Below are 70,019 nucleotides of genomic sequence, written 5' to 3'. Positions count from 1 at the left end.
ATTTTTGTCATTTTTGTCATTTTTGTCATTTTTGTCATTTTTGTCATTTTTGTCATTTTTGTCATTTTTGTCATTTTTGTCATTTTTGTCATTTTTGTCATTTTTGTCATTTTTGTCATTTTTGTCATTTTTGTCATTTTTGTCATTTTTGTCATTTTTGTCATTTTTGTCATTTTTGTCATTTTTGTCATTTTTGTCATTTTTGTCATTTTTGTCATTTTTGTCATTTTTGTCATTTTTGTCATTTTTGTCATTTTTGTCATTTTTGTCATTTTTGTCATTTTTGTCATTTTTGTCATTTTTGTCATTTTTGTCATTTTTGTCATTTTTGTCATTTTTGTCATTTTGTCATTTTTGTCATTTTTGTCATTTTTGTCATTTTTGTCATTTTTGTCATTTTTGTCATTTTTGTCATTTTTGTCATTTTTGTCATTTTTGTCATTTTTGTCATTTTTGTCATTTTCGTCATTTTTGTCATTTTTGTCATTTTTGTCATTTTTGTCATTTTTGTCATTTTTGTCATTTTTGTCATTTTTGTCATTTTTGTCATTTTTGTCATTTTTGTCATTTTTGTCATTTTTGTCATTTTTGTCATTTTTGTCATTTTTGTCATTTTTGTCATTTTTGTCATTTTTGTCATTTTTGTCATTTTTGTCATTTTTGTCATTTTTGTCATTTTTGTCATTTTTGTCATTTTTGTCATTTTTGTCATTTTTGTCATTTTTGTCATTTTTGTCATTTTTGTCATTTTTGTCATTTTTGTCATTTTTGTCATTTTTGTCATTTTTGTCATTTTTGTCATTTTTGTCATTTTTGTCATTTTTGTCATTTTTGTCATTTTTGTCATTTTTGTAATTTTTGTAATTTTTGTAATTTTTGTAATTTTTGTAATTTTTGTAATTTTTGTAATTTTTGTAATTTTTGTAATTTTGGTAATTTTTGTAATTTTTGTAATTTTTGTAATTTTTGGTATTTTTGTAATTTTGTAATTTTTGTAATTTTTGTTATTTTTGTAATTTTTGTAATTTTTGTAATTTTTGTAGTTTTTGTAATTTTTGTAATTTTTGTAATTTTTGTAATTTTTGTAATTTTTGTAATTTTTGTAATTTTTGTAATTTTTGTAATTTTTGTAATTTTTGTAATTTTTGTAATTTTTGTAATTTTTGTAATTTTTGTAATTTTTGTAATTATTGTTATTTTTGTCATTTTTGTAATTTCTGTAATTTTTTTAATTTTTTTAATTTTTGAAATTTTTGTAATTTTTATAATTTTTGTATTTTATGTAATTTATGTAATTTATGTAATTTTTGTAATTTTTGTAATTTTTGTAGTTTTTGTAATTTTTGTAATTTTTGTATTTTTTGTAATTTTTGTAATTTTTGTAATTTTTGTTATTTTTGTCACTTTTGTCATTTTTGTTATTTTTGTCACTTTTGTCATTTTTGTTATTCTTGTCATTTTGTCATTGAATCAGTCTAATATCTGAAGCTGTGTTTCCGGCAAAATCTACGTCCATATGTCTGTCTGGAGCATCCCGGTGTGGAAAATCCAACAACGTCAACGACGACGAGAGTTTTGCGTCAAAAAAAAACAAATGTAAGGTCGCGAAGGGCACCCAATTCACAAAATTTCATTAGAAAAAGAATACACATTGTGGGCCATTGTTGTCCCCCACTAATTCTCGATCCACTTGGGTCGGTCGCTTGGTTAAAAATGTTCCAGAGGAATGAATCTTTGCGATTTTTTTCCGGTTTTCTCTGCTTTTACTGAGACAGCTTTAAACGAACGCTGGCGTTGATGTACATTTTCATTATCAAAAATTTATTATTGGCCCTGGACCAGCTCTGCAGTACAATTCGATTCCGCCATTTAACAGGAACTGCGGTTTTCACGAGGAAGAAATTTTATGTACACAGCGCTCTCGTGAACTCTTCGCTGGTTTTTCCCCTCGTTGTAAGAATTTTCATCCCTTTTCTGTAGGTTGATACCTACTGGATGCTGAATGTTTCAGGAAGAGGATAAGTCCTCACACTATGCAGTGAAAATCCGTACCTACTGGAACCATTTTTCCCGTTTGCCCGGGTTTACTTCGAGTGAGTGTATGTTGTTGGTACACAAAGTTGGCAAAGCGTGAAAGCAAAGTGACAGAGTGAAGTATTTTTCCTTGTTTTCAGTGACATTTGAAATGTTTATTTAATCAACGATGATGCTCTGCTGGCTGGAGGAGCTCAGCTGCTTACTGTTGCAGTTGGTTTTCACGTTCTTACGAGGGATTTCGTTTGGAGTTTTGCACTTTACGCGATTTTTCATTGCTCTTTTTTCTTGGCTTTTGAGAAATAGTTTAGAGATGATAAAAATCACATTACTCAAGATTGCTAAAAGGAATATCTCAATCAAAAGATTCCATGAGGATTGAATTTGTGTAATTCGATGACTACATTTCAACTTTGAGTAGATTTCTGACAGTTTTTTTATTAACGCAAGAATCCACACATCCCGAGTCGGCGGTTTCCATTTCCAGCTTAATTGAAGTCTGCAAAAAATGGATTCAAATTATTCTTCCAATCTAATCCAGCAGAGTCTAAACGAGTTTGGCAGATGCATTCATCGACGAGACGATCAATGACGATTTCCCCGCCAACGACGACGAGCCTGGGCTCTGATATAGGGCGCGAGATAGCATAAATTGTGCAATGGGACCATAACCTGGCGCAAAGCGGGCTAACAGAGCGACCTTCCATTACCAGATCTACTCCATTACCCCCAGCCTCAGGATCCAACCCGACACGGGAGGACCAGTAAATCTGGTTCTGTTGTTCCGTATTCACTTCTGGCTGGCTGGCCATGTCCACTGTCGGAAGGTTTTTGTTCCGCATTTTCCATTTCGTGGTTTCGAGTTCGCGCCACACTTGGAAGAACCGTTTTCCAGCGCGCCACAACGAGTCCCCGTGTGTGTCACACATTCGAAAGAAGGTAGGCCTGCCATTCGTAGCTACGCGCACACGTTTTGCTAAATGGGGAAGAATTACATCAGCCGCAGCGATCGATGTTGTTTGGTCAAGCCAGTAACAAACCTGTCTTCCAATTTCATCCGCTAACAATTTTTGCCAACACTTTCGGACTCGAGACAAACTGTGGCTATGAAAGCAGCCAGATGGAGGTTTCTAGGCGTGTGGAATACTTAGAACGAAACGCGGAACGCGAATGAAGCTACAACAAGTTGAATGACTCGTTTGTTGTCGCGTACGGCAGCGCGTTGTCAAAAAATGGGTCACGAAGTGCAACTTCTTCTCTCGATACATAGACGGTGAACCGGGACCAGTCGAACGGGTTCCCGGCTTAATAAGCTCGCAAATTAATCAGATCACAATACAGTGTGGGAGTCATGATGGGATTTGTTTTTGAGTATCAATAGTTATATCAGTGTCTTGAAAAGTTTCAATAAGAAAATTTCAACTGAATTAAAATTTCTAGGTTTTTACACTGAACCCGAATTCACGCTTAAAATACACTTGAGAACCCACTCAAAAGTAAGGGACAAGTGAATTTCTCTCTTTCAAGTGGCTCACGTACATTTCACTTGTCCCTCACTAAAGTTTTAGGTAAAGGGCTTGTCCCTCACTAAAGTTTTAGGTTTCAAAAAGTTCACTGTTTTACAAAGGTTTACAAATAATCTATACACTATTATAGCCATAAAAATAAATCTTCTCTGTTCTACTAGTAGAATAATTATGAGTTAGAGTCAGGGCCGTAGGAAGAACCGGCTCATGGGGGGATTTTGGGGACAACATTTTTCCTATAACATTTTAGCTTGAACAATGCATACGTAAGGAATAGGTAGTAAAAATAAATTGAATGTTATATATTATTATGCAGATTTGAGTTATTTTACATTAAAAATAAGGTTTTTATTACAATTATAAACTTTCTAAAATAAGTCCTAGAAGTCCATTTTTTTCTTCAAATAGTTTGAAAAGTTAATAAGCAATTTGAATTATTTTATATTTTTTTTAAATTAAAAAGTGGTAAGTTAATTCTTTTCAACCACAAGCATGGCCATTTGAGAAATTGGTAGAAATTAATCAAATGTTTAGAAATAAAAGTAAGAGATTAAGTGTACTGTTCAAATCAGATTTATCTTCTCCTTTTGTAAACTCGATTAAAATCAAAGATTTTAGATTGAAACTTTGTTGAAGAATCTACAATATAAATAATGTTAAACAAAAAAACCAGATGTTTTCCTTTGAATTTCATCTTGAAAATAAAGAATAAGCTTCCTTTGCCACAAAAAATAATCGATTATACAGAGATTAATGAACTTTTAAGTTTAAAGTCTCTCTAATCAAACAATCAATCAATCAATTATAAATTTATTTCATGATTAGAATTCTGTGAAATTTAATAACAAATAAAATCTATGTGTCTCAAAAATCAAAATTTTATTTTTTATTTGTGATTTCTTTTGGTTCGTGTTCTAAACTGACTCTGATTAAATATAAAATTTTTGTTTTGAATTTTTTTTTTACTTTAAACTTTATTTACCGTGCATCTTAAAATAGATTACAATATCTTCAGCAACATTTTGCTCTAAAACTACATTCTAATCCAATTCAACATACATAAATACATGTGTCAAAATGAGACCTGCATAAATCCATATGATTCCATCGAAATTCTCGAATGTGTTTCTGAAACATGTATAAACTAATATTTTTGTAATTCTTGATGTTATAATTCATTGCTTCTGCTACCACTGGTAGCCTAATAATCAAAGGTTTTAAGAACCTCTTAGCTGAATGAAACTATGATTTCAAAGTAGTCGAAGATTCCTTTGAATTCAGCTACAGTATTTGAAAGACCCAAATACTAGTATTTCACTAGCTACTTGCTAGCATCCTCAGTGGGTTATCGACTAGTCGATACCAGTCGATAACCCACTGAGGATGCTAGCAAGTAGCTAGTGAAATACTAGTATTTGGGTCTTTCAAATACTGTAGCTGAATTCAAAGGAATCTTCGACTACTTTGAAATCACTGGTAGCCTACCAGCCATAGTGCTGCTTTTTCATTAGTATTTGAATCATCTATATCCAAGTACATTATTTCCTCTGGATCATCTATCCTTATTTTTAATCGACATCGTATTAGCTTCGATACCCAATTCCATATAATATGAGAATCTTTACATAATTTGATTCTATGTGAATTGGAATCATCGTTTTGACATATTTCAGATAAATAACAGGATACATTCGATACATTGAAATTATAAATTTTGATTCTATTTCATACAATGTTGACCTAGCTCTTGTAGTTAAATATTTTTTCCGATATTTTTCCAAATACTATTCCATTGTAGTCCGGGAAACTTTCTTTCAATTTTTATGGTAATTTCTTTTATCTGCAGCAAGTATCTATATATTTGCTTATTTGTTTTGAGATCTGATTGAAGTTTAACTTGTTTTGTAATATTAACCCATTTTCTTCCGTTTAGTGTACATTTCTCTAGACTGGTTGACTTCATAAGGAAATGGTCATTTGAATGCGTTTTGTTAAACAGTAGGTTTCTAATAAATAACTATTTGCATTGGGTCTCAGGATCTAATAATAGCAAACCTCCTCTATCTTTATCCAGATATAATTGATTCCTCTCTACTCGGAACAATTTATGATGACACCAAAGAAAATCTCCTATAATCATTCTCAACTCAGCAATATGCTTGTTGGTTGGAGGTATCACAAGGGAAATTCAGAATCCAAATTATGAAACTGCGATCGCTTGTAATTTGAGTCCTTAGTGAAGTTCTCACATTTATATTTAAATCTTGATTATAAAACTTAATTTAAACTGAATCTGAATTTTTAATTTTATTTCGAATCTGAGAATTGCCTTTTGAACCTGAATTCGAAATCTGTATTCCGTATGTAAAATTGACTTTTGAATCTAAGTTCCAGATAAAAAAATTTACTAATTATGAACCAAAAAGCGAAATTAGGATCAGAATTTTACCCAGAAATCTCTTATTTGAATTCTGAATTTTCGACTTTCAATGTGAGTTCTTTCTTCAGTTATTCATTCGAAATTCAACTTGTGAACCTGAATGAAAATTGCGATTGATGAAACAATTTCAGATTTTCCAATTCTGGATCACCATTGCGAAGCTTTCTTTGGTTCCAATTCTGCACAACAATTAAAAATTTCAAATCTTAAAAATGGTTCGTAATTTTGAATATTTTCCTTTCATATTCCGAAATGATAAGTATCGCATATAGAAGGTTGAAATCCAAAACCGAGATTCGAATCAGGATTTTTTCACAATGATGATCCAAACTGAAATTCAGTAATAATAAACTGGATTCAGAATGCGAATTCTTTTCACAGACATCGAATTTTTATTTTTATAATCAAATTTGGAACCACTAAATCCTGAATTATTCTAACCTAAGCTTTCCAGATATTCCGCAAGTATCCGAGTCGAGCAAATCCGGGACATTTTCTCCAATATCCGCCAATATCAAAATTTTAAAATCATGAAAAAAACACTTGACTTTTATTGAATTCATCGAAATACATCAGTTAATTTAAAATCATATTTTAGGCTTTTAAAAAATAATTCAAATTTATTTTGATAAAATTTACCAAAAAAAATAGAGATGCAAATACATAATGTGATGACTCTGTTCGAATTTTTGTTTGATTGTAAAAATAAGTGCAAAAACTCGACCAAAATCTGGGCGATTTGGCAAGCGTAGTCTTATCTTATTAATATTCGATATTCGAGACTAAATTGCTATAGACAAGTTAGGTTTTTTTTTTTAAAACTGTGGCAGAATTATTGACCTTGGATAAGAATTCAAGGTTTTGGCTTTAGTTATGAGTCGAAATTGATACTCTTGAATCATTTTACTCGTTCATCAAAATTTGATTAAGAGTTTGTTATTTTGAGTTTAGAGCAGAAAATTTTGCTTGGCATTTTAGGATCTGCATGGTTTAACCCCCAAAACCACCCCCCCCCCCCCCCCCCCCCCCGTTCCTACGGCCATGGCTAGAGTATTAATTTTGAAAATGCCTATACGTTAATGAAAAAGGCTTATGCACTTATTTAAACAGGTCCTCTGTCAACCAACTTATTATATCATTTTTTGAGTCCTAGACGAAAAACAGACCAATGCCAACTGTTCATTGTTTTGTTCTTTTGGAAAGTGCAGTGGGTTATCCGTGAGCTCCACTTTCCCGTATGTTTGGATAACGTGCCGCTTTAAGCCTACCCCTATTCTGAGCTCCACTTTCAATGAAATCTATTTATTACATTGTCCAAAAAGTGCTCATTATAAGTGCTTTCGCCGCTTCCCCTTCCTTGAAATCATTGCCAATGGTTTTTATAATTCGACTTACTAAGAAAAATCAAACCAGATCACCATACCTTCTGAATAAATAAACGTTCTCGAAACGATGGATTTCAACTATAGCCAGTTCTCGGCCGACTCATGACGACATTTGTCACCATTCTCGGCCAAGTTCAGGCCTGTATGCTAAACAAATGCTAATGATTCTGTCACACAAGTGCGACACGAACGACACCTCCCGCAACAAGCTTTTCAGGTTAAGGTGTCATGTATAGAGGAACCCATGTAAGGTCGGGTGCGTAATCATAACATTACCAGTAATAGCTTAGAACCGTACGATATTGGTACCACCTTACGTCATCGTGACCGAAAAGAGAATCGGATAAGTATTTTGGGGGTTACGAATTGGTAACCTGTGTTCACTTTAGCGGATTATTAGAGGATTGCACGCTTCAGGGCAGGACACTAAGCAATGTGACTTCAACCAATGACCCGCTTTTCAGAAGGCTAATCTATGTAATAACCAGTGGGAAAAATAAACTCTAAAGTTAAAGTTTTCCCTAGCGTATCGCATCAGCCTTCTCCAGCCATGGATGGTCTTTAGTTGCAATAGTTATCTTTGGTAAGTCTGAAAAGAAAAACTTTTGCAATGATGAGTACATCTCAATTCGAACACTGTGCCTTCGTTGGTAGCTAAAGTTGTAAGAAGTAGATACTACGTAGAAGAGAGAAGGAAAAACATACAATTCTACCCCGGTAAAATTCCCCATTCCTTCAATTGAAACCGGTAAGTACCTAACAGAGCCAATAGCTGTACGGAACACACTGGCAAAGACCATAAATCATAGAAGCTATTCTACCCATTTTCAACCAACTGGGGGGTTGAGTTCGAGCAAAACGAGAGAAAGGAACTTTTCCGCTCCATAATTAATAATGTAATACTAATCAGCAGTAATTGAAAGTATCGCACAAAAGTTTTTACCTTCAATGACATTCCAATTCACTGATCCGATTTGTCGCTGCGACGTTATGGCGGCGGGTCACAATTCACAACTTGGGGGGAGGCGAGTTTTTCTTCTTCGTCGATAAGTTCTCCCCTACTTGATTTTTTCCTTTTTTTTCGCTAGATCGGTCCCACCGCGCTCGCGAATCCTTATTAAGCCCCTGTTTCTTCTGGTGAATTCACTTCTTGCGAGGGTGTGGGCGATTGGCGGTTAGGGTTTTCCTAAATTTTGAGAGGGAAAACCTGGGCGGCCAACAAAACACGATTTGCTACTCTTCTTCACTCGTCGAAGTTTAATTAATTATATTGCTTTTGCCATTCAACTATGGCCACGCTAAGAGCCGGGCGCCGTATCACTCACTTCACTTCACTTCACGTGGTCGTAATTTTTTCTTCGGGCAAAAAGATGCTTTAAATTCTGTGCACACTAACAGCAGCTATACACACATTAGCTTTGATTCAATATTTGTGACTCTAGCTTTTGTTGGACAACCAATCGTAATGGTTGCTTTTAATTATCGAAGATTGATATATATTTTTGCAAGGATCCACCCGGTTTGGTGAATTGCGAACGATGCCTGCTTTCGTCACACTCAGATGATCCGGAATTCCGTTGTTTCGCTTCACTTGTTGCGCTTTTATCAGCACAAATAACCAGCAACAGCAACAGCCAGATCGTGTTTCGGTCGTTGTATGATAAGCAATTCTGCGTGGCCCTTTTTCTCTCTCGATTCACGTTAGCTGTTAAAATTCTTGCCCGAGCTGGTATTCCACCGATTCGGAAGATGTGTATGGATCTGTAATTAATCGAAGACAGAAAGACGCATTCAATTAGATAACGCCGAATGAGATGGAACCCGACCGAGCGATGTTACGTAAAATGAGTTTTACTTTTAATCACCTCTTTTTTATTGAATCGAGTACGAATGACGAAAAAAAATGTAAACAAAAACAAATTCGGCCACGCATGCACTCCTATAGCAACCGAAAAATGGTACGCGACTTTTTTCGCGAATCACGTTTTGGGGAGAACGCTCTAGTAGAACTGCGAGAATCGGAGAGCAAAGAAACCGGCAGACCGGACTACTAAGATCGTAAACTTCGCGCGTAGCTTGAAATTTTGCTCACCAAAAACCGTACGGCACTGAAGTTGAGAAACGGAAAAAAAACCGCAGCTAACAACTGGAGCTCGCGTTCAAAACTAAAACCACTAAAAGCTGAAAAACTATACGCCGATACTAAGTGTCACCGATGAGAGGCTCGCTCCCACGACGACGAAAGACACGGCGCGTTAATGTAATTCGACACATTCACTAGCCAACAACTTGCCACACCGCCAACGGAAAAAACGTCACCGACAGACTTGACAACCACTCCCGTTCCTAGCCTAACTTCCGTACCCGGCAATCCGTCAGAACCGGATTAGCAGCACACCTGATTCATTTCCGCCCTCCCCTTGTTCAAACCGAGATCGACGGCCGGTTGGCTCGAGCGACCAATCGAACGATCGACTCAAGACTGCAGGAGCCCACTTCTGGATGCAATCGGAGGAATCAACTCCATCCATCCAAACCCTACATAGAGGCCCCCGAAGTCTGATAACTATTTTTTGCCAATTTTTCCAACCGAACCGCATCTTCATTTGGCTTGCAACTAGGCGCACCCCCTAAGTAAACCCTCCTTTCCTCAAAGTCTTCGGATAATCGCAGTCGGCGTGGCACGGACAGACCCATGTAAAACGAACAACCGCATGCATGAAGCCGATGCAATTGCAACCAGATCGCCTAGACCAGAACAGAGGTTGGTAACCTGTGGCTATTTGGATGCCGGCTCTTTAGTCTTATGCGTGAAAAATATGGATCCCAGAATAAAAAAAGGACTATCTAAAGTAGGGTGAATTAGTGAGAACATTTTATGGACGTACATTGTACATAAAATTCTTTTACATGAGTTTACGTAACGTGTATTAAATCTTGCATATTGCGGAAGATTAGTGAAAAACGGGATCTGGGATCAGCTCTGAAACTTGAGAAAATTAAACATTAAAATTGCATAGAGATAGTCGGTGAATTCCTTTTAATTCTTTCACTGTGGCTGAATTCGAAAGAATTCATCGACTGTCTTTTATTCAGTTTTTTTCAGCCAAGAGGTTCTTCAAACCTTCGCTTGAATATAAGAGAAATCTAAGACCTGTCTCATGGAATCTGAGACATAAACCTTACACCTGAGATTTGACACTTGAGACCTGAGACTATAAGACCTGAAACCTGCAGATATCTGAGATCTTATATCGGAGACCAAAAACTTGAGAACTGGGACATCAGATCTGAGACCTGAGACATACGACCTCTTGGACATCGAACATGAAACCTGCGACATGAGACCTGAGTCCTGAGACTTGATACCTGAGCGAGACCTAGGATCTGAGACCTGGAATAATAAACCTGAGACATGAGATAAGGGATTTATGTAAGCCCTGAGACATGACACATGAGAGAAATGAAACGTTAGAAGCACGCTCTTTTTTTAAACTCGAAATTAAGTAGTTTTGGTTCAAAACAGCACTTCAGTGGCAGCCCTCAACTTTGAGTTTGTCTGGGCAATAGCAAAACTAAGTTCTGATAGGCATACTCAATACTAAGTTCGGCAGCCGAACTCGAATTTATCCTTTTTTTCGAGGGTAGCTTGTTTTCAGGGAATTGAAGGATGATAAAAATTTGTTGTACCCGGATGTTGCTGTTCCGGTACATTGCATTGCAATTGCAGAGCGGTGGAAAGTTTTGACACTCCCGGTCAAAGAAAACTTCCGGATGTTACTTCCTACGGGAAGTAAACAACATCCTGAAGTTTCCGGACATTACAAGCTGCTCACCGTATGATGACAATGACGGACAGAATTTTACGCTGACACGGTGAACATGCATTCCATTATGAAGTTCCTTCCATAGTCTTCCGGTAATTGTTCCGGAACGACCAAATTTTGCGACGTGTTCGTTGGTTGCTGTTCCGTTTCGAACTGAACTCGCTAAGTGTTTTCAGTCCAACAAAGAGAGTTCAATTTTTAGTTCATAAGGTCGAACTCAGCTTTGCTCCCTCACCGAAGGATAAAAAAAGGATCAATTTTGAGTTCGCAGTTCGAACTCCATTTTGAACCATCGCAAGGAGGGGTACTTAACCTTAAGTTCATAGAATCGAACTATGTTTTGAACCTCGGTCGTACTTAATTTTGAGTTAAAATAAAAGAGCGTGAGTGAGACGTAAGACATGAAAAATGCAACGTGAGATGTGAGACTTATTTGAGCATTTCTCAGTCTAAACCTTCTAAAATATTAATTTAATATCTGTTTTCAATGTTTTATATAACGTATGAGAATCTAAATCGGAATAAATATCAGAACTTTAGGTGGCAATTCATTCAAATCATAAGTTAGTAAGAAAAACGTTGGGATTCTATCTTGAAATTCATATTTTCATTTTTAATTTAACAAAACATCACGATCAGATTTCTTAGAAACTTTAAAAGGAAGATGTTTCAATACAGATTTGAGACTCAGAAGGTTAGACATTATTTTGGATGTCGAACGACAACTTTTAAAATAGTGAATTTGAATCAGAACTGTGAAGTTGAGTTCAGATGTTTATGAACTTTTTACCAGAACAAGAAATTCTTTAATAGAAAGTTGCATCAGAACTCAAAATTGACTTTTTTTTATTCAAATTACGACTTTTATGTTTTGGACAAAGTTGTTCGTCTTATCAAAATATATAAATTTGTTGAATATGTCAAAATTCTACTACATCACCTTCAGGAGTTACAAAGTAAAAAAATACCTCGAAAAAACAGTTTTTTAATCTGACACGTTGTAGATTGGATAAAATGGTTCGCTGTCTTAGAAACAAAATTGTAACAAGGCATTAGACTGAGTCGATTTGGGGTCATTGTTGAATTTCTCAAACCCTGGGGTCTAAAAAGCTTCGTTTTGGTTCAAAACTCATCCATGATTTTTTGCAGAATTTTTAACCCTTTCCTTCCCATAGTAGCACTGGTGATCCACAACTTCGCACAGCTCACATTTGAACTGGGCGCTTTGGATCAACACCATTTTCTCTTCGAATGTGGTTAAGTCACAAACTTAACTCTGCAAATGCTTTACTACAGTTTTGTACACAGTCGATACACTTACGCCATCAGTGCCTGGGGACATACCAACATGTCTAACCTGTTAAAAGTCCAGCAAAACAAATGCATTAAGGCAATTTATAAGCTACCATTTTCATACCCTAGCCTAGAACTGTACAAAATGCCAAATCATAATATATAACCGATAAACTGCCTGCGAGATCTAAAAACATTAGTGATAATGCATAGAATTATAGAATAATACGAAACAAAGATATCCACCATAACTTCAATATCGAACATGTAACACATAACCTCAATAATCGATATGTAGACAGGTTACTGATAGAAAATGCGGCAACAAGGATCGGAGAAAGAAGGTTTACCACGACAGGTCCAACAATGTATAATCGCCTCAGTCGAGAAATACGAAACATCGAAAGTGTAACTTTATTTGAAATTCGCGTGAAACAAGATTTCAAAAACAATTTAGAGCGGTTACTGTAAGTTAGCCATGTAAAACTGAAATTACTCCTGTAGTAACTATAATCGAAACCTTTCAGAGGAATGAAAATTCATTAAGGTTTCTTTTTCTTTTATTTCTGTAATGCAATAAAGTCTAAGTTGAAATTGAAAAAAACTCAGCTTATAAAAAAGTATGCACGCGTTGTTACCAGGACTACCTCATCCGGATAGAGCGGTTTTAAAACTAGACCCAAATCGTTTTGGCAGATCATTAAGGACCAACGGAAAAATCCGGCTCACCGTCCTATATGTTTTTGGAAGACAAGTCGGCAACTTCGAACCGTGATATATGTAACCTCTTCGGTGACAAATTCCGTAGTACTTTGGATTCTGGTTCAATATCCTCGGACCAGTTGATTATTGCGGCTAGTAACGTCCCACGTCAGAGTACCTACTTCCTTTCATCACATCGTAATCGATAACGATAGCATCGTGAAGGCGACTGCTCAGCTGAAATCCAGTCTTTCTGCAGGTCCTATAAGTGTACCACATATATGCTGACTCCTTTAAAACGAATCTTCCAAGCATCGCTCTCGGAATCCACGATCCCTGGCCATTTGGAGAGAGGCTTTTATGTTTCCGGTCTACAAAAAAGGTGACAGAAATAATGTTAACAATTATCGCGGTATTTCTGCCTTATGTGCGATTGCCAAGCTGGTTGTATTAGATCAATTTTTCTCGTATTTGTTGGATTCGAATGCAAAAATAAAACACTTATACCGTATTTGTTTTCACCACCCGAAAGTGTTGCACCTTCCAAGCTGAAAACGAGCATGAATCGAGTTTTGCACCCACCTTTGTTGGTGTACGTGAAATCGGCAGTGTCAACAGAAAACATCAAGCTGTCAAAAATCCATTACAGCTGGTATTTGTTTTCGTTTGATTCGAAAATTGAAACAAATTTACTTTAGTTGATCATTGTCTAGTAAATAATATGAAAATTTTAACATGAATTTATGTATTATGTTGAATTGTGAAGATTTCAGATTTATTTTGCTTGGTAGATTCGCCTCTGGCTCTGATGATAACTGCAATACCGGCTGATTCTGGGCGGTCTATGTTTGCTGCTGCTAGACTGCAATTACCCCAGCTTGAAGGTTCCGGTATTTTGAACGTTTATTCCTCGCAAATCTCATCTTCGCTCGAGTACCTATTTCCGTTTCCAGATTACAAAAGAAAAATTCTTGGAAGTCAAATTGGCGAACTCAGATCGCGGAAGTCGGGGGAGAAAATTTTGCTAACAGACCGAAACGAACGAAATTCAAGCTCCCATACGAGTGTAGTCTCGAACTACCGTTTTTGAAGGGCAACGGGTTGGAATCCGGGACTTGGCGCAACCGAGCATCGTCACCCTAAGGCACAGCTCGAAGCAGAGTAGCTTCGATGCAGCTGAACGATTCTTGCTGTGGAGACCAACTTATAGGACCCTCCCGAACAAGAAAACTTTTCGGTTTGGGCGATTCCACCAGATCTTTGGGTTGGCCTTTTTGCACTCGGATTTGCTGCTCTTTTTCGTCATCGCCTGGAACCGATTGCAGCAAGCCTTCTGGGCACATTTCTTCTTGGGAGCGTTGTTTGCTTTGGAACGTGCCATCCAGGTGAAATTCTCCGCCTCTGTTGGAAACGGCACTGGTATTGAATCCGGAACAAGTTTCCGTTCTTCGGGATAATAAAGAGAAAAAAACAGCTCGAACGCAATTTTTGCGGTATAGAAATAAACCAACCAGCTGATATTTGTTTACATCGGGAAGCACGTGCTGTCAAAATTCATGATAGTATTGGTGAGAGCGCAAGCAACACCGAATATTTTCAGAGTGTTCCACCGTCCACTTTATGGTGCACTACCAGTGGACTACTCATCCTGAAAACGAGCATGAAAACAGCAAAAAGTGCACTACCGGTAGTGCCCCGGTGCACCACCACACGAAAACAAATTCTCTATTAGTTTGATTCCAGGTTAAAGATAATTTTATTGAACATCATCTCGTCGGGTCATTATAAGCGAACGTGTTGCTCTATCGATTGTTAGAGAGTAGTTCGGTGTTTCTCATTTCTATATTCGCCTACCTATAGCACACACTTATACGCTGCCGCGCACGTATTGCACAGCTTTAAGTTTCCCACCTAAAGCTTCCCATGCATACTGCATACAATCGCATGTTGGCGCTCAAGATGTAATAGGCTGTTGTCAATCTATTTGCTACCTATCTATAGTATATTTTGTGATGAATGACAAATTGGTTTTAATTTCAGTTCACTTTCTAATTAAACTTAGTGCAGTGAAATGTTACTTTTAACAGTATTGCAAATTTTATTTCTCTAACGTACAACATGGATTCAAGCCTACGCTCTATACGACAACTAACCTGTTGACGTTCACATCTTCCGTGTAAGACAGATTTGTCGGAGGATCTCAAACTGAAGTCATCTACAGCGACCTATCCGCGGCTTTCGACAAGATAAACCACAAAATAGTCATAGCCAAACTAGATCGTCCAAGCCAATTGTGTCCAGAGTGTTAACATGAGCCATATAGAGAGTTTGTGGTTGATTTTTAACAGAAAAGTGAACAAAGCCGATGTTAAGAAAGAAAAAACATTCCTGGAACAATATATGAAAAAGTGTGCGAAACGTTGCCAGGAAATGATTACTGAGGCCATAACCGACCATTTTAACAAATGGTGATCCGTTTTTATCAAATAAACCATACAGAAAACTGACTGGCACTGAGTTAGAAAAAATAATTAAAAAAAAATATTTCGATGATTAAAAGATCTTCAATCAACAAACTTAATCATGTTACATTGGAATGCGTCCGTGCATTTGTAATTCATTAGGTCATTATAAAGTAGGGCTCTTTTAAACATTAAAATTTTATTGATTGCATTCTTGTCCCATCCGACCTATAAGGTTGCCGATCTCTGGTCTAGACATTCATTCGTGTTCATGTTCAACTAGTTCGATCAGTTTAACTACCTATCATACACCAAACCAACTATGGAAGAATCCATTCGCCGGTTCCGAAGTGAAGAAAAACAAACTTCCTCTCTATCAAAACTTTGTAGCAAAAGACAGTTTTCTGTGAAAGACAGATCCAAGCAGCCATATATTTACCGATCAGCTGACTCGCTCCATTATTACTATGCACCTTTTACAGACGCCTGAACGAAACTTCACGTGACCAAAATAGTTATCCACGTCATTGTCGCGTCTTAGGTGGCTGGCTAGTAAATCGAAAATTAAAACCTTTCTTCAATACCTGATGGGTAATGATCGAGCTGAGGCCCAAACGCTAAAACAATCGAATTCGTTTGTTTCGGTGGTGATCTTTCATGGTTTTGTCTTACTTGTTGCTTTTCCGTTGTGTATTTTCGATTTTGCCAACCATTACGGTTGCGATCACTTTGACTTTCGTTCCGCTAATTGTTTTTTTTTCTGTCTTTCTACAACTATTTCAGTACCCCTACTATCTTTAGTTCGACATCAAAAGGTAGTGATAATTTGCCGTCTAATATACTTTTTTATCATTAGGTTTTGTTTTTATCCATCAGTCGAATTGGTTACAGTTCCATAGTGAATCAAGTCGATTGTTCGCGTTTTAACCAGTCATTGGTGAGTTATGTTTGCTGAAGCAAAAGCATCAACGATTTTAGCTATTTTTCTCAAAAGTATCTTTGAAAAAAAAAATTATTTAAAGTACAAATCAAAGTAAATCAATAAAAGTCTCTAGAGTGGTCCCAAATAGTTGGAAAACTTGAAAATGATAAAAACAAAGACAATTTACACTAAGTTTGGGACAAAAAACAAAAAGAAAAAAAATCACAAAAATGAAAAAAAATTATAGTTTCAAAATTAAACAAAACGACAAACATTACAAAAATGGAAAAATATCATAATAATATCTACTAGCGGCTGTTAGGAACTACCGTAAAACGGGGTAATATTGAATACCGGGTTAAATTTGACCAACAATAAACTTTTCTACAATATCATCAATAGCTCAGTCTATAGTTTTAATTTTTGAAAACTGTTTTCTACGTTTGAAAGCCTATGAATCGAGTATCAAATAGGAAAAGTTTGGTTTGTATTTAAATTTTTTTTCTGCAAGTAAAAATCTAATTCCAAGAACTTTAAATATCTATTTTTTCCAAGGCTCGCAAACAAACAGCTCTCCTGATGATACCAAAAAGCATTTAGAAGCAAACGGGTTGTTTATTGTGAAAGAACAACTTTTTTTCTTTGTATATGAACAGTCATTTAATGATAAATTTTTGATATTTAATAAATGAGGACATTTTCCAAAAGTAAGCCCGTATTGGATAAATGAATAGGAACCTTATCCAATCGTTAACTTTGAAGAAAAAATGAAAATGGAAATAGTGGAAGGGCCTAGGGGAATGTGTGAAAGTAAAATTTGATTGGTATTTTAAAGCTCAACTATTTAGCAATTATTATAATTTTTGCCCCTAAATGTAGGCAGCATCATAGTTCTTTTTTCGATTATAAATGTTTTTCAAAGAAAACGTTAAAAAGCAAAGAAAAATTGATAAACAAGCATTTGTAAATATTATGAAGGTGTTTTTTGGTCCTTTATTATCAAGAAAACTCGATAAAACCTTCAGAATAGAGACTGATCAATGTCACCCCAAAGCATTAAATTCCTAACAGGGACGAAAACGATTTTTCAATCAAATTTAAAGTAGTCTAATCAATTTCTGCACCCAAGTTTTACGTTCATAGGAGTCCAGTACTGGTTTTAAAAATATTAAATTTGCCACAATCCCCTTAACAGAAAAAATAGTCGAAATATATTGAAAAAAGTTATATTACCCCGGATTACGGTACTCCCAAGAAAGAAATTTTATGCGTGTAATCCGCTCTTGAGTGTCAATATGACGCTAGTTTGGTGGCTTGTAGCTTTATTCGGGTGCATCCAAACAAAAAATTCAATGAATTGAATGAGTTCTTGAAATTTTTAAATTTGCATCATTACATTTTTTATGAACGCACCCTGAAATTTCAGAAAAAAAAAACTACTAATCAGACCTTGCGTGTCAATTTGACATTCCTTGCTTAACCGCTATATCTATTTTGTTTCTCAAACGATTTTTGCAAAATTTATAGTTATGAAAATCTCGTAATGTAACTCGAATATGTTTCTCAGACAAAATTCACCTACAACACTTGAGTTTTCCGTTAGTCTTGATTTTTTTATTTTCAGCATATCTTTTTGGGTCGTCTCTTTTGCATTTTCTGACAGCGTGTAATTTCAAGTTTATATGTTTATATTATAAAGTTAGAACGATACATGAACCCGTAGATGAACTAGAAGCATTTCAGTGAGACGAGAAAAACTTTGATATTTCTCAAGTTAAAGAAGACTTGATAATCGATTCAGGGTGTCCTGCCTGACCCTAGGCAAAAATCTACTAAAATCCAAAGATAAAAGGTCCGTTAACTATTTTTGGCCATTTTTTTTTTTATTTAAAACTAGTTTATTAAAGGCCTTTTACTTTTACAAAGTTTCAATGTGCCGAGTGTATTCGTTTCACTAATTTTTGGCCATATTAGTTCTCATTTCACCGTTTGTAAGTAACAGACAAAGAGAGTTCTAAAAGTTTATCTACTACCCTAGTGTTATTGCATACTTTAAGGCGCAATTTTCTAGTTTTTAGATGAATACAGCATTTTGAGTCCTTTTTAACAGATAAAAACTAAATGAACTTTAGTTATTGAACAAATATTAGTCATTTCATAATAATCAATTATCAGGATCAATTCAGAAGAACAATATATAAAATATAATTATATAGTGTAGAACTAGATTTTCGCAAAGGATTATCAAAAAACTATTTAAATCAACTAGTAGGATTTAAATATTAATCAATAAAAAAACGTCGAGAATCTGTTTCATTTAACAATTATATCTCAGTTGGAAAATACTCATCAATGAATTTGTTAGTACAATTTTCTGATAAAACATGAAAAATGTCGCAAATTGAAAAAACTTTGTTAATTGTAAATGATTGAATAACAGTTAAAAGTTGGTCAGAATCTAAAAATATGCCGAGTTAAGCAGTTTTAATAAAAAAAATACTAAAGAATCCGTTTATGTTGCTTTTGTTTTGAACATCTTCCTTAATTTTCTACACATAAATTTCGAATATTTCCGAATAAATTTGATTTTAGTTGATTTAAAACACCTTCTGTATGACAGTTTTTCCTTTTTTTAATCCCTGAGAAAAGGGGAAAAATATGACAAAAATAAAAAAAAAACTCCACAATAAAATAAAACTTATTTATTTTAGCATCGCCTTCATTCACTTCATTTTAGCATCGGCTTAAAGGTTGATTATGAACATACCGGCTGAGGACTGAAGACAAACAGGCAAGAAAGATCCAACTATCCAATGGAAAGACCTTGATCACCTAAACGATAGACAACATGATAAACAACGAGCTACAACAGTGCTCTTTACATAAGCTAACGCCTGAATGTTTACAATTCTATATCATTCAACCTTTCTCCAATAATTCATAGTTCTGAATTCCATACAACCACACCATCAAAAACATCCTTACCATTTAGCATACAAAGTGTAAATTAACTCACGTGCTGTCAATTAACTTCTGTCGTTCACTGATCAACTTCCGATTATAACGACATACAATAAAAAAAAATCTACGAAAACTGTCGGAAAATTCCAACTTGCCTCGAGTATTGTATAAACTTATGCTTTCACACTCTTTGCCCTTTGATTCGCGTTTATTTACTTCCACCTTCGGATTCGATAGAGTTTAACAGAACACGCAACGAGTCGTCGACGAAACAGCAAAACAGCTGATGTTTTTCTCGGAATGAAACAATCAGCAAAACACCCGCCGGAATGTGTGTGTAGGTGGAAGGAAATGTCACTGCTAAGGATTTTCCGCTTCTGTCTTCTGTCCTTCGTGTTGCATATCAGCTGGGCGCATTTAGATGTACTCTAGTGGCAGAATGAGGAAGCTCCATTGAAGGGCCTTGAATGTATGCAATGAAATGGTGCTAGTACCGCTCACGTTAAGGTTTAAGTCTCCAATAAAACTAAGCTAGTACTGCAGCTTTTCAAGGGGTCTGTTTCCGGGAAATAATTACCAAAACGGAGTGCAATGGAATTGAAAATGAATCTTATGTTGATTTTGCTTTGTTCCTTTGACATTGAACTGAATTTTCTGTGGTGAATAAAGGAAATGAACGGATGAGATCTTTATTAATTTTCCATCTGTTTCAAATTAATGAACAAAAGGAGAATTTTTTTAAATTTTTCTGATTAATATTTTTACGGTTTTACGGAATGACCAATTCCCGGGAATCCTCCTAAAATCAGGAAAAATTTTCGGCCGTCAATTTCTTTCAAGCTAATGAACGATTCATCTGTCATATTCTAGTACCGCCAGCACCCTTCTGTCATCGACGGCGAGCGACTTTCTTTCTGATCCGCCATCCCGTTTAAGTTGTTGTCGCGTCGACTAGCTCGAAATAAAAAGTGAGAATTTCTTGTTAAAAAAGCATAGAATAGGCCTCATTAATAGCAGAAACTAAAGAGTAATTTACCGTTTTCGTTCCAGCACCCAAAAATGGAGAACGACGCCGGAGAATTCGTTGATCTGTACTGCCCAAGGAAGTGGTAAGTAATCGGTATTGGTTCCGTACTTTTCCAACACGTGTTTATAGATATTATTGGATTTTGGGGATGATTATGTGGAATTACAAGTTAGAGTTAGAAATTTGGTAGTAATTTTTATTGAAAAATGCTTCCGAGTCACGTACTTAATAGATTTGATCTCCGGGCAAAATTCGAACGAAACTTGTTTACGACCCTAACCTCACTTTGTTTTGTTTTGAATATAATACCATAGACCTTTGAGATGTAGTTTTTTTTTTCCAAAAGATAGATAATGCTTATTACCTATTTGATGCAATTATGTTACACAAACAGCATTTATTTTGTTTTCTTGGGCTTTTTTATGAACCAAAACAGATAGTGGTTCCAGCACTTCTCGTCAATTTAGTTAAGAATTAAGTTTAAGTTTATTATTCGAAATTACGGTAGCCTCAAAGTTAACATACAGTCCCCCCACAATCATTAGTCACTTAACGTATCATTTCACCACAAAATGTTCGTTCATTCGGGTGTTAGTGGACCAAACATCAGGCTTAGCATGAATTTCAGTCATTAAATATTCCCTCTTTGATTTCAAACATGATTTTGTTTCCAATTTAGTTGAAAAATAAAATAATTTACCGAAACAATCAGCGTTTTACAAAACCACAATTATGGGTCAAAATTGAAGCTTGTTACAATTATTAGTCATATTGCCCACAATTATTAGTCACATAGAAGTCCATGGCAACACCCGAATATCAACATGAAAATCAACAAGTTTCTGGCAAACATTCAGGGGCATTCTTTGCTAGTATACGTTCAAGGGGCAATTGGGTTGAGCTAGCAACCAAGAAATGTTTTGTTTTGCTTGCGAAAAAGTGACCCATGATTGTGTGGAACTTGGTGGATTCTGTAACAATTATGGGTCACTTTTATTTTGCTAAATATTATTGAATTTTCGCATTTCATTCGCTCAGTTTTATTTGGAAAATGTAAACTCTTCTTTTGTGCTTATATGGGACCAATTCATTTGGTTGGAATCTTTGAAATACCCGCATAAGGGGCTTAACGGTTGAAGATGTCAACCTTATAACATTGGAATTTTATGCGATAGTTCCACAGCTTATAGTCCACCTTTGATAAAAAGTATTCAAACAGCAATTTTACTGTTATAAAACGCACAAATAATATTTTCAATGCATTTTGATGACATTGTCGATTAACTAAAAATAATAATTTGATATAATTTCTTTTGGTTTAGAAGATATCAGCAGTTCTAATGATCGGTGACTAATAATTGTGTGTGACCCATGATTGTGGGGGGACTGTATAACTGTTGTACAAGGTCAAGGATAGTCAACTTTAAATGAGATTGCATACAGTTTCTTGAGATTTCACATTTAGTTAAGAATTCTTATAATATTTGATTATTAGGTATATCAAGTTAAACGCCCTTTATAAACCATTGAATTTATTTAGAAACTCCAAACGGGGAATGAATAAATCCAAAGGTTTAAAATCCCAAAAAATACAAAGTTCAGGTCTTCTGAAGGACCTCTACCAAAGATTGATTTTATTCTACTAAACTTAAAGAAACAGACATTCGTATATGATCAATGATGTTAATATAGAATAACGGTTAAACCTGTTGTCACACTTCTCAGCTCCTCGAGCAACCGCATCATCCACGCCAAGGATCATGCCTCCATCCAGATCAACATCGTCGACGTGAACCCCCAGACTGGCCGCATGCTGGAAACCTCCAAGGTGTACGCCATCTGCGGTGAAATTCGCCGTATGGGTGAATCCGACGATTGCATCGTCCGACTGGCCAAGAAGGATGGTCTGCTTACCAAGTGAGAATGAACTTTACCGAGGCTTGTTAAAAATCTTTATCGAACTAATATTTTTTTTCTCTTTCGTTTCAGGAACTACTAAAATTCTGGTATGTGATAAGAGGGGTGTATCATAATAAAATAATACTTTCTTTAAAGTAATTTACGGTGTAGGATGATCGATTAGATGACACTCCTTGACTAGGACTTAGGTATTTTGACTGAAGACTTCATACATCAACAAGCAGAGTTTCAATTTAACTTAAAATGTTCAAAAATGCAAATCATGAATGCTCATCGATGTCTGAAAGATTTATTTTTGAAAATGGTTGCTTCAATGCACAATTTCATTTAAGTTTTCTGAGCAACACGAACGATTGTTATAAGGTTTATCATCCTAAAATATTTTAGAAGCATTGCATCTAAGATTGACTTAAAGAAACGTAATCAAGCGGGGGGGGGGGTTTTAACCATAGTAGGTTTCTGAGGGTTGGCATTCTTCCGACGAACCATCGACCTGATTCAGAAGTACATAATTAAAAGGACGATTCGTACAATAGATAGAAAGAAAAATTTAGATCGTTTTGAAAAATTTAGATCGTTTTGAAAAATTTAGATCGTTAAGAATTGCTTAAAGATCCGTTTACCATATCGATTGATTGAGTTTCGGGTTTCAGTATTTCAAAGAACGGTGATCTTTTTTTTTCAAAATATGATTTTATTAATTCTACTTTTTACAGCTTTTACTCTCCATACATACAGGTTAGAAATAATTTAGCCTTGCTATCTGTTAATATTTAAAAAAAAAATGGAACTCACTGTACACTGATTTTGCTTTCATATTGCGCCGATTAAATACACTCTGAGACGATAAGTTACTTTAAATATTCATACGTACATAGATGTCTTAACATAAAAGAAATCATCGGGACCATAGAAACTAAAATTAGCTCTTATACAAGGGTTACTACTAACGATAAGTTCCAAATGACTGATTTTCGATTTTTCGTGTTAGTTTTCAATTTCACACAAAGCTTGATTATTAGGATTCTTTCATTCCGAACTGCAGGTCTGAACGAAAATATGTTTTCTCATTTTATCAGTGGGAAAGAGATCAAATGCTCATTCGTAGACATACAAGATACTTTTTAGCATAATCTGTGTTATTATCAATTTTAATCGACCATTTAAAATATCATTGTTAATGATAGGGATTAGTGCTTTGTGGTTATCTTTTGAATGATTTTTTAATTCACTCGGAACAAAATTGGAAATAGAGATCCAGACATTAAAAGTTTTCAAAAATTTAATAAAGACGATGACTCTCATTTTGTTGGTGTGCTAAACGTAAAAACTTATGCTAAACAAATAACACACGACGTGTTACAGGACACGACACGACATTTACGGATGACGGTCCAATCATATCGCCGCTTTTCATCTTGCTCAAACCGAATTTTCAACAAACTGACCACCTTTCGACGAATTCTTTTGGATAGTTTGGAAATGTATTAGTGTTTTTCCTTCATCTTCATCCTTCATCAATGAGACATCGTCCTGTAGATGGACAACATCGAGCCCGAAACCGGTTGACCAAAAATAGGTAAATTTAATTCCTTTTTCCGTTAGTAAAAACGTTAAGTGTCGTATCCTGTAATACGTCGTGTGTTATTTGTGTACGACGATGACTGTTGAAATAGTGTTGTCACGATTATCAGTTCCAACAATATAATGTGATGTTTCTAAAAGAAATTTTTTAAAACGTCTTCAAAAATTTTTAGAATTGAATGTTTATTTCTGCCAGTGACTGCCTAATCATGACGCATATAAATTTTGAAAGAGAACCACAAAGCAATATCACAATCTTCACCGATAAGCATAGTTTCATAATGAAGCATAACTAAAAAAAAGTCAACTTTCAAGTTGAATATAACTATGGAAAACTTACACTCTGTCCGGTTCTTTCGAAAGGAACACAAATAAAAGCTGACTATTAAAAAGGAAATTTGAAAGCCTAAGAACAATATCTTACAAATAACTTACAATTCCACAAACTGACCGCTGGTGAAGTACCTATATACATACGGGTGCCAAGTCGATTTCCGGGTGAAGCATCTTCACAGAAAACTACTAGCAGTTGCCAAAGTACTCGTCGGATGCTAAGATGGTACGACGAGCTCCTCGTCGTCAGAAATTTCGATATCATCGAAAGTATCGGGCTTAACGTTTTCCTTGATAACCATCTCGTCTTCTTCCTCATCCTCGTCATCATCATCGTCTTCGTCGTCTTCAAGATCATCTGCCGGTTGCTGAGTGGATTCTTTTCCATCCACCTTGTCACCCTCCTTTGCGGGTTCTTCTTTTGCATCCTCGGTTATGCTTGGTGGTCTACTACTATCTCCAGTGGTAATTTCAGCCGGTTTCTTTGTCTCATCATTTTCGCTGTGTGCAACTGCAGGAGATCCAACTTGACTACTGCTGCCAGTATCTTCATGTTTTTCTTCCAGTTTCGAATCGGATTCTCCTTTCTCCGCATCGACCTTTGTTGATGTGCTAGGAGGTGATTTGCTACCGCTTGAAGTGCTTGTAGATGGCTTAGTGTTATGGCTTTTCGAAGCACCAGCCTCGGGTTCCAATTCATTCTCGTCGTCCGTATCTTTGTCTTGAACTCGGGCGAATCTGAAAAAGAGTTATTTAACATTAATCCAAATGCCGAATTAGCTTACGACTGTTGTGAAACAACGTTAGTTCGAATCGCTCCGTTTTCACGTCTGATTCCAAATTACTTACTTATCAATGACATCGTCGACGTTGCGATGCAGCTTCTTGTTGTCTTCCAGTTTGTCCAGCAGCTTCCGATCCACCAACGCCGGATCCTTTTCTGCGCCACTGTAGTACGAAACCGTTTCATACAAATCCGTTTTTCTCCGCTTCTGCAGCAGCTTCCCGATCTTGATAAATGCATCCTGGGCTATCTTGGTCATCTCGTCTCGCCTCATCCGATAGCCGTACTGGGTGTTGCAATGTTGCAAACACTTCAATACATCGAAATAATCCGGAAACAAGCTCGTTCGATTGACGAACGTCTGAATGGTGCGGTTAAACTCGGGATAGTGCGTGCCATCGAATTTGATAGGCTTCCGCACGACCCGATGTGCGTGTTTGCTTTCGCCGGTTATATCACAGATTTTTTCGTAAATCTCGAAAGCACGCTTTTTGTAGCGCTCCTGCATCAGATAGGCCGAGTTGATTTCCTCCTCAAAGTCCACCTCCATTTCCTCTAGCTTGGCAATGCGCTTCTTCAAAATGTACAATGCTCGATTCAAGCGTCGAATCTGATTGTCCTTTCTTTCGCTGCCTGTGCTAGTTATGTTCTCATTTGTCATCACCGAATCACGTGATTTACGTCTTATATTCAGTTCCTCTACTATGCTGGACAATTTAAGGTAAACCAGTTCAGGATTACTTGTAACCTCTTCCGTAACGGTTGTGACTGTTTTCTTAAAACTTTTTGAATTGATATAATCTGGATGGACGCATTCGTAATATTTGATTAACTTCTTCTGGATGAGCAGCTCCATTTCTGGCGAAGTATCGGCCTTTCTGCATGCGTTCAGCAGATCAGCAAACTCTTTACCAATAGGGTTCTTTTCAAAGGCGCTCTTTTTCTCCTTTTCTTTCTTCTCCGAGCGACGACTAGCGGTGGTATTCGATGTAGTGTGAGAATCAGCAGTGCTACTGCTTCCTGGTGTGGCCGTCTTCCGGTCAACCATTTCTTCCTCTAACAATGGACTTCTCTTTTTCATAGCCAGTTTTGTTTGCTGCTGCTTCTCGTGATCGTTCAGTATCTGTTGATACTTTTTCAAATCCTTTTCCCACTCATCTGAGTAGCTAATGATGGCAAAATTGTCATTGACTGGATGGCGATTGTTGTTTTCTGCCGACTCTTTGGATAAATTTGTGGCCACGGTAATCGGCTTGATGCGTCTTATTTTGTTTGATGGGTCCGTAGGAGATCGAAGGGATAAGTTTTGGGGCTGGAGTTGCCTGCTGTGGTTGTTGCTTCCATTCATTCCATCAGAAGCTGCTAATGGAAGAGGGGCGGCTGGTGGACCCAACTTGCGCCTTTTAGGTTCTCCCGACTGTGGAATGAAAAAAGAAAATAACAAGGTAAACTTGGTTGGCCTAGGTTAACAGAATAAATTTGAGGATACGGAATAAATACATAAAATGTTGCGCTTTATGTTAAAAGACTTCTCATCGTGGATACTACGTACTGGGGAAAACTGCATGGTGTTGATAAGAGATGGCGTAACTTTGTTTTTTTTTTTTTTGTGATGTTGGTACACTCTTCGCTTAAACGTATGTAAAGTTGTATTATAATCTTTTCAACAAGCTATCTAGTACTATCTGAATACATTCCAAAGAATGCCATAAATGCATTTGAATCAGTTTCAAATTTTCATGGCATTCACATAATTTACGACTTAGCTAGGCTGTTTCCAGTCCTACAGAAATTAATAAGTGGATTTTTTGTACATAAAAAGCTATTGAGCAGTATCAGATTCTCTTTTCAAGTATAGAACTTTAATCGTTGTTCAATTTTGTTTGTTATTACTTTGGATTAATATCGTGACTTTAAATTGATAAATCCTGTTGTATTTTTTTTGAGCAAACGTAACTTGTATTCTGTCTCAGTGGAGACAGAAGTGTGAAATGTCTCAGAATTTCAAAGCATGTTTATAAACATTTCTATTACTACGCACTTCTGATTATGAAGAGAAACCCGGTTTAGGTCTTGAATCATGCTATGATTTCATAGAAAGGATTTTTATTCACTGAAAAGTTTATCCATCCAAGCGAGCCAAGAATATCCTAGTTTCAAAAATGTAATTCCCAATTTTATGCGAATCTATTCCTCCAGTGTCATGTCATTTCTATCGGAGAAAAACATTGAACAAAGAAGAAAGCCTGCCCACATCCACGCAGTGTAGCAATAAAACATCTTCAACTCCACCCATCACCACCCCACTACTGCCGGGAATATTAAAAATCAATGGCTACTGAGGACTGATATTGCCCATATTTTAGAAGATTACATAACGCAATTAACATCCAACAATCCTCGGAAATCCAAGTAAAAACAATTTTACCCAATTCAATTTACTTTCGATTGAATATTGGGACTTTCGATCTCGATTGCAGCGCATGAAAACAACCATTATTCTTAGCTGTAGTCACTCGAGTCTGACATTTTGCTTTCAGCTCCAAAAGTGACACTACCATCGAAAGGAGGAAAAGAGTGAAAAATTTTAAGCGCGACCAAGCCTGCGAAACTTTTTTCACGCCATCAGACAAACATTTGAGCGAAGGTAAAAATAAAAAATTCTAGATCTTACCTCTTCATCCGACGAATCCAAAACAATGATCGATGCAGGATCCATCTTGATCTAAACTTGAATAAAATTGTCTTCACACGAAAACACACGGCTTCCAGCCTACTGCGACGCAATTACAATGCACCAGCTCGGAGTAGACATGGAAATCACCTTTTAACTTCGAAAATCCTGTATGGATTTTTTTTTCCACTCAGCTTATTGTCGAAGCCCTAAACTTTGCAGAGATGCTTCGATGTCTCACTAGCACTAATTTGCACACGCGAATGACAAACACACATTTAGTCGGCTCAAATACCCCTGGACAGCGGAAATAAGCTGCAATTATATCACATCGTCATTCACGCCGACTATTTCAAGCATTTCAAGTGTCTATTCAACAAGAAAGCTTCCTGTACAGTCAAATATGCAATGATTTTCGCTGAAAAATGTAATACTCCGCCAAAATTGCTTTAATTTGTCTGTGCTGATGTCCGCTGAATGATTTTAGTTCTACACTTGCGCTCAATTTGCTCAATAACTTCCCATAAAAAGCATTAATATGATGATGGCAGACAGTGACGGATTAGGGTTTAATGACCATAATTTAAGAGGCATTACATGTTCTATATAACGAACGAAATTTTAAAGTCCCTACCTTATAATCAGAATAAAACTGTTTTAAAAAACTTCAAATTGATAAAAATACTCTGAAATAATGAAAGAAACAGAATAAAGCGGGAAATATTTTTGCATTTCACATCTTCCATATACGCAAACGGACCACTTGTTGGTAAACAATGAGCTCCTGCTCGACTTGATGCGCATGAGGCATCTACGCGTGTGGGATCTGCAAAGCTGGCAGCACGGAAGAGTTACAGCTAAAAATGAGCGCAAGACCTGCTGAGAGTTCCACTTAAGTTTACAGGAATATCATTGCGAAAGGGCAGGTTTTTATTTAAACAATGACAAATTTTTCATCCATTGACCGTATATTTTGGATATATGGTCACCGTCACCGATCCAACCATGGCTTCACAGCCAAAGTAGAAGAAGAAGAAGAAGACCGTATATTTTAATTAGAGTTATGATTCAAAAAAAAAGTTTTAAGCTTCAAAAATGAGCTTCTTAGATGTCAATTATAACTATTTTCATAATATTTTCACATTTTCGTAGGTGATGGAAAGAGTTAAAGAAACATAAGCTATCAAAAAACGAAAGAACATAAGCCGTAAATATCATGAATTTTTCGAAAAAGATACAACTGCTCACCGGCAAGACTTGAACCTGCAATCTCCGCTTCAGTACAACGGCGGCCGTTGAGTGATGTTTCAGCTTTGTTTCCAAGTGTTCCCGTTAAAGAAGCTTCTGATCTGTTAGAAGATTGGTTGCTTCAACAACACAATGGGAGCACTTGGAAACTCAAAGTTAGAAACTACAAGAAATTGGTGGACTTGTGTATGGGACAAACCTTCTTTGGGAACCAATGGGAAATCCTCTGTCTCCATTCTTGTGTGAACTGTTTATGGCTCATTTGGAGGAGACTCTTGAAAATCAAGATTTATTACCCGAAAAAAGGTGGAGATATCTCCATTTGACATTTGATGGACTCTTTAAACGATATTTTATGTGAGTTGGGTGTCGTGACTGATGGTTCTTCTTTCACAACAATTACACTATACAATAACACAGATTTGTAACTAAAAATAACGCTACTGACGACGAAAACGATCCGCGCTTTATTACAACTCTTTACAAACTGGCTTCAAGCCGGTCGACCAAGCTTTCCTTTCCTCCGAGAGAACACTCACGCTCAAAAGCTCATATATGGAAGCAAGCTGAAGCATCCCATTTATACGCAATGACTCTCTCGGATTTATTCTCTCACGATGATAGGAACGTACGAAACCTATACTTGCTCACGCCTCAGAGTATATCAAGCATGATTGATATCTTCCGTACACACTAATTTTCATGTACTGCTTCCCTGAATGTTTTGTCTTATTAATTTTATTTTTGCTATCTTATAGCATTCAACTAACTATCAAGGTTCTCAACAGTAACCTAATATTATTCCTATCCAGTTAACTCAAATTAAACTATACATCTATCAATATTCTCTACATTGGGATGTACTCATGTACGATTTGTATCATAAAACGATTTTGCGGACCATTTTATGTAGCATATTATGTGTAATATTGTGATTGAAATACGACGCTAGGAAGAAATACAATTAATTGATGATTTTAACTGATTTTTATTATAACTAACATTGAAATGCACTACATATATTTTCGTAGGAACCGCAGCCGGGCATTGTTCCGCTACTTTCCTAACTGCCACCGCCTCAATGCCTCCCTCAGGATCTTTGACGCCTCTTTCTTCCGGGTTTACAGCGGAAATTGTCGGGCCACAATTCTGTCCGTGAACATTCCTTGATACTCCTAGTATGCACATGCAAATCGTCGGGTAATTATCCGGCGGGTTTTTTTTAATCTGAGCCTGTAGGGGAGAGTAATCCTGTTATTTTTGAAAGGAAAATGTGAGGTTTCTGTGCAACGTTGTTTTTCCAAAACCTACCTTTATTATGTTTTTCATCCGTTTGCTTTAGTCGTCAACTTTCACAAAATTCAAATGCTTATACAAAATTGCAAGCACGATCGCAAAATTGCACATCCACTGAACACGATTTATCACGATGAAGTTTTAATATCATGATGAGATGTGGGCGAACGCTAAAGCCTAGTCCACACTAGGCAACATGAACGGCGATTTTTGTTATGAGACGAACTTTGTTGTCTGTTGTTGTTGTTGGAAAAATGAGACGGTCGCAGTGTCTCCCGAAGAAAATGGGAGACGCTGAGACCGTCTCGAGACGAACCGTCTCCTAGTGTGGACTAGGCTTAAGTAGCTGGTAATACGAATCGGATTTGATCGCATTAAATATATTTATATCGTGGGTAAAGTGACCGATTATACGATTATAATTATACTTGTTATAATATTTGTAGCTTTATCGGAAAGACACGGTGTTAATTTGCCTACTAATGTGACATTCTAGTAAACATACAACGTGATACGAAAGACGATGCTAACGTTGTATTCTTTACGAATTTATTCGAAGTCATTTAGGATTTCGATTCGACAGTAATTTGTGTACCAATAAAATGCTTCTTAAGAAATCTTATGCGATCGTTATAAGATTTCATTTGACATCGGCGGAAATAAATACGACTTCATCCAACATATCGTAACTAAGTCGTATTTCATTGGGAAGGTGCATCTTCTACGATGAATAAACGATATGGTCGAATGGTAAGTGTACATATTTACGATTCCGATTTGAGTTGCATCTGTATACGAGTTCGACGATGATTTCTTTTACGATTTCATGTTGGCTGGGTAGCTCTAATAATCAACTGAAATCCATCTTAGGATCGACTAAAGATCCAGTGGAGCTCCTTAATAGATCTGGTGTGTTCATAATCAGTTGTTCCGACTGTGATAAGGTGTACATTGGGCAAACCAAAAGGAAATTGATTGATAGATTCGAGGAACACATGGCTAAAGCTAGATCTGGCTCAAAGAAGAAAATCCTTCTTTCACAGAATCCTAGATCTGCAGTAGCTTTACACATGTGTGAATCTGGTCACTCTATTGATCGAGAAAATGTCTCGCTGATCCGGTCTTTGAATAGTAATTCGCTTAAATTGGATGTTGATGAAAGCATTGAAATCTTCAATGAAAAATCAGTTCATCTCTTAAACGGAGACACCGGACCAGGGCACACTTGGTTGTTCAAATTCTTAGGTAAAAAAAAATACAATAATTTACCTGGCAATGCCCAAAAGCGGGTAGAAAATAATTTAGCACTACCAGAAAACACCCAGAATAGTAGGTGGACCCAAAATACAGACAACGGCACAACTCCCGAGCATTCGGAGGTTTTTGCTACCTAGTAGTAGCTTAACTAACTCGGAAAATATAAGGGGGGGAAACGATACACATTCATCAATCGAAAACGTTCACTGAAGAAGGTAGCAAGTTCCCAAGCAACCAAAAGTTCGAATATCACTTAAGGAACGAACTAATAAGTTCATATATAGCTGTACAAAAGTTGTGTGGAACTTTTTTGCTGTTCAAAATGTTTTTTCGAGGTCCATGGAACTTCATTCTTTAGTTCAGCCAATACTCAAAAAAAGCTTTGAAGTACTGTTTTGGTTTCTGTTTCTACTTTTTGAGAACTTTAAAGTTTGTATGAAGAAAAACAATCTACTTGTTGCGTACTTCTCATTTTTTTAAAATCAAGTAGCTATCAAAGGCAAAGATACCGTCACTTCAAGATAAAGAAGTGGGCTTTGCCGCGAACATTAATTCTTCTATACGGACTTTCGATGTTCGCAACGCAACCTTAAGAGTTGGGGCAACAAGATTCATGCATCTAGCCATGGTAACCAATGTGTGTCTTGGAAAAACAAATCTGCTTTAAAAGTATATCTGTTGGAAGTGAGTACTTCAGAGCCATCTACAATGATTTGTATGGTAAAAATATATTTTGGTTGACCTTTTGGACGAATTATTATCCATATATTGCCATCCGGAAAAAAAATGATTTGAATTTGAATTAAACCGAAACTCTGCTTTTCTAATTTTACTCTGTTCGAGAAGAAAATCATCTATTGAATACTCAATTGGGAATCTTTTTGTTCATAAAAACAAGTATGTGGAAATTGATACCAACAGTGCGAATACGAACAACGGTTGCTTTGATAATTTTGTATGTTATTTGACGTTTAAGTTGTTGAACAGTTCGCGAACGGCACTGAAGGTGCTCGGGCGTGTTTTCGTCTCCCTGTTGCGTTTAGTTTTTGTCGCGTTACCGTGTTCCCGATTAATAATTGGCGTATAACAACTTTATCGAAAAAATAATGAAATAGTGCAAAGATCGAAAGTCTTGTTAATTTCTGGAAGTAGAAGTGAAATATGTGAATTTTATTTGAAAGAATAAATACGTAGGAGCGGCGAGTATTGCAGTGAATAGGCCGGGGGAGGTTGCGATTGTGATTTTGCTGTCTAAGGAAACAAATTATGATTTCGACGGGAACGGCAAAGGATAGTGTTGATAATTTGAGACAATCTGGTGTTTCAGAAAGTCTGAATTGGCTGTTGATTGGTAGCATTTATCGAAGAACAAATGGCTGCCATAACTGTGCAAATTTTTGTTTGTCCAGTATGTATGTGTTTGTGCAAGGTTGCGCTACATGTGCGGATGGAGCGAAGAATGAGACGCCGAGTGAGAGAAAATCTTTCTCTCGCTCAGATGTGTGCGTGAAATAGTTGGGTGGTAGTCGAGATAACAGAGAACAGGTTCATCCGGTTCATCTTCTGGCATGGCATGGAATTGATGGATGGTGTGTGGCGAGAAGTAAGAGAAATTAATGGCGGGATAGATGCTCGAGCGCTGTGGAGAAGGTAACTGGCGACTGGTCTGGACTTGGGAACGAACAGAGGCGGCGCACGGAGGATTGGTGAGATCGTTTCATTTTATCTTTTGTTTTTTTTTTCATAATTTTTCCTAATGCTTGAAATCGTATTCATAAGAAGGGATTTGGTTTAAACTTTGGGAAGTTTACAATTGTGACTTTCAATTTCTGATTATATGTTTTAATAATATTACCTTTCAGATTTGTATCCTTTTTTCAATAAAAAAAAAATATTTTTCCTTAATATTATATAACTGTATATACATACATTTATCTGATATATTTTGTAATTTTCCTTCTGCCATGTTTTATTACTATACCATTTAGTATTTTTAGTAGGAATGCATCTGGGGATAACCCAAAGAAATTAATGCAAGCGGCACGGGTAGCCGGCCATTGTAGGTTTCTGAGGGTTGGATGCCTTCCTTCGACGAACCATCGGACCGTGGAAGCCCTAGAAGAAATTCGAAGGCCAAGCCACACAGACATAGGCAGGACCTTGCTACCGATGGGGGAACCATACATACATACATACATATTTGACGTTTAAGTTGTTGAATACTCAAACCATTGACCCTCATGGAGGGTGTACAAGCTATTTTAGTCGCCTGTTATGATACCCCTTCTCAGAAGGGAGCAGCACTGAGCGTATAGAAAGAATTTTCGATAAGTTACATGGGTCTGTCAAAGGGTTGCAAGTCTTCTTGTACAGCTCAATAGTTCGTAAAAAATCTCTGTTGTACTATCTTGTAAACTTGAAAGTTTTTAATTAGTTCCAACGGGCGTTCAAAAGCAACTTCGCATTTTAGAAACTTTGAAGTAGATTTAAAGGCTTAAATCTACTTTTTTCGAACTTAAACACGTGTTTGCATAAATAAACACAATGTGAAGTACACATTTAGTTCCGGAAGAACTTTTTAACAACTTGAAAGTGGGAATAAGGTAGAAATTAAGAACCTGAATGTCATTTTAAAGAAAATCATCACATCGAGTAAAATCGTTGCCTACTCATGATGTTCATATAGGGCAACAAGTATGGATCTCGACTTTCAAGCGGTGAGCTCGGGTTCGAGGCTTGGTAAGAACATGTTTCTTAAAATGTAATTTGAGTTAGTAACAAAAATGGTTGATTAATATGAATCAAATTAGCGGACTTAAGAAGGCGATTGAAGGAGCGAAAGAGTATTTTTTCCGATTTTTTATGCTGCTTATAAAGTGGATTTTGAAGCTGGTTAGAAGTTGTTTGGCGATTTATGCGAACTTTTTGTCAACTTTAAAGTTCGCTTAGCTACTTAAAAATTGAGCTGAAAAGAAGTTGTATTAGCAAACTCGATTAAGCTGATCAAACCTGATAGAGGCATGTTATCCGAACTTTTGGTTGCTTGGGTTGCTATCGAAATACTGGTATATGAACTTTTCATTTGCCGTGGTTGAATTAAAAGGAATCTTTCGATTGCTTTGATTCAACATCTGGAAGTTTCCATTGTAGTTTGACCGGGAGTGTCAAAACTTTCCACCGCTCTGTAATTGTGACTTGACAAAAATAAAAAAAAAAACTCAACGGAGTTATCGTTGAGTTTATTATGATTGCCGTTTGGCATCCCGGACAAAAATTCTAGGGACTCAATGTTAACTTTAATGCATTTTACTCACTACAAAGTTTTTAGATTTTTTCTCGCCGCTGCATAGAATTGTATGATAAATATAAATAAAGGAAATTTTTCAGTTATTTGAGCTTTTAGGTAATAAAAAGAACTGTTTTTGAGATCATTTAAATTTAATTACATAAAATAAACGGAAACATTGAGCGTTTTGAGGCACCCCAGATTAATTCCGATTGAGGTCAAATTTTGCACAATTATTGGGCCAATCTGCAGAATGTGTATGGCCGGTTTGCGAAATTCGACATGACTCATTGGCTGCCACCCTAATTTGGGCCTGCATGTTTTGAAGTATTTTTCGTCGTCTGTTTCAATCAATCAAATCAGTTGCCCTCCCTCCAGGGATTTTAATTGCTCGTGTGAGATAATGGAATTTAAACACTGACCTTATCTTGCAATTGCACATCACAATTATTTTCAATACCCTCCTATTGGATAATCAATGTAACGTGCAGGCGCAATGCCTTAGTGCCCCAAAGTACTACCTGCTTTAGGCATTCTAGCTAAGACGTTTATGGTCATTAACGAATAGCGATCTCGCACTATGTCTGCTGCTTTCTACAACAGCGGCAAACGTAAAAAAAAATCGAATATCTTGAATCAACGACGTTTTTATTATTGTTAGTATGAAATGATATCTTCTCTCGGAAAGCTGTTTAATTTATTTTTCCAAAAAAAAATCTCAAAACCAGTCCTTTCACCCTTACTTTTCTAGATTGCGACAAAGGCGAAGCAATGATAATGTTCAAATCCATTCATGTGTTAACTCCTGTAAGGTTTCCTATACAACGTGCCGGTCTGCAGGTCAGCAACTAGAAGAATAACCCGGAGAGTATGAGGGAAACAATTCGAAGAAAACCAACCAGAAGTCGGTGGCATCACACAGTTTGCTCACAGACGAAATCTAAGAAAATACAGTCTAAATATTCATCAACGCGCGACAGCTCCTTACAAAGTATAATTTAAAAATGATAACGCGCAGAGATTTTTTTCTTCGTTAATCTCGTCTGTCCTGTAATTACTTAGCTAAAGTGAAACTGGTTGAATGCACCAATGACAAGCCCGATTTAGTCATCTAGTCGAAATTCAGTTGGTCGAGGTAGTGGCTGAAAGTGAAATTAGTTCATGCTAAACAAGTGGCTTTACCATGGCTTCTCCTAGCTTAGAGCAGATAGACTTGTGGGAGAAGGAATATTCGCCAAGTGAGTGGAGTAAGCGTTTTCCAACGGCCGCTGAAGTAATTGATTATCATGTAAAGTTTGTTACCAAAGGTAAGGCACGTTCAACCATTTCGTTGAGCTCTATTTGATAGAAACGTCTTTACTTCCATCAGAAAGTGATAACAATCGCTCCGAGCTGAAATATGACCTGGATCTGGAGTACGGCAGCGATGACAGTGACAAATTCGACATCTATGGGGACAATCTCCCAGATGATGCTCCCTTGTTCGTGTACATTCATGGCGGCTACTGGCAGATGTTAAGCAAGAAGGACTCAGCGTACTGCGCTCGACCTCTGGTTGAAAAGGGCTTCCGAGTGATCATCATAGAGTACGAGCTTTGCCCAAAAATCACCCTCGAGGAGCAGGTTCAGCAAATAAAAAGAGCCGGAGAGTACTTGCTAAACTATGCGGAAGAAAATAGAGTTCAGTAAGTGTGACTTATATGCACTAACTTCCATATCTACTTAGTAAGAACTTTAATAACAGCAATCAACTTTTGTTTGAAGGCATATCTCGATTGCAGGTCACTCGGCAGGTGCCCATCTGATAGCGTGCATGCTCGATCGCTGCTTCGTGGAAACCGTTGGGGACGAAATCCATCTGGTGAAACACGTGCATCTGATCTCGGGCGTGTTCAAGCTCGAGGAACTACGCCACACGAAAGCCGTCAACAGTGGGAACCTTCTGGGATTGGATGACACCAACACTAGGCTATTGTCTCCCATCTATAGCGACTTTGAACACCTGAAAGGGTTACAGATGAAAATACACGTTTATGTGGCCGAGCACGATAGCCACGTTTTCAAGCAAATGTCCAGAGAAATGTTCGAGCATTTGCAAAGCTTCGGATTGGAAACGTCCTTCCTGGTGCTACCGGGGCTGGATCATTTCGATATTGTGGAGAAATTGTCCGAAAAAACACATCTTATTACAAGTGAAATATTGAAAACCATTTCTAATCAATAAAAAAGAGATTTAAGAAAATATGTAGCAACCATATATTTATATCGTCCTGGGTGACAATTATATTTGTTTATTAAGAAAAGTTTTCCCCCGTGCCAGTGGAGGAAACGTAAACGCTATAAGACTAACTTTAATAATCAGATTTTATATACTAGTATTAGTCAAGTGGGTACAATTAACGATGGGATTTCTCAGAGAAATAATTTTAACGGTCCTATTGTAAACCAAATCCACCCTCAGAGTTTACTATCCAAAGGTTTTTGAAAGTATCCACACTCATCCAAAAAAGCTGTTATGATCGAGGCAGTGCGTTCAGCGTCAACCAAATGCATGTAATGATTTCCTGTAGCTCGCAGAAAACTCGAGTGAGGATTTCTTATTTTGGTAATCTCCAGCAATTCCTCAGCTTCCTCTTCATCGCCAAAAATCATCGAATCCATCGCTCGAATCACCAACACAGGGCAGGAAATTTTTTCGGCCGTCCGCTTGTTAATTTCCTTCGACCAACCAAGAAACATCACCGATTTTGTTCGATTATCCTGCTGGAGGTAGAACTTTCCTCCCTGCCCCGTGGACTCCTTTATATCGCGATGCAGGATATGGGAACAAAGTTCTCTCGGGATCACGTAAGAACGATTGACGTGGATTTTCTCAATCAACTCTTCGTAGGAGTATTCGTTTGGCTTATCTCCTCTTATATAGGCTTCATCGGCGCTAAATACTCGCAGCAAAAAGTAGCCATGCTGCTCCATTATATCACCCGGAAAACTGGGCTGCAAAGCATCCAAACCGATTAAAAGATCAACTTTATCCGGGAACATTCCTATAAAGGAATAACTCATCATGGCTCCTAGTGAGTGACATATCAGGGAAACCTTAGACCAGTCATAGAATTTCATGATACGCAAAATAATAAGCACGGTATCCGTCATGTAATAGATACAACCGTTTGGAATTCTCGACGATCGACCATGGCCAGGTAAATCGATGGCTAAGTAAGCTCCATCCGGTGGAAGCAATGGCATCAATCTTTCGAAAGAACCACTATTATCGCCGTATCCATGAATAAGCAGGATCGGTCTGATGTGCTTTGGGCCATAGCGATATCCCGAAATGTGACCATGAGGAGTTGGAATTTCGACCGGTTCAAATTTCTAGAATAACGGCAAAAAAGTTAAAGAAAATCCCACAAATTCTGTTTCTTTCGATTTGCGTCACTTACTGGTGGTAGCGTTGGGTTCATGTTCCATACAACGAAACTGCATACCTGGTACTTACGAGTTCAACCGAGCAACTGAATCGAGTTTTTTCCCGGGAACATTGTCAAATGTCGCGGAATTTTCCGAATTATCCGATTGAATCATTACATGATTGATCTAAACCTTCTAGTTCTGTAATTGACGAAAGACAATTTTCTTTCGTTACGCTGGAACTTAAGCCATCGCAATGAATTGTTTCTACTGATTGCACCTATCAAATAACGTAGTCTAAAATCAACATTTTTTCAATGCGTTTTCAACATTTTAAAAACACAATGTGGATTTCTAACGAGTTGAACATTCAATACAGAACTTTTTATCTACTCTAATAGATGGAAACATTCAATATTTGTTGACATACGGATTAATCTGAGATCGTCTGGGGGTAGCCTCGGACAAAACGTTCGGGTCACGATGTCAAATTATCGAAGTAAAGTGTTGATCGTCGCAATCAAAGCTTTGTTTGATAGCAGAATAATAGCTATCTTAAGCTGTTGAAAACAAACATTTTATTTCCGTTATTACATGGAATCTGTTATTCAACTCATGTTTGAATTCTTACCATGTAAGTAGATAGACTGTTTTTTTGCAGATTTATTATAATTGTTTAATCATCACTTGATAGGATAACATTGACTTAAGTGAAACAACGTGAGTAGAAACGTTTGAATCGCTACTTGTTTTCCCGAAATTTTGAGATACCCAGAAAGTTATCCTACATAAATGTCGTTTAAACTCCTGACAACAGTGTTCACATGGCCAAACAAATTGTAAACTTAAACATTAATTACTATCGAAAATCCCCGAAGGCCAAAGAACATTTTGTATACGTGAAATCAACATGATGAAACAGATGCAGATGTGATATCACATAGTTTATTCACCTTAACAATTATTAAGTTATTGTAAGATAGTAATCATTGAATTATATAAAGATTAGTTAGTCATGATTCAAAAAAACATTCTACGTTCGCTCGTTACCCAAACCACCCCCCTTGAGTTAGACCTACTTTATCAGGTTATGGGCCCAGGCACGGTCGCTTATGCCGTTTTCGTTTTTCTCCACTAGCGCAGGGCAAAACTTTTTCTGAATAAACAAACAGAATCGTTATCCGGGACGATGCAAATATATGGTTGCTATGCTCACTCTTATGTTTACCCCCAACACTGACAACTTTTACGGGGTGCAACCGCCTGCTTGAGGTTCAAATCTCGGGCAAAACTCGTGGACTTCTGAATCAATAAACGAACATAATAACAGCAGTTAGGGCAAAATTGTGGGTAACTAGGTTGCCACTGCCAATAAACGAAAACACTATTAGTAACGACTTTGTTTGCTGAGAGAAAAATTTTCAAGCGTAATTTTTTTTTTAAAGTTCTTGAAGATGTCCAATCCGAATGGTGGCGATGGTAGAAGAGATGAAGCGCAAGCTGGCAGAAACGATGCACCTAGATAACTAGGAGGTGCCGTTTCGTTTCAGGCGAGAGAGGATTAGAAAATTACAATAGGCGATGGAAGCGCTGCCGAATTTGGGTGATGGTTTTGCATTAGTGCAAGTGGGATGCAGCTAAAATTTCACCCAACTTTTTACAGATCTCACGGGTTTTTCTTAATGAGAGAAAGAATAACTTTCGGATTCCACCACCCATTCCTGGGCGTTTTACACCAAGATGGTGCTCTTGAAGGAGCGGATCTGGTGTGCCGGGAAGAAACGAAACGAAGAGGATTCGGAAGTGAACGAGGAAGTCTCCGAACCGAACAGGCTCTGGCAACCATATTCTTAAACATCGATCGGAGCATATATTTACGGCTTTGTGCAGAATGCTAAATCTGCCAGAGAAGCGTGGGACACGTTTGAAGACAGCGGCTCAACAAGGAAGATCGGCCTGTTACGGAAGCTAACGGGCATTCGACTGGTAGGAGCAGAAAGGGACGACGATGTGATTTGCGAGTCTTCTCAGGAGTATGTTAACTTGATTTTACTTACGTGTAACCAGTTGGCGGAAGTTGGATTCCAGGTTGACGACACCTGGTTGTGTAGTTTGCCGCACAAAGGTTTGCCGAAACGGTATGATCCAATGATCCTGGGTCTTGAGTCATCTGGTGTGGCTCTGACGGCTGACAAGGTCAAAGCAAAGATCATGCAGGAGGTCAAGGTGATAAGCGATTCCAAATCATCGGAAAACGAGAGTGCATTTTTCAGCAAGCAGAATCAGAGGTGCAAAGCATCGCATCATTTTGTAAGCAACGTTTGACTTTTTCCCGACCACATCAAACTAACTTCATCTTCGGAAGCGTCGGCTTGCGAACATAGCACGTCGACTTTTGATTGTAAATGAACGCATCGCAACGACGCTGTGGCACGATTGGTTCAAATGACTGCATCTCTTAAGTTCATTCCGATGCTTTGCGAACAGTTCGCCTACTGATTTTAAGGCGACGTCAACCGAAGGATCCGTTCGTTTGAATTTATCGGGGATAAGTACAAACGACCTTATCGAGATAGGGTCGTTTGAACATTCAATTGAATGTTCACTTTTGAACGTTCAATTGTATGTTCGTCTGATGCGTTCGGCAGCCTAAGGCAAGACGCCGAGCCGTGTTAGGATGGGATGGAGATGGATTATCGATATGGTGCATTGCTTGCGTGTGGTGTTCGGACGTCGCTCGACGATTGAGGGTGTCGGGTGTCTTGTAGCGCGCGGATGACTAGGTAAAGAGAATGAGGCGCAGTTACAGTTTACTTTAAAAGTCCAATTTTACTGAATAAAATGCAAACCGCCCAACTACGGTTGGGCTTGTAAGAGATTGTTTATTCTTTTTCAATCCAATTTGCGGATATTGGCTGTTTGCTTTAGTTCTGAACCTTAAACTAAAGCAAACCATCATTATCCGCGAAATTTAATTTCAGGTTCAGTATGCATGAAAATCTGTTTTCAGATTTCAGATTCCCATTTCAGATTCCCATTTCAGATTCAGATTTCAGATTCAAATTTCAGATTCAGATTTCAGATTCAGATTTCAGATTCAGATTTCAGATTCAGATTTCAGATTTGAGATTCAAATTTCAGATTCAGATTTCAGATTCAGATTTCCGATTTCAGATTCCAGATTCAGATTTCAGATTCAGATTTCAGATTCAGATTTCAGATTCAGATTTCAGATTCAGATTTCAGATTCAGATTCAGATTTCAGATTCAGGTTTCAGATTCAGATTTCAGATTCAGATTTCAGATTCAGATTTCAGATTCAGATTTCAGATTCAGATTTCAGATTCAGATTTCAGATTCAGATTTCAGATTTCAGATTCAGATTTCAGATTCAGATTCAGATTTCAGATTCAGATTTCAGATTCAGATTTCAGATTCAGATTTCAGATTCAGATTTCAGATTCAGATTTCAGATTCAGATTTCAGATTCAGATTTCAGGTTCAGATTTCAGATTCAGATTTCAGATTCAGATTTCAGATTCAGATTTCAGATTCAGATTTCAGATTCAGATTTCAGATTCAGATTCAGATTTCAGATTCAGATTTCAGAATCAGATTTCAGATTTAGATTTCAGATTCAGATTTCAGATTCAGATTTCAGATTCAGATTTCAGGTTCAGATTTCAGATTCAGATTTCAGATTCAGATTTCAGATTGAGATTTTACATTCATATTTCAGAATCATATTTTGATTTAGATTTCAAATTTCAGATCCTGATTCAGATATCGGATTCAGGTTTCATATTAAGTATTCAGTTTTAGAATTAAGGTTAAGATTTTGGGTTTAGATTTCAGATTCATATTTGAGGTCCTGCTTACTGAAAATTACTTTTTGTTTGGAGCCGAAGGGGTATAAGTGCAGACCCCTTTGCCACCAACCCAAACGTCATTTCCTGTACGAAGTGTTCATTCCATCGGGACGGAATAAAAAGGAATTTAATTGGCATTTGAAAAGTAAATCATGTTTGAAATATACTACCAACAGTTAATCATTTCATTGCATTTACTGATAGTTCTTGTGAACAAAATATTATCATATTTTTCATTAATATTAATATTGTATTAATATTATTCTTAATCATATTGTGTACGCCACGAATTTGGGACTCAATATATTTAAGCTCAATGTGTATAAGTATGAGATGATTGGGTTAACGTTGAAGCGCTAGTCGTAAATGTACTGTTAAACATCAACTCATAATGAGCGGAAGGCCATTTCCAATCTGAAATCTGAATCTGAAATCTGAATCTGAAATCTGAATCTGAAATCTGAATCTGAAATCTGAATCTGAAATCTGAATCTGAAATCTGAATCTGAAATCTGAATCTGAAATCTGAATCTGAAATCTGAATCTGAAATCTGAATCTGAAATCTGAATCTGAAATCTGAATCTGAAATCTGAATCTGAAATCTGAATCTGAAATCTGAATCTGAAATCTGAATCTGAAATCTGAATCTGAAATCTGAATCTGAAATCTGAATCTGAAATCTGAATCTGAAATCTGAATCTGAAATCTGAATCTGAAATCTGAATCTGAAATCTGAATCTGAAATCTGAATCTGAAATCTGAATCTGAAATCTGAATCTGAAATCTGAATCTGAAATCTGAATCTGAAATCTGAATCTGACATCTCAATCTGACATCTGAATCTGAAATCTGAATCTGAAATCTGAATCTGAAATCTGAATCTGAAATCTGAATCTGAAATCTGAATCTGAAATCTGAATCTGAAATCTGAATCTGAAATCTGAATCTGAAATCTGAATCTGAATCTGAAATCTGAATCTGAAATCTGAATCTGAAATCTGAATCTGAAATCTGAATCTGAAATCTGAATCTGAAATCTGAATCTGAAATCTGAATCTGAAATCTGAATCTGAAATCTGAATCTGAAATCTGAATCTGAAATCTGAATCTGAAATTTGAATCTGAAATCTGAATCTGAAATGGGAATCTGAAATCTGAAAACAGATTTTCATGCATACTGAACCTGAAATTAAATTTCGCGGATAATGATGGTTTGCTTTAGTTTAAGGTTCAGAACTAAAGCAAACAGCCAATATCCGCAAATTGGATTGAAAAAGAATAAACAATCTCTTACAAGCCCAACCGTAGTTGGGCGGTTTGCATTTTATTCAGTAAAATTGGACTTTTAAAGTAAACTGTAACTGCGCCTCATTCTCTTTACCTAGTCATCCGCGCGCTACAAGACACCCGACACCCTCAATCGTCGAGCGACGTCCGAACACCACACGCAAGCCATGCACCATATCGATAATCCATCTCCATCCCATCCTAACACGGCTCGGCGTCTTGCCTTAGGCTGCCGAACGCATCAGACGAACATACAATTGAACGTTCAAAAGTGAACATTCAATTGAATGTTCAAACGACCCTATCTCGATAAGGTCGTTTGTACTTATCCCCGATAAATTCAAACGAACGGATCCTTCGGTTGACGTCGCCTTGAAATCAGTAGGCGAACTGTTCGCAAAGCATCGGAATGAACTTAAGAGATGCAGTCATTTGAACCAATCGTGCCACAGCGTCGTTGCGATGCGTTCATTTTTTTCAACCACAAGTTAGGCGTCGTAGCTGATCTTAACCTTTTCAAGAAATAATCAGCTTGCGACTTTTTCTCGACGACGTTTGCGCTGAACGTTCATTTGCACCTCTGAGCAGAATGCGACAAGAAAGCAGATAGACAATGTGGCGGACAAACGTAAAACGTTTCGTTGCAAAAAGTTGGGACATTTTGCGTCGGAGTGCCAAAAAAGCCATGCGAAAGGAAGAAAGAGAAGCAGAACAACCAGGAAGGAAATGCAGCTTTCTTCGCTGTCAACGCTGTGAAGTCTTCTGAGCGAGGTGACAGTGATTGGTTCTTCGATTCTGGCGCAACCACTCACTTGTGTCGAAACAAAGCTGTGCTGGAGAATCCACAAGAAATTACATAGAAAATCAACGTGGCCAACAATGCGAAGGTGGCCGTTGTGGCCAAAGGATCAACGAAACTGGAAGCTGATTGCGGTGGAACGACCTGTGACGTAATGTGCGCGATTGAACTAGCGATAAATCTAATATCCGTCAGTAAGGTGTGCCAGAAAGGTTTCCGTGTTGTATTCTCGAAGGAGGAATGCAAAGTTTTCAATCCCGAAAAGGAAGTAATTGCTGTTGATCGTAAAGTAGATGTCCTTTACAAGTTGTCTGAAAAGAAGAAGCCTGTTGTGAATTTGGTCTAGGAAGATAGATACGAGTTGTGGCATCGGCGATTGGCGCATCTGTCCACTGGTTGCATGAAACGACTGAAGGGAATGGTCACAGGCTTGGAGTTCGACCTGAAGTATCCTGAGAAGTGCATTGCAAGGCAATAGGGCACTGTAAAGAAAATGTACTGGAACTCGTCTACTCCGATCTGTGTGGTCGATGGGAGGCAGTCGCTTTTTCCTCCACAACCAGAGGACCTACAATTATTGGTAAGGCGCAGTGCGAGGGAGCAACCATCCCAAGCAAGTATCAAGATTATATTATGAGCTGTAATACCTTTCCTTAAAGCTGCAAATGGGTCTATAAGTTGAAGACAAACTCGGATGGATCAGTAGATAACGGTACCAGGCACGCTTATCCCGTATTCGTTTTCACCCTGGTGGTCCACTGGTTGTGCACCAAGTGCTGTCAAAATGTTTCTATATGAAAATGACAGCAGTTGGTACACAACCGGTTGGCCACCAGATGAAAACAAATACGGATCGGAAGGACCAACATGAAGAGTGTTCTGAAGATTCACTTAATGGAATTTCGTTGGATCGGGAGGACCAACATGAAGAGTGTTCTGAAGATTCACTTAATGGATTTTCGTTGGATCGGGAGGACCAACATGAAGAGTGTTCTGAAGATTCACTTAATGGAATTTCGTTGGATCGGGAGGACCAACATGAAGAGTGTTCTGAAGGTTCATTTTATGGAATTTCGTTGGATCGGAAGGACCGACATGAAGAGTGTTTCAAAGATTCGCTTTATGAATTTTTGTTGGATCGGGAGGACCGACATGAAGAGTGTTTCAAAGGTTCACTTTATGAATTTTTGTTGGATCGGGAGGACCAACACTAAGAGTGTTCTGAAGGTTCCCTTTATGAATTTTCGTTGGATCGGGAGGACCAACATGAAGAGTGTTCTGAAGGTTCATTTTATGGAATTTCGTTGGATCGGGAGGACCAACATGCAGAGTGTGTCAAAGATTCACTTTATGGACCATTATTTTAAAAGTCAAGTACAAAACGGTTGGTTTAAACCACGCTTAATAAAATAGTTAGGAATTGCCGTGATGTTCAAAACTAGCGGTTTATGAAACTTTTGCGATTTTGTGAATAGCGATTTTAAGAAAGCTCGGAAAGTCCGTGGAAAGTGGTCATCAAGTGTTTTGGAATTCAAAGAGCGGGAAATTGAAGCAAGTGAGGAAATACAAAACCCAGCAAACTTTATTTGGAAGATTCAGACAGAATCAAACAAATATAATAAACAAAAAGTTAGATCGAATGATTTCAAACGAAAATCTTATATAACTCGTAAGTTGGAGAATTATCGAGGTTACATTGACAAATAAAATCAGGAAATGGACACTTCTCGATCTTGTGGAAGAAATTAGTTGATAACAAATGATGAGTTTTAGAGGAAGATCGAAGGTGGAACAGGAACCAATCCAGGATCATTATCCGCCACTGTCGATTTTCATCGGAAAGTATCCAGTCTCTCTCAAATGATGTTTCAGGAAACCGTACGTGAGAGAATGGAGAAGATTTATTGGTCTGGAAATTCTACATCCTTGGTCATCATGGCTCAAACATTGTCAAATGAAACAGCTGAAACAGCTGTCAAATCTGTTCATAGAGTGTAATTCAAAGCTCACAATCGTAAGGATCAATCGATAGAAACTATGTTGGCACGCATGATTTCGTTCAAATGGTTTGGTAGGGAAATTGAAAATTGACTGCTATGATTCTTTCAATCTTTGAATGTAATACAGTATGCCTCATGAAATTTGAGCGATTTTCGAAGCATCGCTTCATGTTTTCATTCTTTTTTTGGTGCAGAGGGGAGATGTGTAGCCGATAGAGATCTGGTGGAAGAGGAAATTTATATGGATCAGCCGAAAGGATTTGTCGATTCAGCGTCACCCTCAGCGTTAAGTTCTAGGAATTCGGGTGACCAGAGTGATGATTGACCAGGACAGCTACATCAACAATTTTCTACAGCGATTCAGCATAGCTGATTGCAATGCTGTTGCTACTTCTGTAGATCTGAACCAGAAGCTGATCAAGGCGATGTGTCCGAGCACCGAAGAGGGAAGGAAGCAGATGGAAAGTGTGCCGTTCTTTTTTTGTGTCAGGAATTTACCACTAGGTGGCATTCTTCCCTAAGTGTGCCGTTCCGAGAACTCGTCCGAAGAAGGTTTCATTGAATACAGGGACGCGGATTGGGGAAATGGTCCAGATAGTAGTCGATCAGTCACCGGCTATGTTTTCAAGCATGCAGGTGGCGCAATTTCGTGGAGCTGTCGAAAGCAGGCTACAATGGAAGCTGAGTACAAACCTCTAACATCCTATGTAGGATAACGCGGTACTTAGAAGGGAAACTGGATACTGGCATAAGAAACAAAATCCTTCGAGTCCTTGGAATGTTTTTATTCTTTTTATTAAATTTTCCCATACATCCGTTTAGCGCAATAGAGATGCTCGCTTTTTTTAGAAACCTTAGGGTATTTACTTGAAACAAAAAAAAAGACTCACAACGTATAACGTACTCTGCTGCCCTAATTAGGTTTTGCTGACGAGTAAGCAATTATTTCATAACTTGCAAACCACATCTCGGTCCTCTCGCCAATACTTGCTCAAAAACGAGGACAAGATAGGTACCACCCTTTCCGGATCAGTCAAATGCACGTGGTGTTGTCCTGCGATCATATGTTTCTCGAAGTATGGGTTTCCAGCCCGCAGCAAGTCCTCGACTTCTTGATAATACTTTTTATCCTCAAAATATGGCGATTGCGTAGCCTTCAAGAATAAGAACGGCATTTTAATTCGTTTGGCCATGTCGAGGATCACCTCATGCGAGAAAGGTGTTCCGATGTGGTACTTCAATCGACTGTCCCGAGTGAAATAATATTTTTCTGGAAACTTGACACTAGGTTTGATGTTTCGATGCAGTAAAAATGGACAAGTTTCACGGCTGATAGATTTGTAGGTACCCTCGTGAAGTCTGTCGATCAATTCAGAGTAGGTGTAAGAGGGAGGCTCCGATTTTTCTTGATTCCTGTGGTCAGCTATTATCATCTGGGGAATGTTAGTCTGAAGACGTGATACAACCAACTCTGCATTCATGATTTGAGGCTTCAATGAATCGAGTGAAATCATTAAATCAACTTTATCCGGGAAAATGGCAGCAAAAACAAACTGAAGTACTGCTCCCATCGAGTGGCTCATTAACGATACCTTTTTCCAGCCGTACTCTTCCATGATGCCCAGTAGCAGCGAGATGGACCCCATGGTTTGATAGCTCATACCGTGGGGAATCCTAGACGAAAATCCGTGTCCAGGAAAATCGATTGCCAGAAAACTCATATGTTTCGGCAACAGAGGAATTAGTGTGTCGAATGTTCCAGCATTATCCTGCCAACCATGCAAACAAATTATCGGACGGACGTCTTTCGGTCCCCACCATTTTCCGGCGATCTCCCCGAAAGGCACAGCAATTCGCACTTCTTGAACCTACGATGGTAATACATAGTCAGATTGATAGATAAATAAACCAATCGAATAATTAATTGGTACATACCCCATGTTCACGATCGTTTTGCTCCACTAGTTTAATCAACGATGTTGGTTGTTCCTCCATATTAATTGGACAATTTTGACTAACCAGATATTGCAAATCTGAAGCCTACAGGCATATCAGTTCTTATCAGTAATATGCGGATTGTAAATCAAGCAACAAAATACAAGTCACTTTGGTCACTTGTGTTAGTAAGGGGAGTAAGGTTTCGAATGAACTAGAAACTACCACTATATGGTCGATTTCTAAATACATTCGGTTATGGTCGAGGGATACGAGAGGTTTATGCGTCATGGCCAAGTTCATTTTTATGGGAAACAAAGTTGCTGCTTGAATGAGATTTTCAAGATTTTGTAAATCTAAAATGTCTAAACAACTTGAACAAATCAATGTATACTTAGAAAGGAAAAATATGGTTTCAAGTTAATGTTCAAACCTAACGATCTAAGCAAATTTATATCGTTTGAGTATTCTTGAATACTTTCTAAGCATTTTTTTTTATCAAGATTTTAATTAATAAAAAAAAGTTTTAAAAACAAAAAATAATAATAAACATTAATAATAAATGTCTCAAAAAAGCATATAGAACAAGAGTACAGGAAAAAAATTGAATAAAAGTTTCGTCATTTGGTATATTTTTATAATTTAATCCAAAGTAAACCTAATCCAATTTAGAAATAAAATAATTTACAACATGCATTCCTTATACTCCGATAAATCACAATTTGCTAACAACCTCATCGACCTGTCTGACCCAATGTTTCCGTAGAAAATCTGTCACAACGGGTGCCACCAATTCCGGATCGGTCAAATGAATGTGATGGGAACCTTTCAAATACTTCACGCGGAACATGGAATTTTGTTTCTTAAGTATGGCGACCATTTCATCGAAGCCTTCTTTGGAACCAGGATAGGGTGAATCGATGGCCTTGATCACCAGCTGTGGCACCTTGATTTGCTTTGCCAGGGCGTAGTTCACTTTATCCGACCATCCGGGAATGTTGTTGTACTTTATTCGGTTATCACGGTCAAAATAATATTTGCCGGGAAATTTTTTGGACGGTTTGATATTTCTTTGCAGTAAATATGGACCAGTTTCTCTCGTTACAGATTCCATGGTTCCTTCAAACAAACGATCCAGCATGTCCTCATACGTGTAGGCTGGTGGTTCCGATCTTTCACGATTCCTTTTATCGGCCTCAAGCAACTTATTGGCCATCACAGGAGCCCAAGAAAGAAATCTTTTCGGGTAATATGACTGCGGTTTAAGGGCATCAATTCCAATCAGAAACTCCACCTTATCTGGAAACATTGACGTGAACATGAAAGCTATGATTGCTCCCATAGAATGCCCAATCATTGCCATCTTATCCCACCGATATTCGTTCATTATGTGCAGCAGTATTAATACACTATCCATCTGATGATAAGCCATGCCATCTGGTATGCGTGACGAGTAACCATGTCCCGGGAAATCGATCGCCAAAAAGCTGACTTCCTTGGGAAGCAATGGAATCAGTCGATCAAAAGTGCCGCAGTTATCCATCCATCCGTGTAAACACAGGATCGGTCGAATATTCTTCGGTCCGAACCATTTTCCAGCAATCTTGCCAAACGCCACTGGAATCTCTATTTCCGTAACCTGTGATATGAGTAATAACATTAAACAATGGATCGAAGATAGAATAATCAAACAGAAAAATACTCACGTTGTTGTTCCTATCCCACAAATCGATGTAGCTTATCATAGGGTGCTGATCTGGTTGAGCTAGGTTTTCATTAGTCATTTTGCAAACGCTAAGGCCGAGATTTAGGAGTAATTGGTCCGAGAACTAATTGGGTGAGTACCAGGTAGTATCGTTGATTATGCTCATAAATTTCATCTAACTAGAAGAGCTTCTTAACTCGGCGATTGTCGAACGTATACTAACGGGATGGCTTTTTTTTTTTTTTTTTTCTCAAGGGATTTTAAGCTTCTGTGGCTTATTCATCCCGACTAACGGGATGGCCTTAAGTGTTCTAGTATATGTAGGCTGAATAAGGAAAGTTCATTGCAGTTTCGAGAAACAGTTTTAAAGATAATTTTATAAGTTGTTTTATATTTCTCATAGGTACTATGAGATAGAAATTGCAACATCTTCCGACAACGTTCGAGTTTAATAGAAAGAAATTGAACAAAAGTCACCAAATCTTATTTTTTGAACCTACGAAGCTCTGATGTTCATTATACACAATTCGTCCGGAACACGTGGTGGTCAAACAAACGTACACCATCAAATCAAGTGTTCATTTGCAAAAGCTATGTAAACAAAATCAGCTGTCAAAAAAATTATCAATCAATACTTGTACTTGTTTACAGCTAGCTTTACTACACATACCGTTAATATATTGATTCGTATTTCATCAAGCGGGTTATTCAACCAACTTTAACTACATAATCAATAGTGTATTGCTTTAATAGTAGAAAATATCAACGAACAATCTCACGCACTGCATGATAAAGTGATTTATAGATAAGACGGTGGTGTTTCGGATCTGTCACATTCTGGTTCATTCAAGCTGGTAAAAGTGGTTACGCACATTAAATTTGCTAGTTTTTTTTCTTTTAAAATAAGTATTTGTTCCTGGCGTGCTACGAGTTGTATCCTTTTTTGCCATAATGTCGAGACTGCTGGCGAAATCACCCCTAGTAAACCGAGTGTTCCGAAGGACCTGTACAATTACCTCTCTCCCAAATACTGCCTCGATTGGAACACCTACTGGAGAACGTGAGGTAACACGGAAAATTGCTTAGTCATTAGTGCTATTGAACCGAATATATAAATCTTAATCTACACAGGTCGAGGAAGTACGCATACCGGTGCCGTATGGAGAAATAGCTGGCAAATGGTGGGGACCGAAGGAGGTGCGTCCCATTGTGGCTTTGCACGGATGGCAGGACAACGCAGGCACTTTCGATAAGCTGATTCCTTTGCTTCCGCCTCACATAAGCGTATTGGCTCTGGACTTACCAGGTCACGGTTTGTCGTCTCGAATTCCCGATGGAATGTCCTACAACACTATGGATAGCGTTAACTTGCTTACCCGAATCATGATGATATATCGTTGGAAGAAAATTTCACTGATGGCCCATTCTATGGGTTCCATCATAAGCTTTGTGTTCTCATCCGTGTTCCCGGATAATGTTGATCTGTACGTGGGTATAGATGCTCTCAAACCTCACATTCTGGAAACAGAAAAAGTTGGACCTCGTTTGGAGAGACGCATTCCCCAGTGGCTGTTGGCAGATGTTAGGAACCGCGAAAAAAGTAAACCGCCTTGTTACACTTTCGAAGAGCTGGTCGAAAGATTATGCAAAGCCACCAACCAATCGGTTACCAAAGAAACTGCCCCGTATCTGTTGCATCGAAACATACTGAAATCTGCCACAGAACCCGACAAATACTATTTCTCTCGCGACAGTCGTCTCAAATATAGTTTCCCGTTGGGCTGGAGCCAGGAGACATGTGTGGCCCTCGCAAAACGGTTGATGATGCCCTACATGTTCATCAAGGCCCTTCATTCGCCGTACTACGAGGATAAGAAGTACTTTGACGAAGTGGTCGAAGTAGTGAAGAGAAACAATCCCAACTTTCGACTCGAGTTCGTCGACAGTACACATCACTTGCATCTGACCGAACCACACAAAGTGGCACCGATGATTACGGAGTTTCTTAACCAGCACTGGCACAAAGAAGAGCTGAGTGCTAGAAAGTGTACTAGATAGTAGATAGTAGAATAAAACGGGTTTCTCCAATATTAATTATTTACTTATTTTTTCCCAAAAATAAATATTACCAATAGAAATGTTCCACATGAATGGACGTAATTACGTCTAAAGGGATGGAATAGTCTTGTTGAATAAATATTGTTTAAGCTACCACACCTCTACTTAAATTCAATTGTAGACCTATTAAAATACTAATTTTTCTCATAAAGCATCGAATTATCTTCAAGGAAACAATTTCTTTTGTTCTATTTCGAAAACGACTCAGTTCTTCCAATTAAACGTTTATAACATAAGTTATATGAACTTCAATAAAACTTCATCTTATGTAATTGAAACAATTACCTTACAAAATTACTCCTGCATTGGGTCGTCGGCTGTGCCGGCACTTGATCCTCCTGGGCAGGACACCACACAGTCCTCGTACGTCCATTTGGGGAAGACCCGTTTGTACAGATACAACATGACCGTGTCGTGTGACTTCAGTTGCGCATCAAATACACACTTCATGTGACCGTGAGTTCCTGTTAGAAAAAAAAAGATTATTAGATTGTACTCTCGGAAACAAGTTACTGCTGTTATTACCCAACGATTCTCGAATATGACCAGATCGGCCCAGTTTGGTTCTCAGCTTGCACGGTTTGAAGTATTCGATGTCATCGGGATTGAAAAACATGAACCGAATAACGGCCGATCTGCGATGAATTTTAAATGGATGGCCACTTAGCACAACGCGTTTCAGCACAACACGATCCGGATTGCAATCAATTACACTACCAGAAGCTACCATTCCCAGAGAAGTATCTGGATTTTCCCGGAAGCAAACAACTGGTGCCGGAGGAAACTGGATCGGGGCAAAGAATGTGGCCACTATGGTTGAACCAGGCCGGAAGAATCGTTCGTATTTGTGTTTATCGCCGTTCGTGTGCTGACTGAAAACGGGATTCACTATGAAGCGGCGATAACCGCACTGGACTATCAGACGCTCTTTGGATTTTATGGGTATTGTTGAATTAGGTGTGCGTTTGAGGCAAACATTCATTACAGTCATCTGATGTTCGTGTGGCAGCATACCGTAAACTATTACTGTATTAGACATGCCAGCTGAATTGAACGCATTCCACAGATCTTGGGATACATTTTTGACACATAATGTAATAAACCATCCAGGCAGTATAACATCATCCATTTCTTCTTGGGATTGTTTGATGACTCTTCGCTTTGTTCGATCGAAGTTTTTAAACTGATAAATTTTAGCGTAATCGAATGGAAGATTCTCTTTGACATCCCAGGCAGAGCTTCGAAATGATTCCAGCCCTCGATATTTGCGGAACCTTTCTCTGGCCGGTATATTTGCGGGAGTGTCAATTTCATCCGGGAAAACGGCATCATCTTTGGCAGCTTGTATTTTTGCCAAAGTCTTCTTATCCTCCTCCAAATCCATTTCTTTATCGTACTTATCGGCTGGAATCGGTCCATCAGAAACGCTCACTTCATCGAATTCTTCCTCGTCCTGATCCTCTTCCTGTTCGCCAACTTTGCTCTCCGAATCTGACTCACAGGACATGTAATCTTCCTCTTCATCATCTCCCTCGCTATCCTCATCGTCTTCATCGTCATCGTCCTCTTTTTCCGAAACTTCCTCAATGTCGGGAATCCAACAAGCCTGATAATCACTCATACCTAAAAACCAAAAAATTAAAACATACTTCAACCCTCAATTACCTTCAATTAACTCTTACCCTTAGGAATTCGCTTGATAAGCTTTTTCTTATTCTCATTCCTTGAAGCAGCTATTTCAGCTTCCGTTGGCCACGTTTGTTCAGCGTCCATTTCATCCGGAACGTTTTCCCGCTGCAAGCTTGTTTGTTTCTCGGGATCAGCTTTAGCCAAAAGTTTTGCTTCTCCAGAAATCATTTCTTCATCATTTTTGCGTGGCTTGTAGGGATCCTCTAAACCGTAAACTTCCGATAGTTGGAAATCTCCCAATCCTGGTATGTGAACCAACTGGTTGACCGAGAGTGGAATACCACGTAAAAATCCGGTTACTTTGAGAGTTCCCACACTATCTGCGCCCGGAACATATTCTATTCGCTCGCCATACAGATGAGGACGGTTAGCTTTGTTGTGCAGGACTCTTCTTTTTTGTCCGCCAATCCGGCGTAGAAGATTTAGTCCATCTGTCGACGAATCCAGCGTCATAATCTTCTCATCAGGGAGCACACTTGAAATCGATTTTTGAACAGCAGCTTTCACTTGGCCACGTTTTTTCGGGGCTATCGATTCGAGATCCATCAGGCAAACTATTGGCGTCGGAAGACCCTGACGCAATGCCATATTCAGAATCTTGGCTCCCTGATTATCAATGATGTCCTCCTCTACTTCGGTGGCCGATAGCAACAGAAGCGTCGAATCGCTAACTTTGAGGGCATCTAGCATCGATATTTCGCTACCATGACCGTGCTCTGGACACAGAAACGAGAATCGTTGCCGAAATCGGGGAACGCTACGGGAAAAAAAAATTATGAAACAATATAAAATTTCGATCACGACAGAAATTTACTTCATGTAACGGATCCGGTCGGAAGCCTTCTGCAAGGCAATCTCCTCATCGCAGCCCTCGATGATGGCCAGTGCCGAATTCGGGTCAACATTGGCGTGCAACGGAACTACACAGGTCAGAAATGGGGCCGCTGTTGCACCACCGATGGCCCGTTTGAGGGCTATCGCTTCCTGTCGTTTATTTTTCCGTATCTGGTTTGCCTGATGACGTCGCTCTTCCCGGCCCAATTCCCGATGCGATTTTCTGGTAGCCGCTTTCAGATTGGTTTTTCCTGTTGAAACGAACAAAAGAAACCTTAAAACTTGCTTAAAAGTATATTCACTCAACTATTCCCGAAACAAGGCTTTGTTTTACATGAAAATTAATCATTCAAATCCAGCATAAACAAACCTTTAGCCACGCGATCCAGTGACCGTTTGGACGAGTGTTTTCCATGTTTGTGCGACTTGTTGGTTTGCTTCAAAGCACCCGGTTTGTGGATGGTTTCGATACCCATGATTGGCGATCGGTTTCACTGCAAAATTGAGAATAATTCACGGAATAAAGGTATTTTTTCAACAGCGAACTAATGTGCGACACATGGCTCAGAGGAATTTTTGTTATGAGAGGACGAATTGAGGTTAGGTAGCAATGTTGTGACTTTGGTGACCCGAGTAAAAAAGGAGTTTTTGTATTAGGTAGTAGTAGAATATGATAATAATTTTGTCTAGTACCACGCAATGCTAATAGGGTGACCCATGCACGATAATAAATTGTTTGTTTGTTGTTTTCATTTTTATAGAGAATTAATAATAATAATTACATTATAAGATTTGATAATACTAATGTACATCAGATTTAACTCAGTAAGTCTTTTGTTCTGACAAATTCTAGTAATTTTTTTCGGTTTTCTTGACGTTGGCCAGGATGTTTCGATGATAAAATTATTATCCCCATTCATAATTGTGTCACTGCAGTCATGACAATACTGGACAATCGTTTTCGTTTGTTGAAATATTCTTCCAACAGTACGCAATATCGATTCCAGAGTGTGCATCGATCGATTTGTATACAAATGATTGTATACCGATTGGCACAAAGTCATTTGGCATAAAGCCGTTTGGCATAAAGTCGTTTGGCATAATGGCCGTTTGGCATAATGGTCATTTGGCATAATGGCCGTTTGGCATAATGGCCGTTTGGCATAAAATGATGGATAAAAATTTGAAGGAAGCCTACTCACGCTTCGCGTTCGAACTAAAATAAAATATGGTCCCTACGCTTCGCGTTGCGGACTGGGCTAGGGGATTGTCCCTAGCTTTGGGTAAACCTAGAAACACGGGGCCTTCCTAGGGATTTGATTAAACCTAGAAAATCGGTAAATTGAAAAAAAAACTTATGTATTTAAATGTTTAGCAACATTTTATGTTACCTTATAAATTTTTATATTTGTTCGTGAGAATCAGTTTCGGAATCCTTCAGCAAATTACTCCGTTTTTTCCGGTAGAATTAAGCTCAAAGCTGTAATTATTTTTTATTGTTATAAATATAGGTTATCTGAATATTTCGATTCTAACTTACATAATATCCTTTCTGATTTTATTTAATTCACGAACAGAATACAATATTAGTAAGCAAATTTCTCTAAAACTATAAATTCATTAGTTGGCAAGTGGAAATGGAATATATATTTTACAAATTACTTTTAAGTGTTTTACACAACGTGTAGAAATCCTGCTTCTAAATATGATGAGTAATGATCGACACGAGAGACTTAATTTTTATCGGCCACGGTGGCAGTTTGGAGATCGCTGAGTTTATAGCAAAGACCAGTGTTGCTAATTGCGCGCAACATCCTCCCCCTCATGTCGCTAGAATTTCCGGTTCGGCGTCATGCTCGGTTCCTACGTCCAGAAGCGCTAATTTGGTGACTGGTCTGCTGAAGATACCATCCGCTGTTTGCACATCTGCACGTCTTGTTACACCATCTTTACCCGGATATGTTTTCAATACACGCCCCCTCAACCACCGGTTTCGAATACGCTCATCCACAATGATCACAAGTTCACCGTTTTGTATAGGACGAATATCATCGAACCATTTAGTTCGTCTTGCAATTGTAGGAAGATAAGCAACCACCCATCGTCTCCAAAATTCTTGTAGGACCCTTTGAATATATTCCCAACTGGTTCTGAGTGAATTACCCGGATTTGTTATCTTTGTGCCTTGATGCACCCCTTTCGAACTTAGCATCAAAAAATGATTTGGCGTTAATGATTCTTCTTCGGTGGATCTTAATGGAATGAAAGTGAGTGGTCGCGAATTTATCATATGTTCTGCTTCTGCAAGAACAGTCGCCAACGATTCCTCGTCTAATTTGTCAGCAATTGGGATGGTCTCAAGAGCCGTCTTAACAGATCTGACCATTCTCTCCCAGCAACCACCCATGTGAGGTGCTGCTGGGGGGTTAAAATACCATTGAGTCACTGCATCAGTGAATGAAGTTCCCAACTCACCATTTAACTTAGAAAGTTCTGCTTTAAGTTCGCGGCTAGCTCCTTTGAAGTTCGTTCCATGATCCGTGTAAATTTCTTCTGGAGCGCCTCTACGTGCGATGAAACGTCGGATAGCCTTTTTGCAGGAGTCAGTCGAGAGAGAGGCAGCGATCTCTAGGTGAATGGCCCTTACGGTGAGGCAGGTGAAAAGGACAACCCATCGTTTGGCAACAGCCCTGCCAATTTTTATATAGTACGGCCCAAAGTAGTCGATACCAGTGAATGAAAATGGGCGAACGTTTGGAGTTACTCGAACTTTAGGCAGAGGGGCCATCTGAGGAGCGACCGGACGAGCTTTGTAAACCTTACACCACATGCATGTTTTTCTCGAGAGGGTCTGTATTTGAACTCTTAGTCTTGCCACATAAAATCTTTGGCGCACTTCATTGACTACAGTCTCATTGTTAGCATGACGATGTTGTCGATGGTACCAGTCCAATATTAAGTAAGTTATCCTACTATCTCTTGGGAGTATCACAGGGTTTCTCGCATCATACGAGAGCCACTCTGCTGCCTCAAGTCTACCACTCATTCGGATCACATCATTCTCGTCAATAAAAGGATTCACATGTACTAAAGGACTGGATTTTTGCAGTTTACGCTTCGTCGTACAATTTAATTTGGAATTATGCTTCAAAATACTTAGCTCATCAAAAAAAGGACCATGCTGTGCCATTCTCCAAAGAACATTTTCAGCTCTTCTAAGGTGTTCTCGGGATAATCTTACCGCGGTCACTTCACCTGGTTTCCGGAGACGTTTCTCAATGAAAAGAAACACGTATCCAACGCACCTTAACAAGCGTTCCCACTTCGAAAAACGTGTTACATCTATTAAAGGTTCGACAGCCACGTGTACACATATCATGGCAGGTCGCAGTTCTTCGTTCGTTTCTTGAGCGGAAATAGGGTGATCATGAGGCCATTCTTCTTCATTGTCATACAAAAACTCGGGTGCTTTTAGCCATCGACTATCTGGTTGAATCGAAAGACCTTTGCCCCATTTAGTAGCTTCATCCGCTACATTCAAACTAGTTGGTACCCATCTCCATTGTTGAATCTGCGAAGAATGGAGGATTTCATTGACCCGATTGTAGTGACCGGACGCCTTCTTGTCAAACACATTTTCTTTTTTAATTTCACTGGACGATCTTCACTACATCCATTCTTCCAAAATCTATTTTCTCAACTGACTTCTTTTCTCACGGTTACCTTTTACCGATGCTCTCGCAAGAAGGTATTCACACACACACTCTTAATATATTCACTGACGCACATCAACAGAGGACTTTTAGACAGGTTTTATTCAAACTACCGTTTATTGGCGGCTCTCACGAACACACTCTCATCCCTGAACTTAACGAAAGCTCCAACCTTCCCATTTACGTTAGTCGTTTGCAGGTACACGTTTATTTGAATTCAATCAGCTGAACTTTTGTTGCTATTCAAATAATCTATTATTCCTATTCCCTACATCCGCCTCCTTGCCTACTCTCATATTTTAAATGTGTTCATATCAACAATCCAATTGTCAATCTTATTTTTTTTTGAGAATTTATAGTTTATGTTATAAGTTAGTTCCACGATTTATGCAACTGAACAGGTCGAGTTTTTTAAAAAATCTAAAACAAGTTGCATATCTTTGTCGAAAATAAAAGTACAATCATTTAAATTTAACAGAATCTATATTGTTTCTACATGTCATCCGCCTTTTTTTTTTTTAATGTGTTAACAAACTAATATTGAACTGCCTTAGTGTTGGACCGGTATCGCAACACTGAGCTTCAACCACTTCGTGTTTTCCGAACTTAGCTTTCAAATTGTAACATTTTCAAAGTACTTATTGTGGAAGTATAGTGTAGGAAGCATTATAACCAAGGGGTACAACCCCGATATTATGTAGGAAGCATTTGAATGTAATAAAAATACACTAGAATATTTATGAAATTTCTATACTTTCTTATAAATTGGACAAAATTGGCGTGTAATTACTGATCGTGTACAGTTCTTACACGTGTTAGTATGATACAAATAATATTGAGGTAGGATCGAATTGATGGTAGTGGTGGTGTATCTGTGTTCGAGACCTATTCATTACATGGAATTGGTAGAAACGGTCTAGAAATTACTAATACTTATAAAAGGAAGCATTCATGATTGACTGACACGGACACCTTAATGCTTCAGTCTATTAACAAGCTTTGCGGAAAGAAGTTGCCGATTCTATGCTGGCAAAATAAAAGAATAGTTTCGGTTACCACACTTATCACTACAGAAAAGCGTGAAGCTTACGATGGTCTAAGGGCCGAACTGCAATGAACGAGAATATAAACTGGGACCAATCTCTGGATTGAAAATTTAACGCTTTAGTTATACATGCTTCAGCCCGAATAAAAAAATACTGTTACCAAACAGTTACTATAATAGTAATATAATTATAAGGAATAGCGTAAAAAAACTTTTAACAAACGATAACTGACATCGTAAAAAACATTCCACTAATTGTGAATTCCAAAACGACGGTCTGTGGAATATGGCGTTAAGTTATGTTACTGTTAAAAACTGTTAAAACATTTATATGGAAGTACTGCTCAGCAAACGGTTGAGATAACGTTAAAATACGCTTATGAATAACGTATTTTGTGCATCGAACTGTTTTAGTTACAGTTATTCTTAAAATTACCTTGTAACTGAACATTTACAGTGATAGTCGCAAAACGATTCGATAGAACGTTCCTCCAACGTTATGCGTATTGTATTCTGAATCGTAGGGGAAAGCAGCACGCACACCCACCCACTTTTTTCTTTAAGAGAAAAACAAACTCATTTTTAAATTTTATTATTTTTGATTTAATTCACTTGTATTATGCATTAGTATTTGATATTATGAGCTTCCTCACTAGGTCAAATTTATAAAAACACGGGCGTAGCTGCTGGTCACTGCTGGATCCGAAAGTCGTACGGGACATTTATTCTCCCAGCGTGACGACATTGCTTCCAGCTCCCGTCGCTGAAACAATGAAAAAAAAACCTTCATAAGTTGGCATCGATATATTTATAAAATGTTAATGAAACTTACCGGTTGCGAACATTGCTGGTGTCCTTTTTCCAGTTTATCCGTCCGTCCGTCCGTCGGTTGGATCCAAACCGGAGAAAACATCCTGCAGAAATACTTCCATGCAGTGGTCGACTTGGTACCGGAAGATTCGCCGGGAGTGGACAGCATTCGGGAACTTCATACACTGCAATTAAAAAACTTTAATCAATCACTTTTTATGCGTTTGCCCTACAAATGCGAACAAAAATCCTTTAACACAATAGCACAGCTCACTTACCTTCATGAAAATCAACAGCAAACTCGACTTGCATTCTGTTGATGTTCCATCCAGTTTGAAAAGATAGCAGCACGCGATTTATCCATACTGACCGAGTTGGATGTTGAAAAACCGCTGGCGAAACAGCTTCCGGCGAATTCGGATACATTTTCGTACCAATTATTGTTTAATTTTGTATAATTTATATCCACACGAACGCGAGATAAATACAACGCCATTTTAGTTTTTGCCCATCTGACAAATGTTACCACTGATGCCAAGTGTACTGTTTTTTTTATACGCCTGTTTTAAAATCTTCGAAATAATATTCATTTGAAAAGTTGTAATGCTTTGATTTGCTTTTAATTTGGTAAATTTTTATAATGGTTAGGTTTGATTTTGCATTGAACAATAACTGGTCTGATTTTTGTTAATATTTTCTTTGACAAAATTAAAAGTAATTTTTTTTTCACAATGCATTTACAAGATGTGATACACTTGGACCGCATGTTAAAATGTATGTGTTTAACACTTAGGCCAATGACATAGTGAGTGCGATGCGATGCGAACCAGCGAATACGATTCAATGCGGCGAACCATATTTGATGAACATGTATGTGAATAGGTTAAACCTGGCATACTCCACGCGGCGAAGCAGATGTCAATTTGTTCCGCCGCTCGAGTTCGCATTGGCCGCGTTCGCCAATTCTCATCACATCGCTCTCACTATGACCATAGTTTTGAACTTTTTAAAGAAAAAATAGTATAATAGGAATCGAAACTGTAAAAATGTTGGTTATTGGCGTGGGCGAACGCGACCCTTGGAAACAAATAAATTACGAACGTGTTAAATCAATTCACTCAAATGTTAATAAAATATATAAAAATTATATTCGACTGTCTCAATTCTTCATAAGAAAAAATAAAACAAAATAAATAATATATTTAGATTTAATATGATTTGCCCAAGCAACATTTTAAACTCCTTTTGGTTTTATAGGAAAAAATGCAGGTTTTATAATGAAATTGCATAAGTCTTGGTAGCCGTGAAGCGTATTTCGATAAGACCATTACAAGAATTATCTTCAAGATATCTACACAACGATTATAAAACCTATTTTGAAAACCTCAATCGATTTTATTTTTTTTTTATTTTCCGTGTTTATAGCGGTTTTCAAAGCCGCTATAAAGCAATTTCAAAACTTTGCTATAAAACCCTGTCAAAATGCCATGAAACGTCAAATGTCAACAAACAGCTGATCGGATTGATTGTGACGAAAACAAACAAACCAGCGAGAAGAATTTGTACGAGCAAAATTAAAATTCCTTTCCTCTCAACCGCCGGCAGTAATAAAGAAGGTAGGATTCTCATCATTTGGTCGTCTAGTTGCAGTTTTGATTTATTTATTTTAACTTATGTAGGCACGAAACAACCGGACAGAATTAGGCAAGAAAGTGTCGGCTGCTTTACCCTGACTACTGCAATTTTGCAATTATGTTCCGGTCAACATCTACCCCATTCGGATGTTTACCGGGTATTTGTTTAATACGGTTCCGGAGGATGATTTTTTCGAATAACAATGCATTGGGATCGCCAATAAAATACCGTGTTGGGTGGCGGAGGAGTAATCGTTAATATTGGCAAAAGAATTGGAATTTCTAGTCGGTGGATCTGAATGCCTTGGGACGAAAGATGATTTCGTTACGACTGTTTGTGAACTCAGTGTTAAGTGTTAATAAGTGTTGAATTAGTGAATTCATTCGAAAATTATGAAAAATAAATTATTGAAAAGTTAAACGAAAACATATTTACTTTTTTATTTACTTATTTTATGCAATCAAAAGGAAAATTTGCTCTTTTTTCTGCGTGTTAGCATATGTAAGCTGTTTTTTCAGAGCTGATGGATAAAAGACATACAAGTGGTTATAAAAAAGCTAATACCTATGTGTCTCGGTTGAACGCCATTTTTGTTACAAAATTTTGGAACTTCAAATGTTTGTTTGCTAGGGATATTTTAAAAATAAAGCATTATTTTCCGTAAATTGTTTGATTTGTCGGTACTATCACATTATATTTTCTCGAATACTGACAAATATCACTTATAAAAAAGATTTTCCTACAAACCTGGAAGATTTGGTTTTGAAATGTTCATGTTAAACTTATTTGATTCGTAAAATTACGGAGGGGCGTATTTTTTTGGCCTCTTTTTCGAAAAATTAAACGACAAAATTTCATGCGCACCAATTTTAGGCAAATAATATTACGAAAACCAAACTTTTTTATTCGTTTTATTGATCATATTATAAGTCCATGTTTTGCTGACCAGGTGCGCGATGATATTTCTTTATGTTAGAATTGTTATGAAAAATGGTATTTCAAAACCTAAACGAAAAAAACTATAGATTGAAAAAAGATTCTTTTTTGTTTATCTTTGAATCACCCCTCAGCAAAGATCTGTCAAGGTCATGGTTTTATAAACGACTTGTAATTCTCTCTTCAGAACCTCCTGTAGGTGGGCCTTTTTGCTCTTATAGGTGTTTTAATGGTGTTTTAATGGGGTTTATATAACTAAACGTTGTTTTATAGCGAAGTTTGCAAGTGCCCTTCCAGATCCTTATAGAACTTAAATTGTTACTTGGGTTGGTCTGAGTTGTGTTTGAAAAACACAAATCATTTATTACTTTGTTAATACTGATTATATACAAAAACCACCTGGCACCCTAAAATGCGAGTTTGGTCGAATGAAAGAGGGGACGCTTAAGGTAACAGTTTGAGATTGTTTTTACTTTTCACATGAACATCACCTTTTAAACGAACGTATATGTTTCGTTTTGATCGATTTTTGGAAATTTTTCAAACAAGGTTCAACAAAATTTCTACGATAACATAAGCAGTCACTGTTTCTGGATCAGTTAGGTTAACGTATTGACTATAAAAGTTATAGTTTTTTCGTATGCGGGAGTACATCCCACGAATATAGAGATTCCGTCATTCATTATATAAGGGTTATTATTTAGTTTTTTTTTGCTTAACTCACCTATGTATTTACAGTTTAAAAATTTATCATTCTGTATTTTAAATATAATACTATTTTTTTTATTTCCGAGAAAAGTGTCTAATTACGTTACTTTTCGAACAGTAGAATTCGTGATCAGAGCTAAAATCTCATCACTAAACTTCCAAATTTTCCAAAACTCAATCATTTACTAACTTTTATATTTGAACTCTGACGGTTAATCTACAATTTACCATCTTCTAATTAGCTCTGAGCAAAAACATTTTGAATACCGAAAGATGATTACCATTAGGCTAACCAATTTTTTTCGATGAATCTTTATTCGTATACTCCATTTTTTGAACATTCATATTTAAGTAAATTAAATAAAGTTTGGTTTTTAACAACAGGGAAAAGTAAATTATTCGATTATCATCGAACTACTATCGGTACTAGATATCTTTAAATTATTTATATACTATTTAATTTAAAAAATGTGTGTTTCTTATTATAAAATTTCATATTTAAATCTTGTAAATAAATGTTTTCAGTTGAAGCTTATTTATATTTTATCGAACCACCTTAAGTATAGATGATGTTTACCATCGGATAACGCTTCTGGTATATCAAGCCGTAACAGCCGTAACGTGAATGCAACACCCCTGAACTTAACGAAAGCTCCAACCTTCCCATTTACGTTAGTCGTTTGCAGGTACACGTTTATTTGAATTCAATCAGCTGAACTTTTGTTGCTATTCAAATAAACGTGTACCTGCAAACGACTTCCATCGGTAGAGTATCATATATTTTCGTTTCAAAATAATATTTTCACTAAAATTTGTTTCTGGTCTTTTTTGCTTATTATTTTCTCTGACCTTCCGTCGGCAGAGCTTCAAATATTTTCGTTTTTAAATAAAAAAAATTCATTCAAAATGCTATTTACTTATTTTCTTTCTCTCTCTGACCTTCCATCGGTAGAGTATCATATATTTTCGTTTCAAAATAAAATTTCCATTAAAATTTGTTTCTTCTCTTCTTGTTTGTTATTTTCTCTGACCTTCCGTCGGTAGAGCATAAAACATTTTCGTTTTCTAATAAAAAAATCCATTCCAAATTTATTTCAACTTTTTTTTTCTCTGACCTTCCATCGGCAGAATAATGTTTTTAGATCTTTTTTCTCTCTGACCTTCCATCGGTAGAGTATCATATATTTTTCGTTTCAAAAATAAAATTTCCATTAAACATTTGTTTCTACTGTATTGATTTTTTTTCTCTGACCTTCCGTCGGCAGAGCATCAAATATTTTCGTTTTCAAATACAAAAAATTCATACAAAATTTGTTTAAACTTTTCTCCCTCTAACCTTCCATCGGCAGAGTAATTTCCATTGAAAATTTGTTTCAACTGTGTCACCTTTTTTTTAATAATAATTTGCCCTTACTTTCCGTCGGTAGAGCATCAATCACTTAATTGAAAATAATAAATCCATCCAAATATCAATTTTTTTTTGCCCTTCGCGGCAGAACAGTACGATTTCGATTTTAAGAACTCAAATTTAGTCTGCTTTTCTTTCAAATTAGGAGCGTTCAGCAGCTCTATTTCAAAATGGCGACACAATCCTTACTTGCCAATTTGTAACACTTTCCAGCGTTTGTAGCAAAATAAACACTCCAAATCCTGATGATTTAATACTTACGGGCTGGGAGCGTATACCACGCCATTGTAGTGACCGGACGCCTTCTTGTCAAACACATTTTCTTTTTTAATTTCACTGGACGATCTTCACTACATCCATTCTTCCAAAATCTATTTTCTCAACTGACTTCTTTTCTCACGGTTACCTTTTACCGATGCTCTCGCAAGAAGGTATTCACACACACACTCTTAATATATTCACTGACGCACATCAACAGAGGACTTTTAGACAGGTTTTATTCAAACTACCGTTTATAAGGGTATATACGGACGATAGTATTGGCGAAAAATTGGCCTCAGCCATAACCTCAAATTTGGATATGCTGGTGGCCTCACCAGTGATGCTAGGTGCGTTACAGAAATCAGTATTTCAAACTAATTACTAATCAGTAATTCAAACTAATTAACTAGTTTCTGAATTGATTGAATTTTTTAACTATCAACAGCTAAACGTTTGAATTCATTACGGGGCGTCCCTAAATGAATGAAGATAAGCCAGCTTTTGTTAGTGAATTTTCAAGGTGAATTCAAAACATCTGAAATATATTTTCATGTAGGTACTGCTTTGTAGATTAAAAAAGAGTTGTTTTAAACTTCTAAACGAATGCAAAATCATTCACTGTTATAAACAAGTAAATTAATCAGAGCCCCGTCTATTTTGACTTTGAAAATAATCGCCTACATGCTCTGACCACAGCTTTGACCATTTTAAACATATCCACATAATTCGCTACATCATTTAAGTTTGCGATACAGTAAGTTGTTATTTCGCTCAGATTAATGATGCGTTTCAATTCACATTCGAATAGAAATCTACGGGAAAGTTGAAAATTCTAGGAACTCATGAAAAGGTTTTTCAATAACAATGCAATTAAAAAATGTAATCATTTTCCAAATATCAATGCACTTGGCAGCCCTGAACACCCAAAACATCAGAACACGAACATCTATGTATCGCTTTTCGACAGGGCGAATTTGTCGATATTAGTACCGGAAAACCGCGTTCATCGTGCGCCCTTCTCAAAAATCGATTCTGTTCTCCCATGGTTTGAGGTTAGGGCTGAGGCCTCCTGCTAAGGTGGTGTTCGTGTAGAACTGTCAATATATCCTAATTGGCGGCTCTCACGAACACACTCTCATCCCTGAACTTAACGAAAGCTCCAACCTTCCCATTTACGTTAGTCGTTTGCAGGTACACGTTTATTTGAATTCAATCAGCTGAACTTTTGTTGCTATTCAAATAATCTATTATTCCTATTCCCTACACCGATGACCTACGTATTGTGTATAGCGTCGCGTATCGGATCGAATCCAGGCTAGAACAGTTGTAGAATCACTCCATAGAACCGTGCGCTTGATAACCAAAGTATGCTCTTGTTCTACGATTTTCTTCAAACGCACTCCCAAAACTGCTGCAAGAAGTTCTAAGCGCGGTATTGACAGGAATTGAAGAGGAGCCACCTTTGTTTTCGAGGTAACCAATGCGCAACGAACATTTCCCTTTTCGACGATGCGAAAGTACGCAACAGTCGCGCAAGCTTGTTCGCTTGCGTCTGTGAATATGTGGAGCTGTAAGTTATCATAGCTTTTCTCGTTATAGTTAGGAAAATAACATCGCGGGATCTGAAACTCCTTTATTTGCTGCAGTGTATTCAACCATAGTTTCCAGCGCGCGGTCATCTCCGTTGAAATTTCTTCGTCCCAGTCGATTTTAGAACGCCATACATCTTGAACGATAATTTTCCCCTGGACTACAAACAGAGATATTAAACCAAGTGGGTCGTAGATACTCATGACCACTTTAAGCAGTTCCCGTTTCGTAGGGATTTTATCATCAACAAGAATCTTAGCCACATCCTCGCGTAAATTTAGCGAAAAGGTAAAGACGTCTTCCTTTGGGTGCCAAAGGATTCCCAATAATCGTTCTGCTCGGTTCGTTTTATCGAGTTGCAAGTTTTTAACAGCAGTTGGATCGGCTTGTCCTATGGCATCTAGCACCATGGACTCATTTGATAGCCAATTCACAATTTGAAAGCCTCCTTTTTCGTGAACCTTGGTTACTTGAAGAGCCAACTCGATTGCTTCATCTACTGTGTCTGCGCTTCTAAGGTAATCGTCCATGTAATGCAAATGCATTATATCATTGCAAGCCTTAGGGAATCTGGACGAGTATTCAGTCGCGTTCAGATTTTTGACGAACTGCGATTGCACTGGCGAACAAGTGGCTCCGAAAATAGCTACATCAGTCACCATAATATCAAGCGGGTGTTCGGGGGAGTCTCTCCATAGGAAAAGTTGCGCACTACGGTCTTGTTCGCGAATGAGTATCTGGTGGAACATCTCTTTGATATCCGCTGAGATGGCAACCTTACGTTCTCGATATTGGAAGAGAATGCTTAAAAGAGAAGATATTAAATCCGGACCTTTCATAAGCACAGAATTAAGGGACACGCCTTCGACTCTTGCGGCTGCGTCCCAAATGAGGCGAATTTTACCAGGTTTCCGCTCATTTATAACAACTCCAAGGGGGCAGAACCATGTCCGTCGCAAGTCGAATTTCTCCAGCTCTTCCTTGGTGGCTTTGTGGGCATAACCTTTAAGTTGGTAGTCTTTTATTTGCTGTCGAACTTCTTTAAACGGGTTTCCAGACACTTGAGGCGTTTCTCTGCCATTGGTTTGCTATCGGGCAGCTCGATATAATCGAATCGCCATAGGAGGCCTACTTCGAATCTCCCGCTAGTTGTTCTTCTTGTGGTTTCCCTCAAAATTCTGTAGGCCCTTTCGTCATCAAAACTTTGTACTGTCGGTGCCAAAGCGATTCCAAGACTGTCAATATCGAAAAAACCTTTAACTAGTTCGTGCAAATCATCATGGTGTGGCTGTCCACATATGTGCATTTGTCGATGTGGTTGCTGGCTGGCTCCCCCTGGTAAGCGACCGTAGACTGACCATCCGATTCGCGTTTTAGAAGCTATAGGTTCGTTTACTCGACCTTCTCGCTTCTTGAATGTAGTAAGTAGATGAGCGTTGCTAAGACCTATTAGGATTCCTGGGACAGCAGATTTAAAACTTTTTACTGGGATACCATCCAAGTGTTCGAAACGATTTTTCAATTTATTGAAATCTAAGTTTTGTTCGGGCAATCCTAAAGAGTCGACGGTGTATACTTCCGAAACTGGTAGACATTTTTCAGCATCAATTCCAGATATTTGTAGCTCCAAAATTTTAGTGTCTGATATTGTTTTATTCACCCCGCCTGTCCATTGAATACACAAGGACGTTGAAGGACCTTCAGCTCCAATCTTATCAGCAATTGCACGTTCCAGAAGAGTGACTGACGAACCGTCGTCAAGAAAGGCATAAGTCTCGACTTTTGCCTTAGGCCCAATTAGCAACACTGGAAGCATTCGAAAAAGCGTAGAAGAGGATATTTCCCGATGTACGTTGACACTGGCAGTTGATTGGTTCACCTGCGGCTCGAAATGCAAAAGTCGATGATGGCGTTTTTGGCAATTGTTAATTCCACATGTTCTTCCTCTACATGGCCAGCGGCGATGTTGACTCAAACAGTTTCGGCATAGTTTATCTCTTTTTACTAGGTTCCACCGATCATCTAAAGTAAACTCTTTGAATACAGAGCAGTTCGTAATGTGATGATTAGTGTCATTACAAGCAACACATACTACAGCATTTTTCACATTCGATGTGTTTGTTGGGTAGTCATCAACCTCGGTCGTATCTTCTGGTGTCTCAAGAGTTATGGAATGTGTATTAATGAACCCCTTCTCCTTTCTCGATCGTTCGTCCTTGGAAATCCTGCTCGTAGTACCATTATTGAGGGTAACGCGACTGGCTGCTTTGACAACTCGTTCCATGTATTGGGCAAAGACACTCAAGTCTGGGCAGGGAATTTGCTCCAGGTAGAGTCCCCAATTAAATTTTACAGTTGGTGGTAACTTTTCGACGAGTTCATTGAGAAGTGTTGGGTCCGAGAGATGTTGCGCTAATCCGACTGCTTGTAAGTGGCTACACATATTTTGAACTACTAGCCCAAAGTGGACGAGAGAATCAAAACGATCATCTTTGGGAGCGGGAGTCGATCTCACCTTCTTGACCATTTGATGAACTATTTGTTCCGGGCGACCGAACAGCGTTTCTAAAGTTGTTATAACTTTGGGTACAGTTGATGGGTGGAGAAGAAAACTGCTCACTGCTTCTTTCGCCTGTCCTTGTAAACATCGTTGCAATCTAAGCAGGTTCTCAGAGTGTGAGTACCCACAAAGATCTGTCGAGTTACGATAACTGCTGATGAATGCCGGCCAGTCCGTAGGGTCTCCGGAGAATATGGGCAGTTCTTTCGTAACGGCTTGGCGAGCAACAAGCTGATGAGTGGTTGTGGCAAACTGGGACGGCTGAGTATTGTTGTAGACGTTGTGGTAGCTCCAGGGGGCAACGGGAGGAATCGGTGTAAACAGAGGCATTGGTGGACTACAGTTGGGCATACCAAGAGACGATGGGTGGGGAGAAGCAGGTATAAAGTTTTCAGAACGACCACCCACGGGAGTGTAAGGCATTGGATCATTATATAAAGTGGATGGTTCATAATTAATTGGTTCAAAGGCGTTTGGTTTATCAGAACTTACCGGTGGTTGAACGTGTACGGGGTTTTTTGGGTTACCTGCTGCATACTCTCCGTTGGAACTTCCATTACATTTCTGGGGAATCCCATCCTGTGTTTCTATAAGGCGATGCTTGAGTGCATCGTTCAACTGGCTCCTTAGCTGCATCTCCATCAAATGAAATCGTTGCTGTTCCTCCTCCCGTTGTCTGACTGCTGATTGTTGCTGAAGATAATGTACCTCTCGTTCACGCTTGTACATATCAAGTTGTTCGCG

At 37.8% G+C, this 70,019-nt stretch overlaps 9 protein-coding genes across 10 annotated transcripts; 3 read left to right on the top strand and 6 right to left on the bottom strand.

Moving 5' to 3' along the window:
- The first annotated feature begins 20,418 nt into the window (after positions 1–20,418).
- LOC129746823 (40S ribosomal protein S21) lies at positions 20,419–22,637 on the top strand. Its single transcript, XM_055740710.1, has 4 exons — positions 20,419–20,520; positions 20,603–20,661; positions 22,305–22,496; positions 22,569–22,637. The coding sequence occupies exons 2-4, from the start codon at positions 20,612–20,614 to the stop codon at positions 22,576–22,578; spliced, it is 252 nt and encodes an 83-aa protein (XP_055596685.1). The 5' UTR covers positions 20,419–20,520; positions 20,603–20,611; the 3' UTR covers positions 22,579–22,637.
- Positions 22,638–23,192: 555 nt separating this feature from the next.
- LOC129746822 (daxx-like protein) lies at positions 23,193–28,488 on the bottom strand. Its single transcript, XM_055740709.1, has 3 exons — positions 27,875–28,488; positions 25,266–26,617; positions 23,193–25,154 (listed from the first exon to the last, which is right to left on the bottom strand). Exons 1-3 carry the CDS (start codon positions 27,917–27,919, stop codon positions 24,635–24,637), a joined length of 1,917 nt encoding a protein of 638 aa, XP_055596684.1. The 5' UTR covers positions 27,920–28,488; the 3' UTR covers positions 23,193–24,634.
- Positions 28,489–35,640: 7,152 nt separating this feature from the next.
- LOC129747768 (kynurenine formamidase-like) lies at positions 35,641–37,203 on the top strand. The gene is made up of 3 exons (XM_055742117.1): positions 35,641–36,268; positions 36,331–36,646; positions 36,726–37,203. The coding sequence occupies exons 1-3, from the start codon at positions 36,145–36,147 to the stop codon at positions 37,183–37,185; spliced, it is 900 nt and encodes a 299-aa protein (XP_055598092.1). The 5' UTR covers positions 35,641–36,144; the 3' UTR covers positions 37,186–37,203.
- Positions 37,204–37,240: 37 nt separating this feature from the next.
- On the bottom strand, positions 37,241–38,486 carry LOC129748511 (probable serine hydrolase). Its single transcript, XM_055743160.1, has 2 exons — positions 38,405–38,486; positions 37,241–38,336 (listed from the first exon to the last, which is right to left on the bottom strand). The coding sequence occupies exons 1-2, from the start codon at positions 38,423–38,425 to the stop codon at positions 37,419–37,421; spliced, it is 939 nt and encodes a 312-aa protein (XP_055599135.1). The 5' UTR covers positions 38,426–38,486; the 3' UTR covers positions 37,241–37,418.
- Positions 38,487–47,087: 8,601 nt separating this feature from the next.
- LOC129746441 (probable serine hydrolase) lies at positions 47,088–48,646 on the bottom strand. The gene is made up of 2 exons (XM_055740090.1): positions 48,264–48,646; positions 47,088–48,196 (listed from the first exon to the last, which is right to left on the bottom strand). The coding sequence occupies exons 1-2, from the start codon at positions 48,321–48,323 to the stop codon at positions 47,276–47,278; spliced, it is 981 nt and encodes a 326-aa protein (XP_055596065.1). The 5' UTR covers positions 48,324–48,646; the 3' UTR covers positions 47,088–47,275.
- Positions 48,647–48,844: 198 nt separating this feature from the next.
- LOC129746440 (probable serine hydrolase) lies at positions 48,845–50,428 on the bottom strand. The gene is made up of 2 exons (XM_055740089.1): positions 49,970–50,428; positions 48,845–49,902 (listed from the first exon to the last, which is right to left on the bottom strand). The coding sequence occupies exons 1-2, from the start codon at positions 50,045–50,047 to the stop codon at positions 48,979–48,981; spliced, it is 1,002 nt and encodes a 333-aa protein (XP_055596064.1). The 5' UTR covers positions 50,048–50,428; the 3' UTR covers positions 48,845–48,978.
- Positions 50,287–52,271, top strand: LOC129746439 (probable serine hydrolase). Its single transcript, XM_055740088.1, has 2 exons — positions 50,287–51,033; positions 51,100–52,271. Exons 1-2 carry the CDS (start codon positions 50,920–50,922, stop codon positions 52,024–52,026), a joined length of 1,041 nt encoding a protein of 346 aa, XP_055596063.1. The 5' UTR covers positions 50,287–50,919; the 3' UTR covers positions 52,027–52,271.
- A 23-nt stretch (positions 52,272–52,294) lies between these two features.
- LOC129746438 (pre-rRNA-processing protein TSR1 homolog) lies at positions 52,295–55,206 on the bottom strand. Its single transcript, XM_055740087.1, has 5 exons — positions 54,980–55,206; positions 54,590–54,860; positions 53,769–54,532; positions 52,612–53,709; positions 52,295–52,550 (listed from the first exon to the last, which is right to left on the bottom strand). Exons 1-5 carry the CDS (start codon positions 55,083–55,085, stop codon positions 52,381–52,383), a joined length of 2,409 nt encoding a protein of 802 aa, XP_055596062.1. The 5' UTR covers positions 55,086–55,206; the 3' UTR covers positions 52,295–52,380.
- A 4,776-nt stretch (positions 55,207–59,982) lies between these two features.
- On the bottom strand, positions 59,983–65,230 carry LOC129747872 (uncharacterized). 2 transcript variants are annotated; one of them, XM_055742251.1, is made up of 3 exons: positions 65,126–65,230; positions 60,200–60,362; positions 59,983–60,130 (listed from the first exon to the last, which is right to left on the bottom strand). In XM_055742251.1, the coding sequence occupies exons 1-3, from the start codon at positions 65,181–65,183 to the stop codon at positions 60,058–60,060; spliced, it is 294 nt and encodes a 97-aa protein (XP_055598226.1). In that variant the 5' UTR covers positions 65,184–65,230; the 3' UTR covers positions 59,983–60,057. The 2 variants fall into 2 exon arrangements, with proteins under 2 accessions (XP_055598226.1, XP_055598225.1); XM_055742250.1 differs by lacking the exon at positions 65,126–65,230 and adding an exon at positions 60,456–60,623.
- Between the last annotated feature and the right edge of the window lie 4,789 nt (positions 65,231–70,019).

This window comes from Uranotaenia lowii, chromosome 2 (genome assembly GCF_029784155.1).
Source record: "Uranotaenia lowii strain MFRU-FL chromosome 2, ASM2978415v1, whole genome shotgun sequence".
In the NCBI taxonomy this organism is placed as follows: domain Eukaryota; kingdom Metazoa; phylum Arthropoda; class Insecta; order Diptera; family Culicidae; genus Uranotaenia; species Uranotaenia lowii.
This window is presented reverse-complemented; position numbering and strand designations above follow the sequence as displayed.

Coding starts and splice junctions, on each gene's coding strand:
- LOC129747872 (XM_055742250.1), bottom strand. CDS start 60,603: ATGTATCCGAATTCGCCGGAAGCTGTTTCGCCAGCGGTTTTTCAACAT. Junction 60,363..60,455: donor TGCTGTTGATTTTCATGAAG/GTAAGTGAGCTG, acceptor TTTTAATTGCAG/TGTATGAAGTTCCCGAATGC. Junction 60,131..60,199: donor ACCAGCAATGTTCGCAACCG/GTAAGTTTCATT, acceptor TCATTGTTTCAG/CGACGGGAGCTGGAAGCAAT.
- LOC129746823 (XM_055740710.1), top strand. CDS start 20,612: ATGGAGAACGACGCCGGAGAATTCGTTGATCTGTACTGCCCAAGGAAG. Junction 20,662..22,304: donor CTGTACTGCCCAAGGAAGTG/GTAAGTAATCGG, acceptor CACACTTCTCAG/CTCCTCGAGCAACCGCATCA.
- LOC129746438 (XM_055740087.1), bottom strand. CDS start 55,085: ATGGGTATCGAAACCATCCACAAACCGGGTGCTTTGAAGCAAACCAAC. Junction 53,710..53,768: donor TATCAAGCGAATTCCTAAGG/GTAAGAGTTAAT, acceptor TTTGGTTTTTAG/GTATGAGTGATTATCAGGCT. Junction 52,551..52,611: donor TCATATTCGAGAATCGTTGG/GTAATAACAGCA, acceptor TTTTTCTAACAG/GAACTCACGGTCACATGAAG.
- LOC129746439 (XM_055740088.1), top strand. CDS start 50,920: ATGTCGAGACTGCTGGCGAAATCACCCCTAGTAAACCGAGTGTTCCGA. Junction 51,034..51,099: donor CACCTACTGGAGAACGTGAG/GTAACACGGAAA, acceptor TAATCTACACAG/GTCGAGGAAGTACGCATACC.
- LOC129746440 (XM_055740089.1), bottom strand. CDS start 50,047: ATGACTAATGAAAACCTAGCTCAACCAGATCAGCACCCTATGATAAGC. Junction 49,903..49,969: donor TGTGGGATAGGAACAACAAC/GTGAGTATTTTT, acceptor CTCATATCACAG/GTTACGGAAATAGAGATTCC.
- LOC129746822 (XM_055740709.1), bottom strand. CDS start 27,919: ATGGATCCTGCATCGATCATTGTTTTGGATTCGTCGGATGAAGAG. Junction 26,618..27,874: donor TGGATTCGTCGGATGAAGAG/GTAAGATCTAGA, acceptor TTCATTCCACAG/TCGGGAGAACCTAAAAGGCG. Junction 25,155..25,265: donor GTCGACGATGTCATTGATAA/GTAAGTAATTTG, acceptor ACTCTTTTTCAG/ATTCGCCCGAGTTCAAGACA.
- LOC129746441 (XM_055740090.1), bottom strand. CDS start 48,323: ATGGAGGAACAACCAACATCGTTGATTAAACTAGTGGAGCAAAACGAT. Junction 48,197..48,263: donor AAAACGATCGTGAACATGGG/GTATGTACCAAT, acceptor TTACCATCGTAG/GTTCAAGAAGTGCGAATTGC.
- LOC129747768 (XM_055742117.1), top strand. CDS start 36,145: ATGGCTTCTCCTAGCTTAGAGCAGATAGACTTGTGGGAGAAGGAATAT. Junction 36,269..36,330: donor TGTAAAGTTTGTTACCAAAG/GTAAGGCACGTT, acceptor TACTTCCATCAG/AAAGTGATAACAATCGCTCC. Junction 36,647..36,725: donor GCGGAAGAAAATAGAGTTCA/GTAAGTGTGACT, acceptor TTTTGTTTGAAG/GCATATCTCGATTGCAGGTC.
- LOC129748511 (XM_055743160.1), bottom strand. CDS start 38,425: ATGAACCCAACGCTACCACCA. Junction 38,337..38,404: donor TGAACCCAACGCTACCACCA/GTAAGTGACGCA, acceptor CCGTTATTCTAG/AAATTTGAACCGGTCGAAAT.